The sequence below is a fragment of the Serinus canaria genome, chromosome 1 (assembly GCF_022539315.1).
Source record: "Serinus canaria isolate serCan28SL12 chromosome 1, serCan2020, whole genome shotgun sequence".
Taxonomy (NCBI): domain Eukaryota; kingdom Metazoa; phylum Chordata; class Aves; order Passeriformes; family Fringillidae; genus Serinus; species Serinus canaria.
The window spans coordinates 14,576,900-14,648,988 of NC_066313.1; the positions used below are offsets into that span (position 1 = coordinate 14,576,900).

The 72,089-nt window shown below is 44.0% G+C and overlaps 2 protein-coding genes across 2 annotated transcripts; one reads left to right on the top strand and one right to left on the bottom strand.

Annotated features, from left to right (window-relative positions):
- Positions 1–801: 801 nt before the first annotated feature.
- On the bottom strand, positions 802–33,599 carry CYYR1 (cysteine and tyrosine rich 1). Its single transcript, XM_030234572.2, has 4 exons — positions 33,487–33,599; positions 31,105–31,207; positions 6,219–6,376; positions 802–2,294 (listed from the first exon to the last, which is right to left on the bottom strand). The coding sequence occupies exons 1-4, from the start codon at positions 33,566–33,568 to the stop codon at positions 2,161–2,163; spliced, it is 477 nt and encodes a 158-aa protein (XP_030090432.1). The 5' UTR covers positions 33,569–33,599; the 3' UTR covers positions 802–2,160.
- An 11,035-nt stretch (positions 33,600–44,634) lies between these two features.
- On the top strand, positions 44,635–49,723 carry LOC103823758 (somatotropin-like). The gene is made up of 5 exons (XM_009098893.4): positions 44,635–44,644; positions 45,527–45,690; positions 46,300–46,416; positions 46,790–46,951; positions 49,523–49,723. The coding sequence occupies exons 1-5, from the start codon at positions 44,635–44,637 to the stop codon at positions 49,721–49,723; spliced, it is 654 nt and encodes a 217-aa protein (XP_009097141.1).
- The last annotated feature ends 22,366 nt before the right edge of the window (positions 49,724–72,089 follow it).

Here is a 72,089-nt window from a genome sequence, read left to right on the forward strand (position 1 = left end):
CATAGAATGATGCAGTCAGAACAGGGTTCTCTGCAAGAAAAGCTATGTTTATTCTGTTCTTCATGCTGGTCACCATGTTGGCAGGCACATCAACACCCCAGCATATGGTTTTGAGTAGGGACTGCCAAAACACCACACACAGAGGGTTGCCCTTCATGGGAGGATTTCAATTGGGATCTCTTGAGAGATCAGGGTAACAGCTGAAATGCCACAGGACATACCCAGAGCAGAAGTAATTATCAGGATAAGCCAGTTCAGGACTTGTCGCCTCTGAACAGCAAAACAGAAATGAGAATACAACTCTCCTTTCTTGGAGAAGACTACAACGAGTAACCAAACAGCAACCAAACACCTGAGACACAGCTCAGTTTTCCTCTACCTAGGTCACAAGTACCTTGGGGACTCAGTGTGGCCAGTGGCCACAACACAGATCTTCTGAACTTACGCTGGCAGGGACTGAGGCCATTTGCACTTGTAAGTGGAGTTTCAAGGGGCTAAGTTTAGTCAGCCTGGAAAGGACAAATACAACTGCAAAATCTGAGCAAGAACAGTCAGTAAGGTCTTGTTTCAAGAATGCCTCTGAATAAATTTTATGCTCAGTTAAATGTTGCTTCAGTTCTTCCCTGAATCAGGACTGAATACCAAAACCACCAGACTTCAGGGATTATGAGAGGTTGATCTCACTGGGATACAGTATCTCCTTTTTGCAAGCTGCTTTTTCATTTGTTACGACATCAATACACTTGAAAAGAAGAGAAAGGCTACAGTGGAAAACATTTAAATGCATTCTGATCTCTGTGAACCAGCAGCAACCTGCAGTTGATGCCACAGCTGTAGCATTCTCAAACTGCTCAGCCAACCAACTCAAACCAAGAGCATTCAGCACTTTTAAATTCTTGAAGAGACCCACTCTTTGTGGCTTGCATATAAACCTGAGGAAAACAATAGTCTTAACGCTGAAAGATGATGCTTTAGGTAATGGAATACGCTATTCTGAAGTCAAATAGCTGCTGCAGAATTACAGTTACCTGCATAAGTACATGGAACATTTTAAATCATGAAGATCTGGACTGCATATAGTGGAGAATAAGTAAGATTGAACAACATGCATGGCAAATGTAAAAATATTACTTGATGACCTACAGTTTTAAATTGCCCAAGACACATTCAAAAGCAGATGCTCACAGTCTCCACCCTCATCTCTTTGCTAAGGCTGGATATCCTCATTACTGGTAAATAAAATTTTAAAACCCTGGCTTTATGCAATTAAACTGATGTCAAATTTAGGACTTTTTAATATTTGTTTTGCATTTTTTCTCCCATTTGTGAGTTCTGCTGATTGAGTATTTTAACATGAAAATCAAAATATCGTTTGCTGGTATAAAAGGCATTTTAGCATATTTTCAATGTATAGAGGTTTTAAGTCCAGGTAAAAATAGATCAGCTATAAATTAGTGTATTTCACATACAAAAATTCTCATTATATTAACATTTCAGTTCATTAACTGAAATGTTAATGACACAAACTGCTTAAAAAGAGGCACTTAAAAAAATCTGCATTTGGCCAAAAATAATATCCATAAATTTTTAATTACTAGAAAACTCTACCAGCACTTCTCCTTGTAACATGGTTATCAGACCAATATGCATAGTGATCATTAGGTATTATCAGCTGGAAGTAGAAACAGGAAATAGTTTCAATCCTTCTTGTTGCTTATTCCCCTTGTTTCAAGGAAAGGCATAGCAGTTACCTCAAGATAACAGTTGATGCTTGCCTCCAGAATAAGCCCCAGCACCCTCTTGTGCTTTTGAAACAATTTGTTGAACTGTTTGCACCACTTGCACATTCCTACATGGGAAAACCCCCACTCCCATGTGCTGCAGGTGAAGCTAAGAACTGGTGTTAAGCACTACTCATCAGACACTAACTTTTAGGAACTGTTTCTTTGGTCACATGTTGTTTAATCATGAAATGTGATGGTCCAGAGTGGACAGTATTTTTATTCATCCTGAGCCTTGGCAACCATTCCAGTCTATTTCAACACCTAGCCACATATGTTGATGCAAAACCCAATCCTATTTGTCCCTGAGCCAATAGCATTGTCCCAGCAGTGCTGGCTGTTTCAAGAGGCAGTCAATATCCATGTGAAGCCATGTTAATTATTTCCCTGAATATCCAGGGTATGGAGGGGGTGGGGGATACTGTATCACAGTCTGTGGGGCTGGAGTATAACGTGGAGGTAGGTCAGCTGGGTATTCCATTTCATGTTCATAACTGTATGGTGGTGGAGCCACTGAAATGGGAGAAAAAAAGAACACAGAGTTAAAAACCTGTTTTTCATATGCAGCCTTCAAGTATTTTCTTGCTGATATCCAAACTTGCATGCAACTGATATAAAACCTCCTGGCAATTCATTCATTTTTGTCCAGGCTGCCATTATACAGTCAATTTATATCAATGTGAGTCATTGTTTATTGCCCTTTACTTCCCTTCTTTGCTGTGTGCCCACCAACAGGCTGTGCTGGTAACAGTGTTTGAGTGCCTGTATGGCAGATGATAGCAGGAAAGTGTGGTAGAGCTAAACATTTTTGGGGAGAAAGAAGGGAATGGAGCTGAAAAACTCAGCCTTTCTCCTTCAGCAGCAACAGGGATTTATGTCATGTCAAAATGACAGCAGTCAGGGTTCTTGATCTCCACAGACACCTCAAACACCCTCTGGATCTCCAGGTGGCTGTGTTTCCCACACCATGGCAATCACAGCAGCATCACACTTCCCAGGGCAAGGCATCTTAGCATAGCTTGGGCTGAGGAAGAACAAAGCTTTCACCTTGTTCACACCAATGGGGACATCTGAGGAGAGCCCAGCATTCATAAACTGGATTAGGCATTTAGGAGGCAACAAAAACATTCAGAAGTAGCTGAAAACTTGTTCTCAATTACTTCTAATAACTTTAAAGAAAAAGGATTCATTCACTGACAAAAAAGACAGTGAATGCTGCAGAATGATAGCAGGTAAGAACTAAAGGCTCTGTATCAGCATCCAAATAGGGTATTCTCTACAAATTTTAAGGTCCAGAGTCTGCTCATGTCTCCATTTATGTCACCACAGATCCTCTCCTGTCCCCTCCGTAGATGTCTCAGACAACAAAACAGTACTAGCAAAGAGTGGATAGAGAAACTTCTGATGTTTGTGATGGGGGGAACAGACTCAAATCCCACTGTGCCATGCAAAGCATGCTCTGCTCTCTTGAACACTACGCTGCTGCTGTGGCTGAGGCAGAAGTAAGAGCATCCTCACATTTGCTTTTCCTGTCCAAAACTGGTAATGGCAGGGGCAGTGTTGGCCACAAGCCATGCAGCCAAACCAGGTCAGTCATTATTCCAGAAGTGTTCATGACAGCAGGGAACACAGAAAACGTTTCCAAGCTTCCCCATCCTCCAAAACCTGCTGCTGCTGAGAGGAAGAACTGCTCAAACTGATGCTTGAACTAGAGGCCTTGAGGTGTAGAGTCAAACTGCCTAGAGATTGAGAGATAAGGGGGTGTCATTGCAGGAGCAGACTTAGGGAGGAAAAGGTTACAGCCCTGGAGTTCTAATTTTGCTCTTGTTTTTACAGCTTGCAGCAACTATTTATTTTTGAAGTAGCTCTTCAGCAATTCATGGTTGAGAATATTGCCATTTTCTTTCATACTCATCTCTGTACACAAAATAATATTGAAATTTTAAGAATGATTACAGATGTTTTCAGTCTAAATGGAACCTACTACTGTGAGGGAGAAAACAGACATTAGAGCTGGTATAATAAAGGAATACATAAAAAGTATTGCATAGCTTGTTGATAAGTATATATAATGCACCTGAGGTTCTCTGCAACCTTTGCAACAGGAGGGAATATAAAAGTAGGGATCTCTAGGAGTGGGATGACAAGACTTCATGCATGGAACCCCTCTGCGTTTTATTACAATGAACTCCCAAAGTTATCCCAAGGCAATTGCTCCTGAATTTGTAATTAACAATGTCACTGAATTGCATTATGCTGCATCCAGGTCCTGCTTTTCTCTTCAACAATGTGGCCATTTTCATATGGTAGATGTGAAATCGAGGCAAATGTGCCTTGCAGACCCCAGCTGGCTTGGTGCCACCTCCTTTGGTGCTCCTAGACTGGTGCAAGTTGACAAGTGTGGTGCAGTGGGTGACTCTACACCAAGCTGGCTCATACACAGCCATATGTACCACCTCACACTCACTCTGGACACAACTGCACTGTCCCAGAGGCACAAAGGGTCCCCTGGGATGCTGCAGACCCTGTGACACCTTTGGCTTAGACCCTGTGCCTTCCAGCTGCTGCCTGCACCTAAAAAAAATTACATCAAAACAATTTTGATTCACAGAGAAGCCTGTACTGAGCATGTCCAACACTTGGCTAACTTTGACTAAGGCACAAACAGGTACCTCAGCACCATGTCCCCACCTGGGACTATGGGGTGGGGGGGTGGGTTGAACTAGGTGATCTCTAAGCTCCACTCCAACCCAAGGCATTCTATGATTTGACAACCATTCTCCGACTTTGTATTACAAATTCCAGTTCAGGCATGATGCCAGATGGATGCAGAGATCAAGCACTGCATCCTAGCCAGCAGTCCCTCCTGGGACATGCAGTACAGAACACCCTGCAGAGATGCTCATGTGCTTCTGTAGAAGTCACCTGGGATCCTGCAGCACCCAGCAGGGCTTGTGAGCTCTGGGCAAAAAACAGCTCAGGTTGCATTAGACTCCACATCACCACTGAAAGCCTTTGCACTATAGTCCACAGACCTTACTGTCCAGGTTTTCCCCCTTCTGTGATATGCCTGCCCTCCATTACATTGGACAATGTGAAGGAGCCAGCTGCACAAGAACAAATACAAAAACCAGCACACTAAAGAAGAATAAGCGATCTATTGCCAGAGAGCCTCTGGCACAGGAAGACAGTTTGTCCTGTAAAACGCAGCACTGCCCTGAGCAAGGACTTGACACACTCCTGCAGGCACCATGAGCCACCCATCTGTGAAGTGTGTCTCCTGGCCAGGTCTCCTTAGCCCACTCAGCAGCTGAATAAACCCTCCCAGACAAAGCTGTGCTGCCAGACACTGCATGCCAAGCTGTCCTGCCTTTCTCAGCAGGAGCTGTGCTCTTCCCCTCCAGACTGAGAAGAGCCTCCTGCTGTAGTCACATTCCCCATTTACTTTGTGTCAGAGACTGAAATAGTTCATGCCTCAAACACTGATATAAAAGAGTTTTGGCCATTATAACAAAAACTGCATGTAGAAGCTATAACCAAAGAAGCCTCTCTGAAGATACCTGACTGGGACTTTAGACTGTAAGTTAAACCACCTAGATAAGATGCTATTGTTCAATCATCTCAAGCCTCGGGGAAAAACAAACAAGGCTGAGGGAATGTATCCACAAGAAAGCCAAACCCAACAGAGATTCTTCCCAGGCTGAGTTTGGTGTCGAGGAGACCACAGCCCACAGAAGCCAGGTTTCCTCCCCCGCCAAAATGAGAGGCAGGAGGTTTTGGGTGTAACCACTGGTCAGAGGAAGTGAACACCCATCCTCCTTTACACAAACTGGCCCAGCTGTGGAACCCCCAACCCCACAGGTGAGATCCATGGGACATTCATGTGACAGGCAGCTGAGGGAGTGCCATAATCCATCAAAGACCCCTCCCCACCAAAGTGCCCCCCAGAGTCATTCCTGAAGCCTTTCACCACAGGACTGCCTGTGATTCAAGGAACCCAGAGTCTGTTGCAAGGACCAATGGCAAACTCTCCTCTGCCCCAGGGAGGTGCCTGGATTTTCCTACCCAGACTGAGCCATATTAGCCCATTGGATTCTATACTTTTCAGGGGGACCATCACCACCAAGAAGACCAGCTGGAGAGGATCAGTGAATGGAACATCGTTGGGATTCATGGAGTGGTGATATTTTCCTTATTCTATCTCTGTCACCTACCTTTCTTTCCCCCCCACTTATTTTCTATTTATTTCTCTCTCATATCAGACCAAACCCATACTATTCTCACTGGCATATGGTCTTGTTTGCATCTTAATTTGGGCAGAGGCATTTCTAAGAATTTTAATAATCAGACCATGAGTGTGGAGCTGTAACTATGCAAGGATTACACTCCTGCCATGACCACAGGCACTCTTGCAGGGCTGTCACTTTGCCTCCTTACCTGGGTACGTGTTGATGGTGTTGATGTGTGTTGCTCGGATCACCCCTACCCGAGTCTCACGGGTGCTTTTCATGCACATGCAGATACAGATGGCAATCCCAGCAATCACTCCCATTATAAATACTATGCCGAAAACAATTCCAGCTATCGCTGTGCCTCTGCAAGGGGAATGGAAACATGCAGTCAGACTCAGACAAATAATGTTTACAAAACAAAATTATTTTCTCAAGATCAGCCTCTATGTGAGAAAAAATGCATATTAATTACTGAAAATGCCTCAAATTTTGATTCATCAAGGCATTTGAGTAGAAAAAAATGAAAGACATCTGAACAGAAAATGAGAAATTCTTCTAAAGTCACCTTAGCAATTGTGCCAGATCACTCTGCTCATTTACCATATATTAAATCCTCCCATTTTAGGGTAGGGCCATCTAAATTTATCTATTTTTAAACATTATGAGGAATAATTCCTTCCTTTTCCCCTCATCATGTAAGATCTCTTTTTTCCTGAAAGGCATTGGTGTGGTGTTGTGAGGTCCTCAGGACGAGGTGAGAGACAAGAATTTGACTCCATGTTCTCAGAAGGCTGATTTATTATTTTATGATATTATATTAAAAGAAATTATATACTAAAACTATGCTAAAGAAAGAGAAAGGATACATCAGAAGGCTAGGAAAGAATGATAATGAAAGCTCATGACTGACTCCTCAGAGTCCAACACAGCTGATGGTGATTGGTCATTCATTAAAAACAATCCACATGGAAGCAATCAAAGATGCACCAGTTGGTAAACAACTTCCAGACCACATTCCAGAGCAATCAGATAATTATTGTTTACATTTCTTTTCTGAGGTTTCTCAGCTTCTCAGGAGAAAAATCCTGGCGAAGGGATTTTTCAGAAAATATCACCGTGACACATTGGTATGATTTTCTTTTGAAAAGAAAGCCTAAGTTATCCCCAGCAATATATTTCAGAAGCATCCATGTGCATGATATACTTTCACAGAATATTGTTTTATTCTAGGTCAAAAAGTCCTTCTGCTATGCTTCTGAGCCCACAGATTAAGGACAGCATCCTCTTCTCAAGGATGAGCAACACAAAGCAAAGCAACACCACCATTTCACACATTCGCTGCTTCAGCCAGCACACATATTTGAGGCTTAAACAATTTCATTTAAAATGATCCAGAGGCAAGAATTTAACTCAGGTCCTGAAATAATGAATCACAATTTCCTTGAAATTTTAACATAGAGAAAGGAAAGAAAGCTTTATTGTACTCACACATTGGAGAAAAACCTTGGAAAACCTCAAAAAAAAAAGTAAGTAAGAGACACTGAAGAGCTTCCAATAATACTGGGAGCAAAATCAGCCTTTTTGATGAACCCTGCTTCACTAAGGTTACTTGCCAGCTACAGGCAGTTAAGCATGTTATATGAAAGATGGTATTTATAGCCTACCCTTTCATGAAAAAAGCCCAGTGACTTGACAGAAATATTCTTACTATGTGCATCTCTTCATCTTTCAGCAAAGACTTCAAACTGCCACCTTGCTGGCAACCTTTCTACTGAATATTTTAATCAGTCCAAATTGATAGTTTGCCAGCATGAACAAGCCTCACTAGGAATTATTGCAACATAGAGAATACAACAGGCACTGCAATACCACAAATATTAAGAGGAGTCTAAACCATAGATTAGATTCCCCACAGAAGCATGGGAAAACATAGCAGGCCTGTTTTTGCAAAATGCTGATAGTCTGCTTGCTTCAAAAAACTCAGCAAGAGTCAGGATGGACTCAGTGCTTGAAAATGAGACCTTCTATTTGGGAACCTAAATATGAATTTAAGATCTTGTTTTTAGGCCCCAGCTGTTCAGGAACTTGGCCATGATTTGCAGTACAATCACTTAATTGTACAGCATAAGTAAACACAAAACATATGGTGTTGTAATAAATACATTGCCAGAGAGCTAAATTGTTTTCTGCTGTTCTATAGCAATGAATGAAGAGTGTGCAGGGAGAACAAATCTGTTAATGTTTTGCAGAATATAAGAAGACCTAATTAACAAAAGCCTAACTCAGGACAGCAAACACCTGGCTGTAAAACCAGTAGCTCAAAATGCCGACGAGATCAAGTGTTTTGTATTAACAACCATAAGTAACAGAGAAACACAACCACTGAAACTGGCATCTAAGAAAAAAGAAGTCTTTTCCTTTCAAAGATGCTCTTGGAAGATGTGACCAACATTATCACTGCCGTGAGAGAAACTGTCATAGGAGACAGTAGTTTGATTCAGAAGATGCTTTAAAACAATACTATCTTCATTCCAGAAGATTCTCTAATAATATCACAGTTAAAAAGCTATGGTACCCCTTTTACAAACAAGTGATTCACTACAGCTTTTGCTACATTCACTTAGTGGATGAAGCACTGTGAGCACTGCATCAGAGTTGCAGAAACTCCCTTATGCAGAAATAATCCCTCTCCCAGCTGGATTCCCAGCAGCAGAACCAGTCACTGCTGGCCACTGCCCTTCAGTCCTGCATTGCTTTGTTCATGGTCCACTGCTGCCCAGCTCCTGCATCCCTGGTACACTCTGCCTGGCTGATCTGCCAGAAACCACAACAGTTTCTTGTGCTTCCAACAAACTGCACCCTGAGGAAAACTCAACCTCCACCCCAGAACCATGTAACACACAGCACATGTTACCTTCCCAGTGCTAAATTAAAATTCCTGTTTTAATAAAGCTGATTGTGTAACACAGTTTATATAGTTTGCCTCCACTGTTTTCAAAGGCAAAGGCATCCCATTTACTTCAGAAGTGTTCAGCCAGAACACTTCCATAATCCATTTGTGCTGAGAAATGGGTTGCACTCTTCATTGGCAAGACATAGCTGTAGAAAGCCCCTCTGCACCTGCCTCCACCTTAAACTCAAAAAGGGCTGAAGTCCACTGTTGGAAAAGGCCTTTGAGCCTAAGCACAACTATACTGATTGAGAGGACTCAAGGAAATTTACTCTTTCAAATTTATACAACAGAATACATGTAACTCCATACCACCAGCTAATGGTGAGTCAGAATGCAAACTCACTCTGACCCAGAGACCTGCCCTTAAAGCCCCTCACAATGGCCCCAGTGAAACCAGGGCCACATTGCCTCCACTTACCAGGCTGCATCTTCTCAGCATCAAATCCTAGCAAGACAGTGGTCATGTAGCAGCTTTTCTGGGCACACAGCACAAAAAGAAATGTTTGTTCTTTTTGTGGAAAGCCCATGACTAGAATATATGTGTTGGGAAATCCCAGCTTTACAGAGACACGGCAATGGAGAGGCATTTTAAAAAATTTTATTCCAACATCAGTCTCGTTGAAGGGTGAGACATAAGAGATGTAAAACTCAATGCCATTCTATCAGGAGCCAACCTATTTCCTGGTCACAATACCTTATAAACATTTTTCAGCTTCTTAGCTTTTGCCACACCATGCTGCTAATACTTCTAAGACCAATCACCTATTATTTACCCCATGTGGTCTTACTACATTGCATCTTTCACAATTCTAATTCTCCAAAATATCTGGTCTTTATGCAAGGTCACTGTTTGAAAGTTGTTTCTAGTTCAATCTCTCTCTCAACAATGTCATCTTTATTCCATGGCCTTTCTAAGTCAGTACACCTTATCTAGAGTTTGCATACAAATGTACAAAAAATGTACAAAATGTACAAAAGCTTTGTGAGCTTTCAGTCAGGTTTGGAGAATCCTTCACAACTCCATTTTTCACGCATATGAAAAAAAATAAGCATGTATTTTTTTCTGAAATGTTAAGGTTTCTCTTTGCCCTGTTACAGAATTTCTGAAAATAAATATCCTATAAGCAAATGCGCCTTTTTATTAAAGCCTGCTTGCTTTGTCCCTCTTTCTCTCATTGATATTTTAGACTTCTGTATAGAGGCACAGAGGGATATGGTGGGGTTTAGAGCTGTTCAAGGGAAAGTGCCCAATAGAAAAGCAACACTTTTTGCAAAACAAGAATAAAGCAAAAGAAGCTTGGAAACTACACAGAGTCACAGAAAAACTAGGAAGTTTTAAAAAAAGGTAATATTTTGAAATAGAACAGCTTGAAGGAAAACATTATGCAAAGTCTTGACAGGGGACAACTAACACTGAAGAAGGCTTCAAGCATCAGCTCTGTATTGTTCTTCACTACAACCTTTTATACCCTTCATCTAACATGCATTACACCTGTGTGCCCTCTGTACCCTTTTGTGACTGGTCAGTTGTCCTAGGTTGACTATATGATGCTTTTATCCCCAGTCGTCTTGTTCCGTTTATGCTGAATAATAAGTTTTGCATCTTTCAAAAGACTTGTTCCAAAGATTGAAGGGGGGAGAAGAAGCGCGCGGTTTGTTTTCAGACACTGAACTCTCTCCTCCACATTCCTGCTCCTGGACTGCGTTGTCTGCGGATGGACAGACGGCGGGAAAGGGCTCTCTTTTTTTTTTTTGCTTTTAGTTAGTTTAGCTAGCTGAGGCAAAGAAGTTCCCTGACTGTGTTTTTTTTCCTTTTTTTTTCCTTTCTTTGGACTGTTCACACCTGCTCTGGACTGAACAACCATAGGAGCACCAGCAGCTCGCATCGGTGGCCACCGGGCCAGGCTTGGAGCGCGGCATTTCCAGCGCCGGAGGGACTGATAAGGGACTGAGTGAGCTGAACTGCAACCTGGGGAGGGGACTTTCTGGGTTTGTCATCTCTTGTGGAGCAGCAAGGGGTTTTATTGTTTAATACTGTTTAGGTTTAACAGTTTAATAAACAGGTTTTTTTCACTTTTCGCCAAGGAGGTACTTTCTCCTGGACCGGCTGGGGGGAGGGGCGACTGAATCTGCTTTCCTAGAGGAGCCCTTTGGGGGTTCTCTCCCAAATTTGCCCTGAACCAGGACATCAGGGCATCTTGGCAATTCCATGTCTCATTACCTTCTATACTGTTCACCTGTCCTGCACAGTTGTAGCCCATTAGGGATGAGTGGGGCTGCAGCCCCACTCCCCATTTCCACAAACTGTGTGCCTACAAAGTCCTTCACAGAAACAAAGCCAATGAAGAGGACAGGACTGCCACAGAAAAATAATGCATAGGAAAGTAAAGATTGAGAGGGGAAAAGTAATTTTAAAGCTGTAGAAATGTCAAGAGACACTGTCAAGATAAAAATCAGCTATTTAAAGAAGAAGCTTTCCTCCTGTTTTTAGCAACATCCCACTGGAAAGACTATAAATCTCATTCCCAGCTTAACATTTCTGGCCCAGACAGGTTGGTTAATTTTTTACAGTATCACTTGATGGATTTCTTTTCTGCAAACCTGTCCAGCCTTGACCTAGGCTCAGGTAAATTTTAGGAGGGACAGCCTCAGGTGGCAAAGAATTTCCTAGCTTAACTATAAAAGAGTCATACAGTCACAGAATGGTTTATGTTGAAAGGGACCTCAAAGACCACCTAGTTCCAACCTCCCTGCCATTGGTAGGGATGTCTTTTACTAGACCAGGTAGCTCCAAGCCTATCCAAGTTGGCCTTGAACACCTCCAGGAATGGGACTTCTCTGGACAACTTGTTCTATTACTTTACCATCCTCTCAGTAAAGAATTTTTCCCTAACCTGCCTTCTGTCAGTTTAAAACCATTATGTGTCTGACAAACTGTCCCCTCTGTGACTATTCTTAACTGAATACCCAACAGTTTTCTCTGGGGATCCTAGCCGTCAGCTCATCACCTACCAGCGACCCCTTCCTTCTGCACTGCATGCAATTTTAGAGACATTAGAATCATGCCTGCCAGCCAACTCTACCCCTGCAGAAACCTGGTCCCTCTTGGCTGTTCTGCCTACAGGGACTGCTTCATGCCTTGAAGCCCTGGCCACTCCTCACTGCATTTCTTCTCAACCTCTGTTGTTGTTTTCTGAGAGCATGGTATTAGATTTATTTTTTCTTGACTGTCAAACAGTCAGGAAATAAGGTTTTTTGGCACTATTTACCATAGTACAAAGTCTCATTTCTGAAAGTAATGTCAGTCCAGAGCCCACCAAGTCCTCCGGGAGCTTGGGCTGTTTCCCCCTGGATACACCACAAAGTGTTTATGGGCCCTAGATTTTCTGCCTCAGTGCCTGGACTCCTGTCCTCTGCTGCAGGACACAGGCTCAAGCACAGGTGAGCTTGAGCCACCAGTTTTGCCAAAGCCCAGCTCACTTTATAATACTGTATCTGTTGAGGATTTTTTGCAGATTGAGGAGTTTTTGCAGGACAATGGCCATATTCAGCCAATGCACAATCCAGACTGCTTGGGATAATGGACAAGGGACACGTTCACAAACAATGAATAATGGACATATTCAGAAAATGGGGTCGGTATATCCTTGAAAAAGATACAAGAAGAAGAGTCATCAGGACTCAGCAAGTTTGTCAGTGAGCTTGGGAAAGTAAGAAAAAAGACAGTTCCTGGGTGGGTCAGAAAACTACAGCCAGACGCATAAAAAATTAGATGATCCAATCAGCATTCTATTTTAGAATCGTGAACAGTTAGGTCTAACCAATCATGTATCAGCTAGAGATGCATGGACAGTAGAAAATTATTATAAATACAGTCTTTTTAGGGATAATAAATTTGGCTTCACTGGATCATATTGGTTGTGGTGTGATGTCCCTGAACCTCTGCATTCCGCATTTCTCCTCCCACATTTCTGGTGGAGATCGCGGGCAACAATTTAGAAACTCTCATTGTAGAAGGGACAGTGCTCTGCACCAGAGATGCATTTATACTGGCATAATGGTCTTTTCATCCCATAATTGCTAACATTAGCAATTCTACAACAATTTGATCAAGTATGGCATGTTGTTAGAAACATATGAGGGTCAGTATTCCCACTCTGTCTTCACAATATTCATTACCATGTTACTGCAAGAAAGATGTGCCATTCTCAGACTTTGCTCAGCTGATCTCTTCCATCTCATCATCTTTCCTAATTCCAATACTTTATTAGTTCTCCAATTAATTTATTGCCAACTCTCTGTATTTATGATTTGTTGGCACTGCATCTCTAGAATAATATTAGTAACAATGCATGCAATACACTTAGAAAAACTACAGCTAATATCAATAAAAGCCCTTTAATTTCTCACCCTTCAATTTGAAAAGAAGCATTGTGCCAGTGTCAAACTGCGACAAAGCTGGTAAGTGATTTTTTAAAACTCATTCTCTGAGATAAAATAGAACCAAAAAAATCAATGATCTTTGGCACTCTGATCCAGATATTATTGTTTGGAAAAAAATACTCTTCGGACTCTTAATCAGACTCAATGTGATTCACAGAGAGGCAGCGTTGGACTATTTATCCAATCTGGTTGGCAAACCCCTTGGTTACTTGGACCAGTAACAGAACTGCAGCAGCATCACATGCCATTTTCTCCGGCCTCCACCAGAGCAGACAGACCTGTTCTGGGGCATTTGCCCCTCTCCACTCCCTTTGTTTTCACAGGGACAAAACCACACAGTGACTGATCCTCTAAGAGACTGATTTTGCTGTCCAGTGTATTTTAGCTGGGATACCTTGAAAACCTCAAAGCAAAAGCTGGTGGAGGAGAGACTGAATCAGCTGGAGTGCTCCATGGCTGAGCCAGCAGCCTTCTCAGCAGAGTTCTACAGCCCTAGAAAAAGGGATACACCAGGGTAACACAGTCGGAAAAACATCCAACCCAGAAATCAGTTAAGTAGTCAAGCCAGCTACTTCCTCTTTTAAATTAAAAAATTAGCTTACAGAGTGGCAACACAAATGGACCAGGCTTGCCTTTGAGGCTTTGCAAGGGGTATTTACACAAAATTCCACCTAGTACTTCTTTTAAATACACTTTTTACCACAGGGTGAAAGGTGATGATTGTCTGCTTCCATAAACAAATCCTGTATGCCTATGTTAAAACTGGGTACAGAGTGCACTTGAACAGTATTTCCCTTCTTTTGCTCCTACTTGGTTGTATTTAAGGTGTGTTGTTAATGTTTAATTCCTTCCAGATAGTTTTCTCCATGCCATTCCCTCTCTACCATGTTATCTTTGCTGGACTCAAGCACCAAAATACCCTCAGCAGGAGCTGTACAATGAAAAGATGATGGGCAATCATCCTGGTTCCTCACCTTTCTCCTCCAGCTCCATGTGGACAGATCACTACTCTCAGACTGCTCCATAACCTACATAATCTTACAAAAGGTTAAAAGACATGCTGCCCACCAGTACTGCCAGACCTGAGCAACTTCTACAGCTTCTTAAAAGGCTGCTGAGTGACTGAAGTGTAACTGTAGCACACTTGCAAAAATTAAACAGAAGAATCAGATAATCTGTAAACCAAAAGGATACGTATTTACAGCTTGTTCCAGTTTAGGCTATTGTCAGACAGACTTTTCAGAAAAGTTGCCTTTTGCAAAATATGCAAAGCATAAGACATCTTATGCTTACTTCCTTTATGTCAAAGCATATGCTCTTCTCTCCAGCACACTGCCAGATGTGCTGCTTGCCAGCAGTGCTGCAATGTGCCTCAAATAAGCAGCCCTGGAAAAGCCATGGTAGCTGCCACAGTACAGGGAGTAGAAACTTCCTCTAGCTGGCTCCCAAGCTGTTTCCCCTGCCCGAGATCTTCCTGCACCCCCAGACAGAGGGGTTAGAGGGAGGGATGCCATCGCTTCCACCCTGCTTATGACTCAATGCAGGCCTGGCCCAGAAATAATTTTATGGATAGAGGGAATGATGCATGAGGAGCATGATGCAATACAGCAGGCACAATACTTGCTATACAACAATGTTCTTAACTGAACATGGTTAAGCAAATATATTTTAATCAGCCCACCCCATCCAGCATTTCTATCAGACCAACACGTGCACACATTCAGATGCTGTCTTTGAAACACAGAATCTATCTGTCTTGGCACTTCCAAAATTTCAGAACATTGCTGGAATGGGGAAAAAAACCAAGCCAAAAATTTGAACTAAAACAAGAGATTAAAAAAGGGCAGAAATACACAAGTAATGAAGAAGAAACCTTCCCTTTTTTACCGTTTATGTGAAAGAATTCTGATTAGGCTATTGCAAGATTTCCAGTTAACACCTTTCACCCTCGTGCTCTTCTCTGTCCACTTGTTGCAGCAGCACCTATTGCCCCACCTTTCCCTCTCAGACATCGTGTTCCCTGCAGTCATGACCTCCCCTTGCTCTTTAATGTGCTTTACATGCTTCCCTGCAAAGGACATAGAAGCCAAAACACAATTCTCACTTTCCAAAACCTTCCTTGCTGTGTTCAAAAATTCAAGACCCAACATGATGCTTACCTAAATAGAAAAATATGGCTCAACTATATAAAAATATGAAAACATGGCTCAACTATTTGCTTTAATTTAGGGATTTTTATTTTTTATGATTGCAGGTTGAATTGCTGGCTGACCCTTCCATATAAAATACTCTCGGAATCAATGGCAACAGGACAGTCTGAAATTACTGCTCAACTTTCACCCCACTAAGAATCAAAGCATAAGAGAAGTCAGGATGACAAAGTGGGCTTCTAGAAAGTTATTAAACCCCAGTTACAGATCACTTTTGGCAGCTGGGTTACTGAATATAGGAGAATTACAAAGTAATGGTATTTCTAGTAATTCTTAACATATCCTTTCTAACACTAATTTTAATTATTGTAGATTCTGCAAATTCCATGAGCTCAATGCAGGTGAATCTTGCAGCTCCTCTTCTGCAGAGCTCTTGCTGGAGCAGCCTAAGTTACTATTCTGACTTCTGGACATCTTACCACTTAGATCCTGAAATCTCTGACCTATTGACAGTCAAACCTGCATTGTTTCACCCAGGAGTGTATCTTGGATGGCATTTTTTCCCAGCCAGAAGCCAAACGTGTAGAGTCACAGTTGCCAGAAGTAATGACAGTTCAGCACCTTTTGGCACATCTGCTGCCTGCCTTATGCCTGTAACAAACCCCCAGAACAGCCACACATGATGTGATTTTGATGTGCCAGGGAACATTCTGCACAAAGACACAGGGAGACAGCGGTCAGTGAGACAACTGTGCAGACACTAAGGAAAGAGTCAAGAGATGGGGCTTTTAACACTTTCCCCAAGGCAAGATGCAAGTGATGCACAGATTAACTGATTTTTTAAAAAGGAAGAACTGCAATTGCTGTAATAAAAAGTAGCAATTCCTCAAGATTTCCAAGTCAATGGGCTATAAAAGAGAAGTAAATGCTAGATATGGAAACCAATAGAGAACTCTGCCACGCTTCAAGGCATCTTCAGAGAGGCCCTTCATTATCTTGCTGTTTCAACAATCTTGTCTTCATTGTTTCACAGCTCTCTATCCATTCCAATCAACTTCAGCTGCAAAGTTTTGCATAACAAAGGCTGGTACTTCTTGTATTTCATTTTCTCCACATAAAACCAATTCCTTGACAGCCTTTCGCCATCCAGCCATTACTGCAAGCATTGTGGCATGAGCTGTTGGTGCAAGTGATGCCACATAATTTTTGCCTTTTCCTTTTAAATATTTTCTGTATTCCTTACACATTATGTAAGGAATACAGCTACATTATGTGTAGCTCTGTAGCCTACTGTTGTATCCATGACTAGTTTTCCCAGTACTTTTCCCTACCTTTTCCCTAGGCAGAAAGACAAAACATACTTCAGAACTCCACAGCCCAGGGGGTACAAGGTCCCATATCCTATCTTGTTTCTTTCTGGGAACTAAGGCTGAAAACTAGCTCTTCAAGACACATTTTCATGAACAAAGTTTAGTTTCCATCTGAGGGGGAAGGATTCAGAGAAGGCTGAACCAGGAGAAACTGCATCAACACTTACGTCTCTAATTGGTGATTTTTGTCAATTATGCTGATTTGCTAAACTTACAAAACTGTATTCACCCCATGTGGGGGGTGGGCATTTTGTGGAAACTTCCATATCTGCCCCTGGAGGCCTCTAATAAAGACCAACCTTTGTATCACCTCCTATACTGATATTATCTTGAAAGTGTGTTGTTTTATTTCTAGATTTGTTAATCATCACTGGCAGAGCTGAGAGTGAACCATCCTCTGCTGCCATATTTCACTCACCTGGAACATCTTTGTTTCATTGGTTCCTTAGCCAATGAAAGGGAATTAAATGGTAGCTTGCAGAAAAGCTCCTAACATTATATTTGTACCTACTTATTGCAGTTTCTGAAAAATGACACTAAAAAAAAAAAAAAAAAAAAAAAGGCAAAGAAAAGGAAAAAAAAAAGGCAGCAGCACTCTCCTCTCAGTTTCATTTAGGGGGCAGAGTGAAAAAATTTAGAGCTGGGACCAAATCCCCAGACAGGGCATCCTCCAGGCATTTCACAGCCTGGCCTGTGTTAGCACAGCAGAGGCCAGGGGGCTCAAAAGCGCAGTGACGCCCAAAGTTTTTAGCTTTTACATTTTCAGATGCTGCACTGCATTAGTGTCTAACTCTGAACTTCATACAGAGCGTTAGCTGTCACAGTTTCAGAGACAGGCACACAATAAGAACACAGTGAGTTCATGCAGCAGCAGCTGAGGTTTATTGTTGGGTGTCCTTTTACAGGGGCTTCAAATTTCCTGCACTTAAACATCCGATTGGTTGGAGTCTTAGCACCGCCCAGCTCACTGGCCAATGACATGTCTGCATTCAGGATTCAATGGGATTGGCTGAGGTCCTCTGTTTGAGTTTATTAACATTAATGATCATATCCAGGGACTTGTTTACTTCTATTCTTTAATGAGCTAGGTCGAGTTGGTGTCTGCTATGGCCAATTTATCTGTGCAGCTACAGACCAGCTGTAGCTGTCACAGTCAGTAAGCTCTCATCATAGTTTGGTCGGACAAAACAATCCTTCCAGGCCTGAGAATCAAGGTTATCATCACAGCCTCAGGCTTGAAAAGTATAAACAAAAGTAAATTGGGAAGAGCAAACTGGAGGAGTGTGACTTAATGACCTGAAGCTGTAATTGGACAATTAACCCCTGATATGAAAACAGACCAAACATATCTACCTGAAAAATCTCATGGCTGTCATCCATCTTTGGTGTAGGCTGTGGAAATCCTTAAAATCTGAGGTAAAATTGTATTTTACGGCTTACCAGCAGGTATTGTATTCAAAATAAGCAAGCACTGCTTTAACTGGAGGTATGTGTGCTTATAGTGGTTGGATAAAACTACTGTCAGTATGCTTTTGCTTTGTGTGATTGGTTGAAAAACTTTAAAAGTGAGTTGTAACAATGAATTCTTCAGCTGCTGCTGAGGACATGAGCTGCTGGCATCTTCCCACTGTCCTAACCATGTAATGAGACTGATCCTGGAAAATCAACAGCTCGAGGTGCATTCCACAGCAGTCCCATCCTGTTTGTGATTTTGTATATACTGTCACAGACATATTTTATGAAAAATCCTTTCATTAGTATCTTTTCTCTGGAGAAGCTGAGAAGCTTCAGCTTCTCCATGTTTTGCTGCTTTGGAATGTGATTTGGAGAATTGTTTACCCAGCATGTAAAATTGTTTTTACTAGATAACCAATGACAGCCAGCTGTGTCGAGGCTGTAAGCAGTCACAAGATTTTATTATTCATTCCTTTCCCTGCCAGCCTTCTGATGAAATATTTTCTCTATTCTTTTAGTGTAGTTTTAGTATATAATTTTCTTTTAATATATTATATATCATAAAATAATAAATCAACCTTCTGAAACATGGAGTAAGATTCTCATCTCTTTCCTCATCCTGGGACCCCTGCGAACACCACCACATTATATGCCTATATTATAGCCTCTGAGAGGCTCCTGCACTGCCCACATCACTGGAAAAACATTCAAGGAGTATAACCAAATTGAAGGCTTTAGCTCATTTTGCACCTTCTGGAAAGTCCAGCAATGCTCCTGTTCATTGTAATGGAATACTGAGCGGAGACCAGCATGGTGAGGGAGGGAGCACAGGGACCCACCTGCTGAAGCAGTGCCAGGGCTGTTTCCAGTTCCCTGGTGGCAACACCTGCTGTGGAAAACAGCTTTGATTGCAAGGAGCCAAGCTATTTCCAATTCTACAAAGCTAAACACACATGGCATGCATTGAGCTTTGCAGGAACTGGAATTCATGGTCCTTTCCTAACTCTTAGCATTGCTCCAGTTGGACTCTTTCATTGACATTAATGAGTGAAGCAGAAAATTACTGACATTTCTTCCTTTTTTTTTTTTTAAGTTATTGGAGAATGAGAGAAGACAGAGGAGAGAATTTTGTCATTTAATGCAACAAAGGAGAGGAAAATTGTAACCAAAAATCCTTTTCACAACAACAAAGTGAAAATAACATTGAATAAAACAAAATAATAAAATATCTGAATACGAACAAATAACACTACCTTAAGGATCAGAAAAAATGCCTTTTGACCTTTTCATAAATCTGATTCTGAGAATATAAGCTTTTCCTCAAAACTGCATTTAATAAATGCATTTATTAAATTTCAGCTCGGATTAGAAGATTTTACTGCTTTTAGAATTCTATGTGTTAGACAAATGAAAAATATTTAGGGTTTTTTTGACATTGAATAATCTGGAGTGGTTCTTGGATGATCTGGCAGAAAAAGTGTGAATTAGGACATTAAAAACCTAACATCATAAATTATTTTATTCCATTTTTAAATCATAAAATATGTGCATTGCTTGAGCATCCATGCAATAGCTTTTTAAACCTGTAGTGCTAACTAGAAACATATATTTTGAGTCTAAATAAATCCATCTGAGCTTTGAATTACCCAGCAAAAGGATTTTTCCCTCATATATTCATATGAAAATAATAAGACACTGAGAGTTTAATTTTAGAAATTCTAAAGCAGATTAAATGAAAAAAATGGTTTTCATATTTTCTTTTTCTAATGTATTTTAATACTCAAATCTTACCCCTGTGAGCCTCTTCTGCATTCTTTTCTTTCTGTCAGATTTATAGCACCAATTCCATTTTTCTTTCCCATTCTCTCTTCCCAGGTGCTGTGTCAGAGCTTATAAGGGGCACAAAGACCCAGTCAGACTAAGCCAGAGGACATTCTGATTCTAAATCACCATTTGCAAAAACCTACAATGAACTTGAAAGTATTAACATAAGTCTTTGCAGGATTCAAACCTTATTACAAAGCATAAGCAAATTATGGTTTTAGTGGTTTGGAATATCCTCATTAAGCATGCATGAAATGCCATTTACAAATGGAAAAGGTGTTAAGTGCTTGGGTATATGAATCATTTTATGCTTCTGGAGAAGAGGACTATGAGTCAGAAAACTAAAAAAACCTGAAAATTAAACTGTAGTTAGAGAAATATACTGTGGCTTCTACATGTTCCATAAAATGATGAAAGTTGCTTTATCTGAGTGCAGCTATGCTGAGGATGCAGAAGTCACCACAAGGTACAGACATTCTCACACACACACTAAGTAATGTTGAGCTAGGGTTGACCTCCTCCACCTCAGTTGATCACTGGAGCCTGGAGAAGAGCCAGTGACTGATAAGTCAGCAATAACTTCCCTTGGAAATGCATGACATCCTGGCTCAGCTACCTGCATGGCCCAGGTGGAGGACAGAGAAACCCCACACAGTGGAGTAACACAAACAGCGGATCCAGTCCCTTCCTCCCCTTTCCAGGGAAATGGGACACTTCTTACTCCTGTAGAGCTGTGCAGAAGAGACACCCCCTGCATCCTAGTTCCTTCCTCACAGTTTTGGTGACATGTTACCTTGCTTTTATGCTAATGAGATAAAGCAAAAAAGAAAGGCTTTGCTCCCTCCTCGCTGAAGCACAAGGAAGCCTGGCAGAAGGCTCTTATCACAGCTGACAGTAGTTAAACACAACCAGGAACACCAAAGTGCAACCAGCCTTCAGCTGTCCTTTGCCATCCTGTGTGCTCCAGTAAGTCCATGCACTTGACCAGACCTGGTGCTTCTCATGGCAAGAAACAATAGGATCCACAAGTCAGAAGACCTGGCTATTCTTCTATTTCATGGAACCTATCCATGAAAATATCTCTGGTAGCAAAACCAGATGGAGTGACAATCTGAGCTATTCTGACAGGATGATCTATAAACACAACATTTTGTGAAGTTTCTTCCCTTGAGGTAAATCCTGCTGTTATGTCACAACCTCTTACTAATCTAAACTTGACACCATTTTGCAACAGCATGAAGGAAGTGACTGAATGCCATTACATGGCTTGCAAAATATTCAAAACATCAAAAGCATCCACAACCACTAAACAATATATTAATACCATTTTCACCATTTTCATTAAGATATATGGTCAAGATGTCCAATTTTTTCTCCCAAGGATCACAGTCCATTATAGTCACTTCAGAAAAATGTGCTACTGTTGGAAAGAGCAGACAGGTTGGTCAACAGCACAGTCAAGTAACACAAAGAAATGTTTACCCAGGAAAGCAGACTCTTTTCCTTCTATGTATTCTTTTCCTTCTATGTATGTGCAAACCACATACCCCGCTGACTAAACGAGAGTTATACTTTTGAATCCAGAAATATATTTAAATGCACACAGTTAAGTAATACAGTGAATGGGAATCACAGAATCTGATGAGTTGGAAGGGATCCATCAGGATCCTCAAGTCCAACTCCTGGCCCTGCACAGGACACCTCAAGAATCACATGATACATGTAATGGATGTATACTCTGCCATATGGCAGCTCCCCAAAACAAACCCAGTCCATAATCCATCACTTAGAGAAGGGATGAAAAAAGTTATTTCACAATTTCTTATCAAAATGAAGGGTCAATTAAAAAAATATTACAAGAATTAGAAGACTTGTAGAAAAAGCTTGTGAAAGAAAAGATTCTCGATGACCAGAAAAATATGGCTCTGGAAGAGCTTTCCAGTAGACGCAGCAAGGGTGAGCTACTGCGAACTGTGAACATTGAACTTGGCACATTTATGGGTTGCCTGTAATAGTGGGAGCCTGGTTGCACTGACCTAGCAGTGCAACACAAGCAAAACCTCTGAATTCAGAGCTAAGCTGCAGTAGGTATGAAAAAAAAATACACAGACATCAAAAAGACTCACATCTCTCTGAGTCAGTAGTAAGTCACCAAAGCTCTGAGAAAGCTCTGGGTGTGGGAAAAGGAAACAAAGAGCTTCAAGTAAGAGATGAAAAGACTATGTAGTCAAGGCAGGAGAGATGTAACAAGTTTTCTAAATTGTAACAAGTAGCAGAAGCACAGTAGTTTTGCAGAAGAAATTGTTATACAATGCTTGTCTTAGGGGGAAAAAAGCTGATGTTGCTCTTAGGAAATCTATCATGTATATTATTGGTTAGCAGTCATCAGAACATTTATACTATTGGCTATCTAAACTCAAGCTATTCTAACCTGATACTAAAAATATTCTAAAAGTTATGTATACTTTTAATAAACGTTTCCAGACACACCACATCTGGGGACCATGCCTCATATGTTGCATCTGGACTCACAGATTGAGAGAGGGATTAGCAGCCTCCATTCCAAACTTCTCTAAATTTAATTTTTTTTTTTCAAAGCAACAGCATTAATCAGCTAGTCCCATAGAAAACACAGGAACACTCTTGTCTTAAGAAAATATTTACTCCAGTACCGATATTTTTGTCCCATCAGGACCAATGGAGATGAGATAGTACCCTTAGACTGGTTGCCTGGCATAGGAGTGGCAATCTTGGTGGTACCAGAAGCACGTCACAGATCTGGCAGTCTGAACTGCCAACTCAACGAAATTAATTGGACTGTACAGCAAATTTTCTGAAGTATGAAGTAGAATCACGCTTTCCCACTCTGGAGAAGGCAAGTGGTAAATGAAAGAATAGAGTGATGTGAAGCAAAAAGGCAAATTATACAAGACAAAGAAAGTAAAAAAGGGGAATCTAAGAGCAAGTACATTGAAGAACCAAAGAGGCTAATATAAGAAAGAGTTAATTGGTCCTCTCTGTGCTGCTAAAGATTTCTCCTTGTGCTTCTCAAACTTCAAAGGCTGGTCACACTCAAAAGCCAAGCTGAATGCAAATGTCCTGATTCAACAAAACACTTCATCACTAAGAGTGGAACATATTTAAATGTGGCATGGGGTCTCCAGCACTGTCTTGGGGTGCTTTTCTATTCCCTTATCATCTGCTCTATGCCCAAAACTGGTTGCTGTAACTTTAAGGTTGGTCTGGGGCAAGAAGGGAGTCTTGCTGCTCTTTCCAAAGCCTCACTCCCCAGGCAGCCATGGTGCAGTGAGGATGGTGGTTACTCTGCTGCTTAGCTAGCTTGGTTTTTTGTTAGCTTAGGCAAGAAGTTGGGTTTTTCTCCCTTTCCCTGGCCCTGGAGACTATGGCAGCAATCATTCCATGGCCTTTGTTTTTAGTTTTTTTTTTTTCCTGAACTGTTTGGTCTGGTTTGGTCCAAGGCCAGAGGGAACTATCAACTATACCTCTGTTTTGATTTTTTTCTTATATATGTTAGCACAGAGGCATTACCACCCTCTCTAATTGGCCCAGTTTTGGCCAGCATCATGTCCATCTTCAGAGCCATCAGGGATTGCCTCTGCTGGACACGGTAGAAGCGTTCAACACCTTCTCACAGAAGTCACCTCTGTGGCCATTCCACTACCAAAAACCAGGCTGTGCAAAACCAATATATGAGGAAACAGTCATTCTAAAGTGATTTTCTCATAAACTTGTCTCTAAACTAAGGGGAAGAAGGAAAGCAGGAAAAGAAAAATTAGTGATAGTATGTTGGACCTGGCAGAAGCAGCAGAACACCCGGAGTCTGGTACGTGACATATGCTGAAACAGAAGGAGCTGGGGAGAGAGGCAAGAATTAACAGGATTTTAGGAACCAACAGTCTAGATGACACAGTCAGGTCTAATCCTTATGTCAAACTAATGAGGCTCACTGACATCTCTATAGCAATCAGAGTTTTATAAGCAGTAGTGCCCCACCTCTGTAGGAAAGACATTTTTGTGCTGTTCTTGTGAGTCAGCAAAAGCTTCCTGAAGATAAGGAAAGCTCCGTATCTCTCTCAAGGAAGGTACCAAGGCTATCACCATGACAACGTGAAGAAAGAGAGAAAGTTAAAAGATATGGACTTTAGTTGGCTCACAGAGTGACATGGCTCCTTTTCACCTATTGAGAGTTTTGTTTCTTTTTCAAGACCAATGAGCAGTGTATGTGTTTGTTAAGCAAATTTAAATATCCTATAAAACTATAAAGGCAACATGTTGCTTTAATAAATTGCCCTATACAGCCTTCTGAGTCTTGGTGCTTGCGCCGTGTCGTGCTCTATAGTGACACACCTCTTGATTGTACCTCACTTTCCGAGCAATAGCCTCACTGTTTCTCATCCTTTATATGAATAGTTGTCCTGGTTTAGGGCAAATTTGGGGGAAAACCTCTAAAAGGGTTTCCTCCAGAAAGAAAATTCAAGTGGCCCTTCCCCTAACTGGCTTAAGAAAAAGATTTCCTTGGAGAAAAGTGGAAAAAACTGTTTCTTTAACAGGCAAAGCATTCGCCAGCACAAAAAATGAACAATATTAAACAGTAAAACCTCTTGCAGCTCCAAAAGAGATGACAAACTCAGAAAGTCCCTCTGTGGGCTGTAGCTCAGCTCACTCAGTCTCTTGTCAGTTCCTCTGCGCTGGAAATGCCACAGCCCAGGCCCGTGAGCTGACAGTGCTGTTCTGGTTTGTAATGTCACAATGTGCTAGTACAAGCAGGGGCTGCAGGGGCTGTGATGGTTTGTTAACTGATCTCAGAGTGCAAAACAACACAGAGGGGATTTCAGTACTAATCAAAACAAATGCACCTTTTATTGAGTGCTCACAGCAAATGTGATAGAAGGATTAGAAAGGAGATAAAGGGGGGGGGGGGGCGGGAGACAGACAGAGACAGAGAAAAGAGAAAGAGAGAGAGAGAGAGAGAGAGAGAGAAAAGAGAGAGACGAAATCCTCGTGGTCCAGCCAACAGATCTGTCTTGTCACATAAGGGAGAATCTCAAAGTCTTTGGTTAACTCAGAGGTCTTTTACAGTCCTCCACTGGGAGGGGAACAGGTACAGGACAGTGGAGAATAAGTCCATTGAGAACAAGTACAGACAGTCCAATTCTGAAACAGGACAAACCAGTCCCAGCAGTGAGCAGGAACCATTGTTTCAGGACTGGCTTCTATGGGAAACCAGTCTTGGTCCACTGAACACATCTGCAGGTAACACTTGGCAGACATCCCACTTCAGCCAGCCCAGCACCCCCGTGTCAGAATTTTAAGTCTCAGTCTTTGAGAGGGGGCTTCAATCTCCATCAGTCACGGTGGTTGTGAGGCAAGTGAGGGAAACTTCAGACCTTCTCTTACATGGGTGTTCAGCAGGTTTAAAAAGTTCCAAGAAAAAGAAAAACTACAGTGCAGGGAGCTTCTCTGCCTCAGCTAGCTAAAAACTAACTAAAAGCAAAAGAGAGCACTCTATCGTTGTCTGTGCTGCAGACATCACAGTCCAGGAGAAGAATGTGGGGGAGCTTCTGATAACAAACTGCAATTCTTCTCTCACCCCCTTGGTTCCTGGAACTATGCAAAACTTATTTTGGGGCTAAACAGACAAAAATTTATTTCTGGGCAGACAAATGGGGATGCAAGCATCATCAACTCACCCTAGGACAATAGTGAACATTCCAAACAGGAAATTTGGGACAGGCACACTTTAGGAATAGGACAGCGATGTGGGGGTGATAGGAGTCAGTTCCAGACACCTGACACAAGAGCATGCAGAATGCCATGGTTTTATCACCTGGCACACACATATTCCCACCACAGAATGAGATTCCATTATGGGAAGCCATGATATTTTGGCCACATGACAAAGAACATCCAGGCACAGACTGAAAAAGACTGATGGAGAGAGGAACACCAGCTGAGTAAGGCATCAGCTGTATTAATTAGCAAATAAGTCACTCACATATATGAGGAATTATAATCATGGCACAAGAGCAAAGTACCACCAGGAATACAAAAAAAAATTAAGACTTCAAAAGAATGGAGGAAAGCAAAACATTACTGTGTGTAATGAAGAAACTTGAGAAAACAGGGAAAACTATGAAGGTGTTTCATCATACAGTTCGATTTTTAAACTTCTTGGACAGTTGGAGCCAAGGGACAGCCTACACTCTGAGTGGCTTTTTTTGCAGTTTTGCTATTACATACTTCAGCTACATTTGTCTGTCTGAACAAAAAAAGTATGATTTATCAGTCAGGGAAAGGCATTTTTACCTGTTTCCATCCTCTTGTCTACAGCACTGAATAGAAGGTAAAGTCAATACAAAACCCATAGAGAAGGAGAATACAATGACTGGTGTAGATGGATTAATGGAGTAATTTAATGGATGTATTTCCTGTCATAAAAAGGCTTTTGCACATTTCTTATGACTTGCCAGCTTGTGAGTAATGAAGTATGTGATCTTCCAGCTACTTAATTATTGTAATGTTTCAATAGTTGGGTTTTGCCTAGAAGTTATTTAATAATCCTTTTTTTTACATTCTATTTCTACACTCCTTTAACACATAGATAATTAAAAAGAGATTTACCACTTCTCTTTTTCTGATCAGAGAACTCATGAGGATATAGTAACATACATGCCTTCATGTTTTCTAAGCCCTTAATTCCAAACAACAAACAAACATCTATTTAGAAACTGAAGGTTATGCTAGACTCATTACCAGATTATGTGGTATGAAGAAAGACCCTGTTGTAAACAACAACTTTTGAGATGCAGAGAAAGAGATAAATGAAATCCTTCCATTTCAAAAGAGCAATTTAATGAAGTTCTTTTTCCTGTTTTTATCCCTTCAAAAACAGGTTCAAGAAATTTCAGAGGAAAAGTTTTTCATTATTAATGAGCATCTTAGCAGAAAGCTCATAGATTTAAAGCACAGAGGTCCTTTAATTGTTCCTATTTAATTGTCAAAGGAAACAACCATGTTTTAATTTTGCCCTTTCCTCATTTATTAATTGCACAGAGAGCTGTTTCATGTAGCATATTTAGTTCCTTACAGAATCAAACTCAACAAAATCAAAATGTAAATCCTGCTCAAGCTGTGACAGCTCAGACTTCTGGCAAGCAGTTAAGTCTGAGTTTAAATTCATATCCAACACAGAAGTAATGATCACATAATCTGCTTTTCCTAGCCTTATAGCTGTGCTGGATTTCCACAGAGGAACACCAAGGCTGCATTTTGGATTGCCTTGGACTGGCATTCTGCACTGTGCTCATGCTCAACCTCAGTGGACATGGGCAGAGAAAGAGATGATCTCTTTCCCAGATTGCTAAAGAGCTTCACATCTTTTTAATTAATCAACACCACACTTGTGTGACAACATTCACAATACAGAAAACAGCTTCTTCTTTCTTCCCAGAGGACAAAAGTTGTTTTGGATCCCCAGCTGGCTTGAGAGAATGTAAGTCTCTGAAAGTTGACAATTATTAACCCAGATATTTGCCAGCCAAGGATCTCCCTTAGAGAGTTTCAAAATAATTTCTCCTCTCCGTAGCATTCAAATGACCCTTACTGTACTTTGTCCATGTAAAACTGCAGTAAGTCAGAGAAGACATAATTTCTCCAACTCCTACAGCACTGTACCAAGGAGATAACCACACTGCAACCCAGCACAGACTGAACCAAGGAAAAGCATGAGGAGCAGCATAGATGGGCTGTGATGGACTGACCATACCCACATTCCCCACTCCCTGTGCCACTCAGAGTGGGGAAGAAGAGGAGCTGGGGATGGAGGAGTGAAATTGAGCTTGGGATAAAGCCTGAGGGAGGAGGAGAGGGAAGGGGAAAGTTTTCAAAATGAGATTACATGTGTAAAGAAGACATGTCCTGACCTGCTTTTAGGGGAAAAAAATAAAATCTGTGACTTAATCATGCAAAATTTCGGGTCAAAGGAATACAACAACTGCCGACTGATCTTCAAGTCTATGCATTGGAGTATTTAGCCATAAAAAGTCAGAAGGATCAAATGTCTTCATCAAGATGTGTTGTGGCAAACAGCACTTCCAAGAGCCTCCTCTAGTATTCAAATCCATCCAGATACACACAAACCCTACCAAATGTGTCAGAGCCACTCACACTCAGCTCTTATTCAATACCTATTTGTATTTGTTAAAAAGAAACATAGCAAAGACAAGGTGTCAACTTTTTGCTGAAGGCATGGTTTCAGCATTTCAGCAGTCACTCTAAAGAACCCCCTGGTCAAGGCCTTCACAAAGCACAGCTCTGACATTAGGCTAGACAAATGCTAGCTATGCACTCACAGAAGTGAGAGATTAAATCCACTTGTTCTACAGGAAGCCTCCTTCTTATAATGTGATGTCCTATGCTCTTGGGTCCATCATTCCTAACCACATGTGGTCTGGAAAAAGGTATTCAGAATGAGAAACTCCTGTGATGCTTGTAAATGGAAAAACTATTTTGAAACGAAAAAATAGAAAAACAAATCAAAGCAAACATTCACTCAGTAATCAGGAAAAAAAAATCTCTTGTCATTCTACAACATCCATATTAAATACATGCTTTGTCATTTCCAGATGAATGAAGGTTTCTGGTGTTCTACCATAATTTTATTAACTTAAGCCCGGGAAGCATGTGATCTGTTTTAAAAACTGTGGATCAATTCTGTATTAAAATACCATCACTCTGCCTACTCCTTCAAAGTGCTATAAAATAAACGGATGGGAACACTGGAATATTCCCCAGGTACCATGGCTGAAACAAAACTTGCATCAGAGGAGTCGTTCTAAAAAAAAGCAACTACCACCTTCCCACTCAGTCTTCCCCAAGTACCAGGCAGTCCATATGCCATGTCATTTTTATATTCTCTGGTTTTTGTCAAAAATATAAACCTGTGATAGATGAGTAATGCACCGATTGACTCTTGCAATTCACAGACAAATATCATGGATATAGGTTAAGAAAAGTTTTATAGATTTATAGTTATGTTGTACCCCTTCGAGTGGTTATCAAGGGACAGCTGGAGTTGGGACATCTGGGAGGGCTGGCTGGTCACTATGGTGACATCTGACCTCCAACCAGGATTTGAGGAAGAGATCTCCACCACTGGACAGTGAAGAAGGGGTTGATGGACAGAACCCTGGGAGGGGCTAAAGGGTTAAAAGGCAAAACCTCCATTGTGTGGGCGAGCACATGGTAGGAAAAATCCTTTACTCCTGGCACTGTAACATTTTCTCTATTCAGTCTTCTGTTGTATTTTTTGATAAGGTTTAATAAAACTTTCTACAATTATTAAAAGTGATTGGCCATTTCTCACAAACCAAAAATAAGTCACAGACTGTATGCTAAAGGCTAAGGAAATTACTAGTGTAATTGATGCAATAGAAAATAAGATGCCCTATCTTGAAGAAACACATTTTATGTTTTAGGTTTGCCCTTGCACATGAATGTACAACTTGTGAGATGTGATGTGAAAAATGCGTATTTTATGATTGGCTTTTCACAAATATTAAAATGAATATTGTATCTGTTGTGTTAGAAAGTTATGCTGTATTAATTCTCTTAAGTAGTGTGTCAAATATAGTTTTAGGTTATAACATAATGTTAAAATAGAAGCTATGCTATGTAGGATACTTTTTTTCTAAAGAAAGGAACTCACATCGAGACGGCAGCCACAGGACACCTAAATCTTTCAGAGAAAGAGAATTTATTGCTCCATTATCAGAAGAAACGAACTTCTGTCAGGATTCAGAGGAAGAAGTTGACACTGACCAGACAGAATCCTGTGTTTGAATGGAATTTATGCATCATGTATGAGATGTTCGAATATGCAGCAGGCAATATTGTATTTAAGGGTTAATCCTCTGTTAACCATGTGTCCTTTTTCAGGCTTATTTTGCCCAGAAAAAGGTACCCTGGACGTCAGTAACTCTTTGTTTCTATTGGCTCATATTGTTTTAATTCAAATTGTCCAAATTATTATTACTCTAATTGTATTACCATTTTTATAACCATTTTATTACTATTAAACTTTTAAAATTTTAAAAACAAGTGACTGGCACTTTTTCACATGTGACTTCAGTTAAGGCCAGAGTCAGGTCCATTAGCAGGCAAGCTTCTTTTCTTCCTCACCATTGCAAAGACAAACAGCTGCACTAGAGCCTATGTTTTTTAATCAACAATTTATTAATGTATTTTTCTCTAGATAGAAAATATTTGTAACCACTTCATTTCATTTGCCCTGTTTTTTAAAGCACTGTGAAACATGCTATTCGTACAACATTGTTAAAGGGTCAGATTATTCTCACCTAGAATCTGTTCAATAAATTCCACCAACAGACAAAACACCATTTAACAAAAACAAACGATAAATAAAAGTGAAAATGGAAAAAAAAAAGTAGTCAAAGCAATATGAATTTCAAATCCAAATATTTTGAATTAATACTCGATCACTATCCACTCAGAGTGAGAAACCATTTCAACACAACATACAAGATTTGTTTTCACAGATCTTTTCAGCTCGAGCTTGAAACAAAGTTCTTTCTATCTCTAAAGCTTAGCTCCAGAAATTATATTATTGTACACAAACTAAGGACAGAACCTACAATTTTACCAAGCTTTCTGGTATGTTTCAAAAATACATGTAACACGAGACCTCAAAGGAATACCAAAGATTATTACCAGCAAGGAAAAAAACAAACCAAACTGAAACCAAAAAAACCAAAACACTGCCTCAGTTAATTGCCAAAACAGTTTTGCACAGCAAACTTACACTGACTTCATTAACACAGCACACCTTTTTTTTTTTTTAAGTGCAAATATACTCACGAAAAGACATTCCCAATGTAGGCATAATATGAACAGCAGTAGGGAGTAGTCCCATCACAGCAGTAAGCCTTGCAGTCATTATCACACTGAGCCAAACAATCTTCTGCTGAATAAAAATAACACTCATGATGTCAAACAACAAAATCTTGTACAGCACAGCTTTGAAGAAAATGCAGTCTAACAGTTTCATACAATCACAGCACTGTCCTTGAGGTGTGATCTGACGGTAATCCTAATGGCAGCCCATTCCCACTCATTCAGTATTTCAGACTTAGGTGCTTTCCATATGGGTATTCTGTAGCTGGCCATATCAGTTCCTCCTTATACTTAATCCTTTAAAGTGAAAAAGAACATTTTGAAATACCAAGACACCACAGACCAACTTTTTCCATCCCAGCAAGGAGTCCAGAAGAAACCTAAGTCTGGGCTGCCTGTCTTTTTGATCTGGAGGGTGGCAGGAGAGAAGGAAGCTGTCTGAGAACAGGCTATTTCTCCCAGTCCCTGCCCAGTCCCAGCATGGGGCTCCCTCATCCCTTGCCATCTGGCAGCAGCTCCCCTCACGGTGCTCCAACACCAGGGCCAGTGTGGCAGGGCAGTGCCTGGCACAGGGGCCAGCAGTGCCCTCTCTGCCCCCCTGAGGACACTTGAAGCCTCAAGTGCTCCCAGCCACAATGCTCTGCTGGACAAAGCAATCTGTGAAACAGCAATAAGAGAGCTCTTTACAAGTAAGAAAAACGGGAGAGCATTTATCTTTTTATTCCTATGAGAAGCTATTTTAACAGTATCTACCTCTTCTGCTGACATGACATTTAGTGTTTTCAAATACCTAAGTCAGGTTCCACCAAGAAGATAACACTGTACTGCCACTGCACTGTAAAAATATTCTTGGGGATCACCATCCCCACAGTCAAGGCTTCAGCTGCAGCCTGGATAAATTCAGAGGGACTCCGGGTTCCATACACCACCACCCCTGGTGACCTATTTGGTCACATACTGCAGTGGCAAAGACTTGAAATCAAAGATGGCAAACCTCCTTCTGCATTCCCAATGCACAGTGGCTCCCCCTTCCCAGGCTGCAACTCACCAGAGAGGTTCTAATTCTCCCATTGCCATTACTGCCTTTCATCTGTGCTGATCCTTTTGGTTGGTCTGCTGGGATCTGGGCAACCCTACCTCACCTCAGGTTCTGCCACATTCCCATTCCTGCCCCAGGTAGGTGAAAGTTCCCACCTTGCCCTGAGACTCCTTTGCTCACTGACTCATGCTGCTGACCCATGCTCACAGGATTTTAACAGGTCAGCTCTCTGAATCTGCTCACACTTGGTCTCCGCTTGAAAATGAGCACCAAGCAAGGGCTGGAGAGGGCTGTGCAACACAGCACATGGGTCAGCCCAGGCAGACACACCCTAACCCTGTGAGATGACCTCTGGATTAAAGAAACACATGTAAAAACCAGAACAATCAACCCCATCATCCTGCCAACCAGCCCCGCCAACAAGTGAATCAGGGAGCCAGCAGGACACCATCTCCAGAAGGAGAACAGCAGGCCATGGGTAGCACAGGCACTTCTATAGCAAGCAGCAATGCAGGACTGCCACAGGACACCCCATACCAAGGTTTTGGCAGGGCTGCCATCTCAGGACACCTCATACCAAGGTTTTAGCACACCCCTGTGCCAGCAGCTCTAGGCTTTTGCTATGTCACCTCTTTTTTGGCATGGCTACTCATGGCTCCAGCTGTGCCATGCCAGCACACCTCCAGGCTCTGCCCTGGCAGGAGAGCACCAAGGCGCCTTCACCCTGCACATTACAGGTCTATCCTATATGAGTGGGTTCACAGAATGACAGAATCATAGAATGGGTCAGGTGGGAAGGGACCACAGCGGATCATCTGGTCCAACCTGAATCCTCCTAGAGCACATGTGGCACGGGATTGCATCCAGACGGTTCCTGAGTATCTCCATTCAGGGAGACTCCACAATCACTCTGGGCCATCTGTTCCAGTGTGTGGACATCCTCATGGTAAAGTTCTTCCTCACGATCACGGGTAACTTCCCGTGCATCAACTTCTGCACGTTGCCCTCCCGCTTCACTGCTCAATACCACCGAGCCTCTGCTGCATCCTCTTGGCACACCCCCTTCAGATATTTACACATGTTAATGAGGTCCTCTCTCAGTGCTGTCCCCTCGAGTTTTACTCTCCCTGCAGCCAGACAGGGGCTCTCGCTCTGCTGGGACACCCCGGGGACTCCCTTCCCATTCCTATGCCAATTCAATCGCCGACGAGGAAAAGCTTCCACGTCGAACCGAAACCGCCGGCCCCGCTCACACCCGCTGCCCGCAGCTCCGCGCCCGTCCCACGCCCCACGCCGGCCCCGCTGACCTGCCAGAAGGAGGAGGAAGAGGACAGGGGGAAACAATACCCCCAAGGCGGGGAACCTCTCCGTCCGGCCGCGCCGCTCCATGCCGGCTGCAGCACGGAGCCACCGTGCGCCTCATGGCGGGGGCGGGCCAGCCCTCACGGCGGGGGAGGAGGGCGGGCGGAGCCGGGCGAGGCCCCTGAGCCCTGCGACCGCCCCGAGCGGGGCCGGCGGCTCCTGGAGCGGCGGCGGCCTGTGTCTTAACTCGGGTTTTCTCCCTTTTGCCTTCCCGCCGCCTCTGTCCTGCTCGGCAGCCGCGGGGTGACCGGCGCCGGTGTCACACCGGAGGGCTGCGAAAGCCGGGTGTTGTTTGCGCCGCCTTGGTCATGCGGTCTTCGAGGGGGCTCCTGCCGTGGTTTAAATGGAGACTGTCTTCAAAGTGGGATTGAAACTGTGGTTGTGTGAAAAAACGCCAATCGCTTGTTTTTAAACTTTTAAAAGTTTAGTAGTAATAAAATGGTTATAAAAGTAGTAATGCAATTAGAGTAATAATAATTTGGACAATTAGGATTTAGGACGATATGAGACAACAGAAACAAAGAGTTAGGGATGTCAGGGTGCCTTTTTCTGGGCACAATAAGTCTGAAAAAGGACACCTGTTAACAGAGGATTAACCCTTAAAAGCAATAGCCCGTTGAATATCCATACGTGATGCATAAATTCCTTTCAAGCAAAGGATTCTGTCTGGTCATCGTCACCTTCTTCCTCTGATTCCTAACGGCGTCTTGGATCCTGAGTGAGGCAGGAAGAAGTTAGCTTCTGATAAGAGAGCAATAAATTCTCTTTCTCTGAAAGATTTAGGTGTCCCGTGGCTGCTATCTGGTGCGAGTACCTCCTTCCTTTCTTTGAGAACTATCCCACTTACATAGTTCCAAAATTTACCTTTTAACTACAAAACTCATTTATCATACTATTAAAATGTTAATACAGCACTACTAATCAATACAACAAAATACATATAGTAAATACCTGCGTAGAGCCATATAATATGCACTTTTCACAGGCTGTTTGTGACCGGAGATCAGAGGCATGGCGTGTTTGTAAGGGCAGGCGAGCAGCCGTGCCCGGCTGGCTCCGTGCTGGTGAAGGTGCTGCCAGCCCGGGTTGGGAGCACTCGGCTGCTGTGGGGCCGCAGCATCTTCCCAAACCTCAGACGGGCTTGTCCATACTGCCCAGCAATGAATATGTTCCGTGACCAGGCCAGAACAATGCTCCTAAGTGCTCTTCAGGAGTGATTTTTGATAACTATTTAAAGGTTGCCATAACTCAGCCCTGTGTAAAAATTTCCACAGATTGGGCCCAGAGGCCAAAATATTACCTTTGTGATCTCACAAATCAGAAGAGCTAGCTCTGACCTCGCATGAAGAGCTGCAGGTCGAAGAATGTGCTTTGGAAGGCTGACATACGCACACAAAAAATGAAAAACATCCACAGGTTTTTTCGCTCATAAAAGGTTTCCTGCTGTTGGCTGCTCTGAGGGGAAGGCTGACACAGAAACATACAATGAATCCTCTTTCCCAGACAGACCTGCTGTCAGGTTTTTTCACTCTCATGTCTTTGTTGCAAGCATCCAGCAGCTACTCTAATAGAAAAAGGCTCTGGAAGTAAAAGCCAGTGCAGGGCTGCACCTTCCGCGTGTCCCACGTAAACCACACCAAACTCACCTGTCCTTCCCTTCTCCACTGCATTTACCATTGTGTTCTCTGGATCTTGGAGCCTAAAGGTAGGCACGATTGTTTCCACAGAGGGGTTGGAAGAGGCATAGGTAGCAGCACAAGTAGCTCTTGCTGAATTTTAATCCTCATGACTGCCACGGTGAATTCAGTTGGTAGGCCTGACACCTTGGGTTTTAGCTTTTATATTTTTCAGATTCTGCACTGCTTTAGTGTGTAGTTCTGAGCTTCACATTAGGGGATAGTCAGCTCTCTTCATAGTGTAGGTAGACAAAACAATTCCTTCTCTAGCTGGGCACCAAGAACAAACAATGCAAATCTCAGGCCAAAGACCAGTTACAAATGTAGAAATGTTCAGCAGCTGGTCCCACTGAAAAAAGTCCTAGAAAAAATGAGCCCAGCTAGAATTCTCTTTATTTTGCAGCCTACCAGCTGCACAGCCAACAATAAAAGGATTAGTTTTCCTTCCCAGCGCTACACGCGACCACGTTCTTTCAGTCTCAAAGAGCCAGGATCCACAACAGAGATCTTACCCTAACTACTCCCACGCTAACGGGACAAATAAACACTTGGCTTTTTCCTGGGCACCGTGAGCACTGATAAAAACAGCCACACGATGACGCTGTCGACTTGAGAAGAAAAAGGATTTAAAAAAGGACATGCACCTCACCTAGCTCTAATCCACGCCCAGTGTAGATCCAGGTTGAAAATGTCACTGCTCTCCAATCAACTGTGTCAGGACAAAAAGAGTTCGCTGATCTTCCCCTTCCAAGTGCACACTCGTATTTGCACCACAGCAAACGCCAACATGAACTCCTTTGGGCTCATAAATCTTTTCACTCTCGCAGAGCCAGTTACAAACTTGAACATACCGGGCAAAAAACACAGCTCACAAACATGTCAGCTGAAAAAGCTCTTGCCACCTACAACTTCAACTAAACCCATCCAACTGCATCCATCAAAGAAAGGAACTTCTCAAAAGCCCTCCTCAAAAGAAGTGGCATACCCTCCTCCTAAACAGTCAGCCTCTCCTACCACTCCTTTGCCTTGCATTGCCTTGCTCTCTTATCTCCCACCTCTACTTTCTTACTCATTTTATTCTCATTTGACTTGCTTTCCTTGCCTCCCACAACCTTGCCTTGCCTTCCATTCCTTTCCCTTTCTCAAAGTGGACTTGAATGCTAAACTTCTCTTTTTGTCACATAAACCTGGGGTTTTCTGGGGTAAAAATCTGCATTATTGGAAATTGCCTGCCTGGCTGGGGTGGGAGCACACAAATAGCTTCCTGGGGACATGGGTGAAATCTGGCTGTGCAGCTCAAAGATTGGTCCTGTCTCTGACTTGGAAGAGGTCAGGAATTTCTCTGTGAGAAAGAAAAAGTGGGGAAAAGAATTCTACTTCAGCTCATCACAGTACAACTCAAATAGGAAACTGAAGCACATAGCCTCAGAATGTAAACATTTTCTCTAGTTCTCAAAAATCTTTAAGAGCTCCAAAATCCACTTATCTAAGCATCTCAATATACCACACAAATGCCGACCTCTACTTGGCCCATGGTATGTTTGTGCAGCAGACAGGGGGCTGTGGAATCCAGCTGGCCACTAAGAACACCCCATGAAAGCCCTGGATAGACTCAAAAGTGTCACCTTATGGGTTTAACCTCTGCTTGGGTCCTCCTGTGCCTTGGTCCACTTTGTTCCCTGATCTGGAAAATCACCTTCGAATGCTGACATTCCCATGTAAAAATCTCCCCGGGCTCATATATTACAGCTGTTACTGATGGAAGTATTTACAGAGTGACTAAGTGATTTTGGTTAAAAGAGACCTTAAAGACCTTGTTCTACCTCCCTACCATGGGCAGGGACACCTTCTACTAGACAAGGTTGCCCAAATATTGTCCCTCTTGATGTTTTTTAATGGTTCCTTATTTTCCCCTACTTTTTTTTTCTAAATCATGCACAAGTGGTTACTTGTTCTCTCCTTGCTTATAGCCTTTCTGGAGCAGGAATCCGTTTTGTACTAGAGGGTGACCATCTATCCCCATTGGACAGTGTGAGGACCATTGTTCCTGCCTAGGTCTTTTAAATGTTCTGATGAATAAAATAAAAATATAAATAAATAAATAAATAAAATAAAAATTAAAATAAAATAAAATAAAATAAAATAAAAACTACAAAACCACCGTGAACATCTCTGAAGATGGAAAGGACAGGCAGTTCCAGACCAGCCACAGGCTGAAATTACACCTGCATTCACTTTTAAAAAAAATTTATTTTGACGTTCCAGTTAAATCTGGTATCTTTTAAGGACAGTTTGTACATTTAAGGTTATTCCTGGCCTGGTGGCCAGAACACCTTAGCTGCAGTCTTGCTCCACACCATTGGGTGTCATCTTAAAACTACCAGTCCTGGACTCTGTAGCTTTATCCAGGCTGTATTTCAGTCTATTCTTGCTGTGCTTTCCAATAGGAATTTCTTGAAAATGTGCTGTCCTCTTTTCCCTACGGCTATGAGTATCAGTATCCTTAAAATTGCAAATGCAGGCAGAGGTCCAGCAGTCTGGGTTTGTACATTTGCTCACTGTCTGACATTTACAAGATGTTGGATGCACAAACAAGTCACCAGCAGCTCCCGACTTGGGGTTGCCCCAAGGGCCAAGTTCACTTTTGGGAAAATCCTGCCCTGCTTTGTCATGTAATAAATATGTTTCTTCTGGAAAAATTTCAGAATTAGATTATTGGTTTTCCCTAAGCCTCTGCTAGGTCAATGCTTCCCTTTTGCCTTCTCATGTGGGGGTAGAAGCAACTCAGACTCTCCTTCAAAGGGAGAGGAAATACTGACTATAAAAGCAATGACCATTTCAGTCATTAAAGCTGTGAGTGATCAACTTGCAAAAAGCATCGTAAAGGTTTTGGCTGTGCTCAATAGCATTTGGATGGCTTTATGACTCTGTTCTGACACATCATCAATGAAATTACCCTAGAAATAGGCAGATGTGAGCAGAAGTGTCTCATGTGGTAGAGCACAGGCTCTGCTGCGCTGGTCCAGTGTTAACCTGTGGTCAATAGACCACTAGTGAGCTATAAAGCCATGAGGTGTTTCACAGAACTGAAACCACATGCGTCGTGTATTAATACATTGCTGAAGCCTGGAGACATCCTCAACAGCTGGTCCTGACTATCATCAGTATCTGAAAGCTGATGCAGAATTATATCAATATCCCTATTTAATTACTTTTTTATAGTCATCACCGTATAATTGTGCTTTTCTAGAGCAATAACCTTATTTCCCCCAAGGAGGAATATTCTGTTTATTCTCCCCAAATTCATCCAGATGATTTCATTGATTGCCAAACAACAGATACAAAGTACAGTGTATCTCCAAATTGCTTGGATGCTCTTAAGATTAAAAAACATCTGGAAAATCCCTAATGCCCTTACAGAACATTTTGAACGAAGCATCTTCTTCCACCCAGCCTGAGTGTCACAGTCAGGACTTGAAAGAGGGATCAATAGGTGAGAGAAGCCAGTGGCACGAAGTTCCCAAGTAATTCAGTTGTCATGTCCAGAGAAGTGAGCCATGCATTTGGGATTCACAGTGGGAGTATGACATGTTCATGGCATGGAATACTTCCAGAGATGGAAGTATTTAGACCAGGTGGTCACGGCCTGGAGCAACCTGGTCTAATGGAAGGTGCTCCTGTCCATGGCAGGGATTGGAATGAGATGAACTGTCATGTCCCTTCCCACCCAAACCATTCTGTGATTCCATGGTTCTTTCAAAGATGGCATCTTGGAAGAATTTAGCAGCCAGGTTTCCCCACTGAGTGATGCAATATCTGATGCAAATCTTGTGGATTTGCCCCAAGAATTTGCCAGTGTCATGATAGCTTTTCCCTGTGGAGTCTAGTGGTTGTAGTTGCAAGATTTTAGTACTGAAATTAGAGCTGCACATTGAAATATTGATGTGCAAGGAAGAGAGGAAAGCAGCTCAGAAAACAGTGGTTGAAATGTAAGGCAGTAAAACAGGGTGTTTTCCTTGCCTCTTCCTGAGGAATGGGTTGAAACTCACAGCAAAAATTAAGACAATTAAAGGTCCTGGAAATCTCAGCTAAGGATTTAAATGTAACAAATAAATAATGCCTTAAGAGATCAGTAACTGAGAGTTCCTGCTGCACAGGATCTGGCAGGTTCATGAGAGCCCTGAGGAGTCAAGAAGGGCCAAATTTTGAGTATGTCACATTCCAAACAGCCCAGGGTTTTCATTCAAGCTTGTCCCTAAGTAAAGAAGAAGAAAAATCATGTAGTTGCAGAGAGTCTTGCTAATGGAAATATTCAATAACCATAATGTGAGCTTGGCTTCCTCATAAATTCAAAGCAATTTCCCCATAGTATCAGGAGAATATATGGCCTTTCTTGAAGCAGCAGAAACACTAAATAAATCAAATTTTTAATTCGCTTGAAAACATTTGCCAGCATTTCAGATTTAATTTGTCTGATGAGATGGAGTCAGATTGAAAACAGCGATGCAGGGAAGCAAGAAGAAAATCAGAACACAAAACCAAGCAGATATTAGACCTTGAATATTCATTAGTGGACGATAACAACAAAAAGGAAAAGAGTCACAACCCTAATGCCCTAAGAAGCAGTCTACCCAGAACACAATTTGAAGGACCAAATCTTTGACTTTTGTGGGTTTTCCCCAAAAATATACACTTTAATAAATGGGTAATATATTACTATCCCTGAGCTTGTTGTTGTAAATGGGTTGAGAAGTGCACAGAAGTCAGGTACGTGGTCACACAATGTCCTTTCCATCTCAGAGCTGGTCCAATTCACCTCTTGAGCTTCCTAGAAAACTGGTTTTTCCTAACTCTGACAGCTGGGAGCTGAAGCAGTGGGGAAAACCATCTTCAAAAACATCTCTCATAGATGGGGAAACTGATGCAGGCAGTAAGATGACTTTTCCAAAATTAAATTACAAAGTAAGTAAGCCCTTTCGCAGACTTATAAAATTGCAGTTGAACCATGCTGGCAGTCTCTGTATTTGCTGACCACCCCCAGTAGCACCACTGGAGTAGAAAGTGCCTTTTTTGGAATGGAAGCCACCAAGATGAAGCCAAACCTGAGCACCCAGCAGTCAGCAGATCTGTGACATCTTGTGCTGAACACCCTAAGCCACAGAATCACAGAATGGTTGGGGTTGGAAGGGACCTTAAAAAACATCATCCCCTGCCACGTGACAGGGACATCTTCCACTATTGGAGATTAACACAAGCCCCATCCAGTTTGGCCTGGAACACTTCCAGAGATGGGGCAGCCACAGCTTCTCTGGGAAATCTGTGCCAGGGCCTCACCACCATGACAGACAGGAATTTCTTCCCAGTATCCCATCTAACCCTGCCTTCTGTCAGTGTGAAGCCATTCCCCCTTGTCTTGTCACTCCATGCCCTTGTCCAAAGTGCTTCTCCAGGTCTCTTGGAGCCCCTTAAGGCACTGGAAGGGCCTCTAAGTTGTCCCCAGAGCCTTCTCTTCTCCAGGCTGAACAATTCCACCTCTCACAGTCTATCCCCAGAGCAGAGAGGCTCTGGTCCTCCTCATACTGTGCATCTGGGGATGACTCCTCTCCACACCCTACAGAAAACCCTTCAGCAGAAGCTGTTTTGGGAATCTCCATGACACTATGGCACTACTAGAGCTGGGATTTGACCTCAGCACCTTCTCTCTCCACCCCACTGGCATCCCCTAGGACAGTGCATTCATTTGGAGAGGCACTGACCAAGCAATTCAGCCCAGGAAGGTTAAGGCTGATGGTTCCTGAGTGGCAGCTCATGCTGGGAGACACATGATGATGTCAGATCCACTGGTGGAGGGAGAGGCTAAAAAAATGGGAATTAATTACTCTTCCCAGAGTCCGTTTTTATTCCCTGCTGCTGCCTGTTCCTGGGCAACTTGCTGTTGTTGCATTTCAATTTAAAATACTTATTAAAAAAATCACTGGAAAGGGGCAAAATTGACTGACTTTGCTTTGTTTTCTGCAGAAGAGATGAGATTACTTTTTAATCTACCTGTGTCTCTGCAATCATTACCTAGCTGCTTTCCAGCTGTGTTGCTAATGAGTGTCAGGACCATCATTTTACTAATGGAGAAACTGAGGCATGGGCAATGACAGTGATATTCCCCAGGATGTGGGTAGGATTATTCCTGGGACCTGAAATCCCTTTATCTGCTTCCTGTGCTGCAGCCCCAAGCCAGTCACATGGAAATTGCACTTCATAAATAGCAGTCTTCCTGACTGCTTTTGCACACTTCTCTGTATATGATTTTTCTTACGGGTAATTATTAAGGAAAAACAATTGCAGAACCAGGGGAGAGCAAATGGTCCATGTGGCAAATGAGCACGAGCAGGAGACCTCCAGCCTGACTGGTAAAGCAGAAAAACAGAGTGTTTTAGATTGGTTTAGTAAGGAAGTGGGCTAAAAACCCCAACCAACATTTATGGATGCAGAAAACAGGAGGGTTTGCAGAAAAAATAATTGTAAAATACATTTCCACATGTTGGAAACTGGAATCAGAGCTGCTTGAAGAAGGGTGGCTGGTTTTGCATAGACTGAGTTGCAGTCCTGGGCCTCTTTAGCATAAAAGAGACTACAAGAAAGATGGAGAGAGACTATTTACAAGGCAGTGTAGTGACAGAACAAGGTGGAATGGTTTCACACTGACAGGACAAGGGGGAATGGCTTCACACTGACAGAGGGCTGAGTTAGATGACATATTGGGAAGAAATTCTTGGCTGTGAGGATGGTGAGGCCCTGGCAGAGGTTTCCCAGAGAAGCTGTTGGTTGGAAGTGTTCCAAGCCAAAATGGATGGGGCCTGGAGCCACCTGGTCTAGTGGAAAGACTTGTAACAAGATAATTTTTAAGGTCCCCTTCAATCCTGGTCATTCTATGAATTTATGTTTCTAAAATATTTCCAAATGGGTTACCTCCAGTAAGCAACATCCATAAATTCCAGAAGGAATTGACCTTCTGAGCAGTGAGCTAGAAGAGGTATCAACTGCCCCTTCAATCCTCTTTCAGTCATGTCATTGCCCTCCAATGTACAGAGCCCAGGCTGTGGGCTGGCAGTGGCTCCTTGGTCAGGACTTACCAGCTGTGCTTACCCAGGAAGGTCCAGGTAAGAAAAGTTGGGTTAGGAAGGTAAGGCCAGGCTGGGAAGGTCCTCTCCACACAGCCACCCCAAAAGAGGGTATGAATTAGGGAGCACATAAACCTGCAAGGAGAATTTTTTCACTTCTTTAGTGAAACTTGTTATAGTAGGTAATGTGGGTGGATGTGTGAACATGCTGAAGAGAAGTGGGGTTTTTCTCTCTTTCAAAAAAGAAAAGGATTAGAAATGACATGCAATTTTAAGAGATACTGCTTTAGGTTGCAAATGCCTGTGTCTGAAATCTAGAAAAATGCTAAACTGAGATATAAGAGCTTATGCAACTATAGTTTTGCCAGTGGTGTGCCCAGCCCAACACTTTAGTCACACCCCCTCCCCACAATGCTTCTTTCTCATTTAATGCCCAGAAATTATTGGGGATGACCTAAGGCTCAGGGGAATTGCACAGGCTGATCATCCCAGCATCTCCATGCTTGGCTACAACATAAAAAATGTTGACTTAGCTCCAAGCTTTCACTAACAAAAGTAGAGAGCCAGCCACAGACAGGGAGAGGCAGCAGAACAAGGGTGCAAGGTGCTGCAGTGGTACATTATCACCATTCACAGGCAGCAGTGCGTGGGTTGTGCTGAGGTGCTGCTGCTCTGCTCATCTCTGACAAATATTGATATATTTAAACATAATCTGGACTAGAAAAACACAACCAGATGTTGCTGACTCTTGGGTGACGGGTTACCTGATAGCCATTCCCACTTGCCCAAGGACTGACATTTACCTTGTGACACCACCACATCTCCACCCCAGGGGCTTTTCAGAACAGACCATGCTCTCCACAGCATGTTTATTAACCACCTCTCCACCCTGCGCTCCAGCTGCACCAAGGATGATGCTGCCTCTTGGAAACTGGACCCACAGTGGGAGGCATGGCAAACACAGGGTCTGGGGAAGACAAATCCCACTTGACCAGAAACAAATAGACCCTGAACTCCCAAAAAGAGTTCAGATCAGTGTGGTTTGGGGTAGTCAATGCCTTATGGGGAGTAAAAGGCCTTTAAGACCCCCCTTGTAGTTGCCCATCTGAGGTTCTGTTTAATTTTGCTCAAAAGAAAGTGTGGGGCCGGGCTAGACTGGGCTTGGAGCAACCTGGCCTAGTGGAAGGTGTGCCATGGCAGGGGCTTGGAATGAGATGAACTTTAAGGTCTCTTCTAGCCCAAACTATCCCATGATTCTATGATTCTCTTCCCCACCTTTTATTCCCTATCTCTTCTACCTCCTTTCCACAGGAACCCTCCACTTAGTCTGTTTAGGAGCAGGAAGATGTTCATAACCAGATCTTCTCACAGACTGAGAAAGAGAGAAACTTCCCAGAGCTCTGGCAGTTGGATTTGCAGTGGGTAGGCTGGAACCCAAATAAGCGCCTAGGCATGACAGCTCTTTGTCACACCCACAGCAAACCAGCTCAGCAATACTATTTGCTGAATATTTTCTATTTTTGTAGAAATTGAAAGAAATAGGATTAATCTGACAACATCCATCCAGCTCTATCCCCACTAACAATAAAGGGGAAAACATAGGATCACAGAATTGTTTAGGTTGGAAAAGCCCTCTGAGATCACCGAGTCAAACTGATCCCCCAGCACTGCCAAGCCCACCACTAACCTATGTCCCCAAGTGCCACAGCAACAAAGCTTCTGAATCCCTCCAGGAATGGGGACTCTACCACTGCCCACGACAGCCTGTGCCAGGACTGTACAACCCTTTTGAGGAAGTCATTTTCCCTCATAACCAACCTGAACCTCCCCTAGCACAGCTTGCCATTTGCTTTAAGTCAGAAATCTCCCAAAATGGTCAGTCAGGCCTGTGAACTATGAGCCAAGGCTGCAGAGCCAGACAGGAAAAAGCAGGTGGACAAAGCAAATTCCACCATATAAAAGCATTGATGTGACTTGGGATGGGTATTCCAATGACCAGAAAACTTCTATTTGTGATAAACAGCAGGATATGGCAAAATCATTGAGCACTGATTTTATCCTGAGGCAAACAACCTTTCCAACTTGTACATTTGTGTATAAATTACTGCAATGAGGCAACACCACTGTGAACATCTGTGCATTTATGCACGGAGAAGATGCACAGTTGTTGTGGTCGTAGACACACAGATCCATTTTAAACAGACTCCCTGCTATATAAAGGGTGGCTCAGCAGTTCCCCTGGACAGATGAAAGGAGGAAATATTCGCTGTCAAGCAACACCTGAGCAACTCACCAGGCAGAAATGGCTCCAGGTACTTTTTATTACAGTTTTAAAGTATTTGTCAGTGCTGCCATGTGTGTAGGGTGAAAGGAGATGATGATGGGGTGGTACGTGGTGGAATAAACACACTCTGTGACAGCCCTAACTTAAAGTATGGCAATTTATAAACCAGTGAAAAAGAATACCTTTCCCTGCAATGTGACTTTAATTCATGAATTAATCTTTAGTCTAAATAGGCCAAGTCCTACAGGCTCCAGGGCATTTCTCCTCCAAGGGGTATTTGTCTGAGATTTTGTGGTCTTTGCAGAAGACAGACAGACACTAGTGTGAGTCAAGTGTCAAAGGCTGAAAACATTCAAGGTTGACAAAGATCACCAAATCCTGCAGTCATATCCCAGAGAGCCAGCCAGAGCACAGGTAATGTCACCACCTCTCACCCCAGTGAGGCAGACAGCCAGCATCACATCAGCAGTGCAGCAGAAACCATGGACCAGTGAGGTGCTCCCAGGCCTTCACCTGGCACTCACCATCCCCTGCTTGCTCATGTCACCAGAGTGCACCATGCTCTTTTCACATGGGCAAGGACTCATGAGAAAAGGAAAACCCTGAGTGTATCAGGGAAAAACACTGGGACACATACTAGTTTTTATGGATCAACCATGACTCCACTCAGGAACAGACTGCTGGTAACACTAGGAGAAGCACAAGCTCTTGGTGGGAGCAGGACTTGGGGAAAAGGTTTCAAAGAATTTTGGAGAAGGCTAAGCTTACTCTTGGCGCCAAGAGGCACCAAGGAAGATGGGCCTTCAGACAGCATGGACAGAAAAGACTGGGAATTAATTCCCAGGTGCCAGTCCCTCCTCAACCCAGTTTCCTGAGGACGGCTAACACTTTCTGCTGTGCTTTGTTGCAGGGTCATGGTTCTCTCCTCTCACCATTGCCATGATCACTCTGGGACTGCAGTGGCCACAGCAAGCTGCCGCCTTCCCGACCGTGCCCCTTTCCAGCCTGTTTGCCAACGCTGTGCTGAGGGCTCAGCACCTGCACCTCCTGGCTGCCGAGACGTACAAGGAGTTCGTAAGTGCTGTGCTCTCTGGTCATCTCCTCTGCTTTATTTTGATGGCTTCAGGACTGTGTAACAGACACCTTTCATCTATTGGTGTCTCCTTTTCCTCTTTTGAAGAGGAGAGAGGGTGTAAACAGGACAGCACAGGTTATGTCCCATCAGACTGGACCCTGTTTCCTCCTCTTAGCCCTCTGCCCCCCTGCTCTGATCCCTTCTCAGGACTGGCTGCACAGGATCAGCTGGGACATGGCACACATATGTGACAAGACTTTCCTGTGTTAGTCACCTCTGGCCCTGGGAGAGTCTGAGTACTTAAAACTAAACTAACTAGTTTCTTCCACTGACAGGAGCTGGCATGAGCTGTCCTTTGGGGTCATTTACTCCTTGGGACAACCTAATTTAGATGTGGTTTTTGTCCACCTCAACACCTTGGCTTAGGGAGACCTGTAGGCCCAGTAGCTATCGTGCCAACACAATATTCCTACCTGCCAACCCTATCCAAAGGCACCTTGTCATTTATTTCTTACAAAGAGAAAGCATTCAGAACAGCTTGGGAAGTGTCTGAGGTCTTCTCCAGAATATGGGCAATAGATCTGTGTGTATTTGGGATGTCTCCATAGGAACGCACCTATATTCCAGAGGACCAAAGACACACAAACAAGAATTCCCAGGTAGCATTTTGTTACTCGGAAACCATCCCTGCTCCCATGAAGAAGGATGATGCTCAGCAGAAATCAGTAAGTTTTTTTCACCCTCAGGGCAAGCACAGACCTGCCTGAAGAGCCCAGCTGTGCTTCACTGTAGGAACAGAATGTTTTCATCTGTGCACACTTGAGTGCTTCATCCCTCTCCTCCCTTTTTGATTACTTGAACCCTGCATAAAGAAAGAAATACTTTTCTGGGCTACCCTGTAAATCACATTCCCACCCCAAGCATGAGAAAAACTATTGTTTGCACAGGACACAGGTCTGGGTGGTGCTCTTCAGCCAGAAAACTTTGTGTCTGCTGAAGCTGTAGGAGTGGGGGCACGTCTCCAGGTGTTCCAGAGAGAGCAGGACATGCTATCAAATACCCCTGCACAGCTTTGACCCTTTCTTGTCCTAATTTCAGGACATCGAACTTCTTCAGGTTTCCCTGGTTCTCATCCAGTCCTGGCTGACCCCGGTGCAGTACCTAAGCAAGATGTTCACAAACAATCTGGTTTTTGGCACCTCAGACAGAGTGTATGAAAAACTAAAGGACCTGGAAGAAGGGATCCTAGCTCTGATGAGGGTAAGTTGCAGCATGTAGCATGACTATAGAATTGCAGAGATCTCCCACAGAGAGGGCACTCGTATCTCATGGATCCTTCAGAAATCTCACCACCTTCCATTCTGAAGACCAGTGGCATCCTTAGGACTTTGTTTACCTTTAGATAATGAGATCCTGATACTGCACATTGGGTTTCATTACTAGGGAGGATAAGAAAACACAGAACAGGTGTTAACACTCATCACAAAGTGCTACTGCTCAGGAATCAGAACAATTCACACACAAAGTCTTCCCAAACCCAGCAAAAAAAAAATTATTCACTTGGACTAACAGAAAAATAATGTTTGCTACATCTCCATGCAAAATACTTTGAAATGTGGCAAATTTTGTGATGATTCACAAAATTTTATAAAAACATCTGTGTACATATGGAAACCTGCACTCTGGTGTTTCCCTCAGACATCAATGCAGCATCTAGAGAACTGAAAGATGTGGGGTGATCCTCTTCAAGGAAGAACTAGTCACAGATTCACAAAATGGTCTGGGTTGGAAGGGACCTTAAAGCGTATCTCGTTCCAATCCCACACCATGGGCAGGGACACCTTGCACTAGACCAGATTGCTCCAAGCCCTGTCCAGCTTGACTTTGAACACTTCCAGAGATGGGACAGCCACAGGTTTTCTGGACAACCTGTGTCAGGGCCTCACCATCCTCATAGGGAAGAATTTCTTCCTAATACCTAATCTAAATCTCTCCTCTTTTAGTAAAAACCATTCCCCCTTGTCCTCTCTCTGTCCATGTAAAAAGTCACTCTCTAACTTTGCTCTAAGTCCCCTTTATAATCTACTTAATTTTTGTTTTGTTGCTTTAAATGAAGTTGTATATTACCTGCTAGGACACCTTTTCAGTTATGTGTATTCTGTAATTAAGTTTATCTGGCAGGCTCACCCTGTAGCTGGAGGTCTGAGACCTGCAGCTGTGAGAAATGAGTCTGGAATATTGTTTACATCTTCCAGCATTAAAATGACTCTGAAAGTCAGACTCAGAGAGTAAACAGAGACTTCTGTCGTGGCCTTTCAGCAGGAGAAAGGGATAGGTATCAGTACCACATCCAGATTTTTATCTGGGTGAGAAATTCTTTACTGTGAGGGTGGTGAGGCCACAGCACAGGTTTCCCAGAAAAGCTGTGGCTGCTCATTCCTAAAGGTGTTCAAGACCAGGTTAAATGGGGCTTCGAGCAACCTGGTCTAGTGGAAGGTGTCCTGGCCCATGGCAGGGAAGCTTCAAATGAGATGGTGTTTAAGGTGCCTTCCAACCCAAACCAATTTGTGACTTCACAATTCTGTGATTTTGGTCCCCGTTTGGTGTGTGCTTGGGCATTAGGAAATGGTACACAGAAATCAGCCAAACAATCACATTTCACCCATTTATGGCTCCTTTTCCTTAACCAAAGCTTTCCTGTGTGTGGCAGCTGGTGACTACAGCAGGGCAGGAGGAGTGCAGCTCTCAGCTCCAGATGTACATGGCTTGGGTCAGGGTTAGAGCTTTGTTTTCTGGCAAAGTGGGAGAAAAGAGAGAATTATTTGCCTGGTTTCATCTCCTTGACTGGAGGAGGTACAGAGAAACCCTGCAACTTATTCTTTATTTTAAGACTCCAAAGACATGATCCTCCCTCCCTGCAGCCCTGTGCCCAGCTCCCTTCTCACTGTAGCATCACCCCTGCATCACTGCTCTTCCTGCAAACACATACATTCAAAAATATGTTTGAAATATTCTTTAAGACTGGAGGGAGAAACCCCTGACCTCCTTTAATGTTCAGTGGGAACTGTGGCACTGGGCCTGTGGAAGATCATAAAATCATTGATGTTGGAAAAGACCTCCAAGATCACCAAGTCCCAGACTGACCACTGCCTTGTCAACCAGACCAGAGGACTGAGTGCCATGTCACAGCCATTCACATGAACACTTCCAGGGACAGTGACTTCACCACCTCCCTGTGTAGTCCCTTCCAATGTTTAACAATCCTTTCTGTGAAGAAATTCTTCCTGATGTTCAACCTGAAACACCTCTGGCACAGCTTGAGGTTATGTCATGTTGTCCTGTCACTTGTTCCCTGGGAACAGAGCCTGACCCCCACCTGACTCCACACTCCTATCAGGGAGTTAAGGAGAGAGTGAAGCTCCACCCAGAGCCTTCTTTTCTCTAGTCTGAGCCTCCCCAGCTACTTCAGCTGCTCCTGGTGCTCCAGACCCTTTCCCCAGCTCCGTTCCCTTCTCTGGACATGCTCAAGCACCTCGATGTCTTTCTTGCCAGGAGGGGCCCATAACTGCCCCCAGGACTGGAGGTACTCCAGCAGTGCCCAGGACCTGGGGGCTGTTACTGCCCTGGTCCTGCTGAACACACCATGGCTAACGCAAGCCAGGTGCCATTGCCTTCTTGCCCACCTGGGCACACATGGGCTCCTGTTCAGCCACTGGCAACCAGTACTCTCAGGGCCATTCCCAGCCACTCTGCCCCAGCCTGGGGCACTGTATGAGGTTATTGTGACCCACCTCATTCCCAAGCCCCCAGCACCTCGCAATCCTCTTGTAGGAGCTGCAGGACCGAAGCCCCCGGGGTCCGCAGATCCTCAAAGCCGTTTACGAGAAATTTGACATCCACCTGCGCAGTGAGGACGCCCTGCTCCAGAACTATGGCTTGCTTTCCTGCTTCAAGAAGGACCTGCACAAAGTGGAGACCTACCTGAAGGTGATGAAGTGCCGGCGCTATGGGGAGGGGAACTGCACCATTTGACACTGGGGACAGTTCCCTTCCTGCTCCAGCCTCTTGCTGACCATGGCTGCCCCACTCCTTTGAAAGAAAACTGGAGAATAAACCTGCTACTGCCAACATGTCTGCTTTTTGGGGCGGGACAGGCTACTGGGAGGGGCAGGGAGGGAGGAGTGGCCAATGGGACAGGGTGGAATTGGGGCTCAGGATGTGTATTTGGGATTAAAGAAGTGCATTTGGAGCTTGGGGGGATAGGGGAATCAGATTTAAGGACAGCTTTGTACTGGGGAGTAGGTTTGGGACTGTGGGTAGATTTGGAGCTGGGGAGGAATTTGGGAGTAGATTTGGGGCTGAAGTGTGGATTTGAGTCTGAGGAGGGTGGATTTGGAACTAGGGGGTGCAGATTTTGAGCTGGAGCATCGATTTGGTGCTGAGGATAGATTTGAGGAGGTGGGTTTTGGGTTGAAAACCCAAGTTGGACCAAAACATGTGGAGCTGGTACTGATGGTTGGATTTAAGGCTTGAAGGAACAGAGTGCAATAAAGAATAAAGTGCAAGAGAAGGTGGAATAGGCTTGTATCCCCAAAGAAGACTTTCAGAGACATTTGTTTGGAAAAGGTTCTGGGAAAAAGGTCCTGCTGTGTTTTATCTTTATTTTTCAGTATGAAGGTGGTGAAGACCTGTCATAAGTACTCAGAGAAGCTGTGATTGCCCCATCCCTGGAAGTGTTCACAGTCAGATTGGATGGGGCTTGGAGCAACCTGGTCTGGTGGAAGGTGTTCCTTCCCGAGGCAGGGGGGTGGAATTGGACAATTTTTCTTAAGCCAGACCATTGTAGGATCCTATGCTGTGGCTCTATGAGTATGAAATAGTCTCTTGGTGATGGACATTCCACCCCCAGAGCCACAGTCCTGCTCCAAGCTATGACCGCCACAGCAATGCCCCAGCTCTGCCTCCTCTGTTTCCAGGTGACTACAGGCAGTCATAGTTCACACCTGCTCACACATCCCATGTGTGTTCTGATCCCTCTGGCCTTGCTATTGGCAGTGGACCCGTGCCCAAGGCACTCCTGGAAGCCCTTCCACCAGCCCTGGTCTCCCCATGGTGTCAGCTGCTGGACTGCTGCCATGCTGGCCTGACCCCTGTGCCCCCAGCCACCAGTGGATGGGATCTCACCATCTTGTGAGTACCTGCCTATTGGCATACACAAGACAGATGATGGACTTTGGACCTGGTTAGCATAGGAGATTTGGTTAACAAAATGCCTTGGCATGAACAGACAGCTTTCAAGATTGCAAGAAGATTAAATCAGACGGACTTACCAGAAAAGAAGAATTACATCAAGCTCTGCAAGCAAGAGATGTTGTAAAATGTATAAATTTTTTTATGTGATGATTAACCAAATCATTGTAGTAAAACATTACCAGCCTTCCCAAAATAGTATGTAAGCATTTGTACTCCACAATAAATTCAGATTCTTTGACCATCTCAAAGTCTTTGATGTACAGACAGACGACTCTTCAACTAATTAAAGTTGAAAAGAAGGGTATTTATTGCAGCACGCTGGACACATGGAATCATTTCCAAGTACATGTGCAAGGAGTCACAGACTCATGCTCTCTATTTATACAGAAAAGGTTTTACACACCCAAGCAGTTTCTAAGGACGAATAATACTTTATCATTACCTGCCCGCTTCGTATTATAATCAGCTGAATATCCACTGTGGCTGCGCCAACGCACCCCCTTAATTGGGTCAGTGGGATTTTGAAATAAGGGAGTGGGTGTATGGGAGGAAGAAAGCTGTCTTCCTCACAGTGAACTCTTCACCCATGGCCAGCTGGCAGGACGTTTTGATCTGCTGGTCATGGTCCAAGCCTCTCCTAACTGTTTGATTATTCTTAAGGCAAGGTGTTTCTGTGGTCTCTGCTCCTTCACAACTCATCTATCCCTGTCTATCCCTTCATCTATCTCTGTCACTCCTAACTTCTCTTTCCTAATGTAATTGTCATTCTTTAACTAAGGTACTTGATTCTTGCCACTTATTTTACTACCTTAACTAATTTTAAAATCTTAACTAAAATATGCAATCTTCTACTATCCCAGTTATATTCCCAGCTGGCCCCTTGACTCATCTGCAGTTTTCAATTATCCTAAATGTATTTCCAGCTGACCCCTTGACTCATCTTCCCAATCTCTCCAATGGTTGATACCCACCACCCCACAGAGCCCCTTCAAATTCCTCTCCTTGGTTTGGTCTTGCGGCTAACTCTTTCTGGGACAGCTGGGAGAACCTGGCAGAAGACTTGGTAGTTCTGGGAGGCTTGTGCTGCACTGCTAGGGAGAAACCAGGCTGGCCATGCTATGGTATTTCCAGGCAAACCCTGCTTCTACATCAGCAGCAGAATTTGCAGGGAAAAGGGTTTTCCTGAGGGGTGGCAGTGTGAATAATTTCTTTGTAGAGATTTCACTGATGTCAGAGACTGAAATCCTTCAGGCCTCAAACACTGATATAAAGTTATGCTCATTATAACAAAAACTCTATAAGGAAGCTGGAACCAAAGAAGCCTCCCCGAAGATACCTGACTGGAACTTTGACCTATAAATTAAACCACTAAGACTAGGAAAAGGGAAAACCCATTTTTTAACCATCACAGGCCTAGGAAAAAACAAACAAGGCTGAAGGAGAGGAATGCATCCACAAGAAAGCCAAATGCAACAGAGATTCTTCCCTGGCTGAGTTTGGGGTCGAGGAGACCACAGCCTGCCGAAGCCAGGTTTGCGCTGACTCCCCCCGAAACGAGGGGAGGGCAGGAGGTTTTGGGTGTAACCACTGGTCAGGGGCAGTGAACACCCATCCTCCCTTACACAAACTGGCCCAGCTGTGGAACCCCCAACCCCACAGGCCACATCCACCGGACACATTCATGTGATAAACAGCTGAGGGAGTGCCATAATCCATCAAAGACCCCTGAAGTGCCCCCACCAGAGTCATTCCTGAAGCCTTTCACCACAGGACTTTGTTGCATCTCATGCAACAACCCAGAGTCTGTTGTAAGGGACAATGGCAAACTCCCCCCTGCCCTAGGGAGGTGCCTGGATTTCCTACCCAGCCTGAGTGTATATTAACCCATCAGATCCTGTGCATTCTGGGGAGACCTTCACCACCAATACGACCATCTGGAGAGGATCAACAGAACATTGTTGGGATTCACAGAGCAGTGGTACTTTCCTTACTCTGTCCCTCTCACTCCCTTTCTGCCCCCTGTCCCCCAACCCCCATTTTTTATTTCTTTTCTTTCCTTCTCTCTCTCTCTCATATTTACTATTAAATAAAATCCAAACTGTTGTCACTGGCATATGATCTCATTTTTGCGTTACTTTGAGCAGAGGCATTTCTAAGAACTTTATTAACTGGATCTTGACAACTGACAACTATATTTCTGCTTTTGGAAAGCAAACATGGAAGGAATACCAGTGGACTGAGACCTTGTATGTACCCTCCAGCATCTAAAATGTCAGGACTTCAAGTATTTCCCATCCCTTTGTTTGGTTTTTGAGCACCCATGCAACCCACTTCCATGTGAATTGAAAGCTGGACTGCTCAGCAAGGAGGTTGTGAACACCCAGGGCTTCCTGGTATGGCAAGAATTGCCATGATCTGTGAGTGTAGTTCCATCCTACTGGATCTTTCCTGTGTCTGCTACCCTAGGGATGAGTTTATGGTCAGCTGCCACCATCCAGGAACAACTGCCTGCTCAAGCCATGAGCAGGGACAATCCCTGCAGTGATCCAAAGGGATGTTCCAGTAAAGCTGCTGCAGGACATCCTATGAAAATTCCATTTCCTCCCATGAAGCAGCTGGTGTAACTAAATCTGTTTGTGTCATTCTAGAATCCTCAAGGACAATGACCTACAGGCAGTGAAGCACCATTCACTGGAAGGCTGAAGCACCTGTAAGCACAGTGGGCTGCTCCCTCCCCCTCCCCTTGGCCCCTTGCTGCTCAGCCCACCCAGCACGGGGGCTTTGCCCCTCCTGCATTTCTGGATGCAGGCAGAGCAGAGCTGGGCTCTTGGTGCTGCATCAGTGTCCAGAGGGAGAATTCCTGTTTTTTCTGAGGACCAACATTTTGAGGGGTGAGAACCACCGAGCAAGGCAAGATCCAAGCATGCCCTCAAATAATTTTGGTGGGGTCAGAGCTAGAAGAAAAATCCTGGAGATGAAAGCCCCTGCTGGGCAGGAGGGTCATCACAGGTTCCACACCACTGCAAACTCAGATCAGAGAGAAACACTGCAAGAATAATCAGAGACAGGGAGGATGCTGCCAGCATCAAAGAAAATGAAAGTAAACACAGTAGTGCAAATGGAATTAACATTTGGTATTCTAATTGTAACAGGGATTTATCTGGCAATAAGATCAAGCTGATTGAGTAATGTGCCTTTCAGCCACTGCCTTTTTTTGCAACATCTAGGATTTATAAACATTTCTAATATATTTGGAGAAGCTTTTTTGCATCTATAACTCTTTATTTAAATAGTTAAAAATATCAGGAGCATTTTCCAGTACAGTGACTGTTTCTCTTGCTAAAAGATAGCTGAGCTGAAGGGAACAATGCAGGTGGCTGGATGGCCCATGCCAGGATAACAGATCCTAGTGAGGTTGTCCATAATCAGCCAGCACAGAAGACCTCTCTTGAAGGCTTTGCTGTATCCTGAAACAGAAATAAACAAAGCACCTGTGCCCTTCATTTCCCTTCCTGGACACATTAGAAAGACGGAGAAAATGGAAATTGCTTCCCTAATCTACCTTGGACTTGCAAATTTCCTTCAAGTGGATACTGCTTAGCCCAGCTTCCTGTAGGACTCACTTCTGTCACCTTCTCTTTCTCCAGAAAACTTTCTGGGAATCACCTCACACAGAACCACAGAACACTTTCCAGGCATGGCATGGAAAGTGGTTTCTACAAGACCTGTAAGTGTGACAGGGTCTAAAAGCATGTCAGAGTGGGACTCTGCAGGGACAGTGGGGACGAGCAGATTGGCTCTCTGTAAAGTACTGACTCCTACTGTGGATAACATCCATGGCTCACCAGGAGCCTGCAGCTGGGAAGCCACTTTTTCCTGACCTGCTTTTCTTCTCCAGAGCTTCCTTGAACCAGCAGCAAGTTCCATCAGCAGCGGTGGGAGCGTGGGATGATAGACAAGGAAGAAGAGAGTCGAGGCAGAGTGACACGGGTTGTGGGATGTGACTAAGATTTACAGCCAGAAACTTCACTTTGTACTTAAAAGTGAAATACAAAGGCAACTTGTGTCTCCAGACACCAAGTTTCCTTTATGTCTGAAGAAAACCTGACGCAATACATGGAGGGTTCTATCAAAAAGCCCTTGATCTTGGCTTTCCACACTCGTGGGTCCACGTACATAGGAGGACACATGGACACATAGGAGGACACCTCTCCACGTGGTGCTACCCACACAGCTCACATCTTTCCCATCTCCCCCTTTGTCAGGGACTGAAGACATGTCTAAGGATGGCCATATGCAGTCTGCTGTTGAGTACATCAACAACATAATGTAGAATACCTTATTGTTGGTTAGTAGGACTTTAAGTTTCAGAAATGAAACTATGTATTGGTGACCTGGTGGGATTCAACCTGTGAAAGGGGTAATACACAATAAAGCTGTTGTTGGCATGGAGGTGGTATCATGGGCTGTTGTAACCTCATTGTATGCGCTGGCCCTGCATGAGATGATGTTGGAAGTGGCCACACCTGAGGAGGAGATGTAAGGTGTGGTCCTGGGGTGGAGAAGCGAGGAAGGTAAGATGCATGCCATCTTCATCCAGGGGATGCCTTGAAAGTGCACTGCCTTCCTACCTCTCCCACTCAGAATCCATGCTCCATCTCGTGCTCAGTGGCATCTCCATAATCCAGGGGTCAGTATGCATTAATTGCTGCTGTGACTAATAAAATTAACTTGCTTTGCAGTTCTGAGTGCGTCCTGAGGTTTTTGTGGCTGGGCAACCTTAAAAACCCATAACATCCCCTCACAGCAGCCTGTTGGTTTTTTCAGGATCCAAAGCCATAACCCTCTGAATGTTATTGCTGACACAGCATTCTTCAAGCTGCCTTCTATCAACTATCTTGGACCAAACTGATACAGACTTCTGTCTCTCTCCAGTGCCATGTTCTCATCCATGAGCAGGGATGCTTTCCACTAGACCAAGGTGCTCCAAGTGCCATCCAACCTGGTCTTGAACACTTCCAGGGATGGGGAGACCACAGCTTCTGTGGGCAGCCTGGGCCCAGACCTCACTATCCTGAAAATTAAGAGTATTTTTCTTGTGCCTTATAGTTGGTTGTCCCTGTTAAAATATTGCATGTGTGCATTTGATTTCTTAATCAATCCTTCCAAGAACACTGGAAGGGTCTGGACCAACATCCTCAATTCAGTTTGGTGCAGCAGTTCTGATCCTAAGAAAGTGTCTTCTCAAACCCTTCTTCCTCTTTGTAGTGGATGCCAGGTGGTCAGCAAGCTGCTCTATCACTCCCCTTCCCAGAGGGACAGGAGGGGGAAAATAAGACAAAAAGACAACTAGTAGGCTGAGATAAGGCAATTTACTAAAGCAAAAAGGAAGCAAATTTTTTTTGCACACATAAGCAAAGGGGAAGAAAGTTAAATTTCTACTTCCAATGGTTAGCCACTTCCCCAGAAGCAGGACTTTAGCATGCACAGCAGTTGCTCTGGAAGGCAAACATTGTAAGATAAGGAATGGCCCCTGTTCTTCCTCCCTCCCTTAGCTTTTATATCTGAGCTAACAGCATACGGTGTGGAATATCCCTTTGGTTAATTTGGATCAGCTGGCCTGGTTCTACCCCCTTCCAGGATCTTACCCACTGCCAGCCCCTGGATGAGGAATGTTAGAGAGATAGCACTGCTCAGAAGTAGCCAAAACCCTTGTGTCTTATCAACACCTTTCTCTCTACCAATGCAAAACACAGCACTGTGAAGGCTGCTATGGAAAAATGACTTCCATCTCAGCCAGATCAAATACTCTCTTCCAATAAAAGATAACACAACTACCAACCTTGCCTCACAGGTATCCCTAGATCACCAGGACTACAGCAGATCTCCCATCACTATGAATGAGGGTCATAAGCCTCATTTACATCTTGTGATCCATTTTGGACCAGCCTGGGGAAATACACAGCTCAGGAAAGGTAAGCAATGGAATCCTGAGTGGTTTTGGAATCCTGACTTGTGTGAATAAGATTTTATGGCAAAGATGTTTTGGGTCTTTGTCTTTACAGTAGTTCATCTCTGTGCTGCTTAGCTCTGAGACAAAGGTCATCAGTGAAAGTATTTCAGTGGTTCACGTCTGACCTGCTTTTGGCTGGGATAGGGATAATTTTGTTCTTAGGCTTTTGATGTGCTCCTCTATAAGGCAAAGCACAGGTGGATCCATTCCTTTCTCTTCTAATCCAGACCCCTAACATGAGCATCTTCTCAGCTGATGAAGATGCTCATGTTAGGGGATAAAATATTAAAGCAAATTCATACAAAATGAAAGACATTTTACACAGAAAAGAAGTCCTGACAGTAACCTAGATATGCCACAAAAATTGACTCCACCAGTAGGAAAACCTGCCCCTTGCCAGAGCAAAGTGGGGTAAATTATGAAAGATTCATAAGGGTAGAAAGAGAAATGAAGTGACTGGAATGACAGAACAGAAAATAAACAAATCAAGGTAAAGGAAAGAAAATATAAAAGTTAGTGGAGGGAAGGGAGTGTGAATGGGGGTTAAAAAATTCAGATTAGGATTTATAAGAGTCTTGAGGAAAGAAGGGACCATAAGTCATCTAGGAATCATTGGTGGAGGGGAGGGAACCAACCAAACTCAACATGATATTCTAGGCATCTAGCTTGTCGTGACTGTGACTTGGCAACAAGTTTTAGACTTCCTATACCAGAGTAGCTAACAGGCAAGTAGGGAATCACCCGTGTGCAAGGAAGCAATAAGGAAGACTAGCTGCTTTAGGCTGTGTAGATTGTGCATGGACAGCACGCAGACACTAACTTAAAGTATAGGAATCTGATGCAAGGTATTTTCAATAGCTTGCTTATCGAATACTAACCTTAGACGTGTATGGATGTATGGTATTTTTGATAAAAATTTTATATAAACCCACTGAAATTTTCAAGTGTTGGAGAAGCACTTTGGTGGGGTGTGGATCCCTGCTCTCCCAACAACTAAAATAAAAGCACTTTTGCAGGGTATGCATTTGTCCATCAATTCCTCTGAATCACCATTTGGACAAGGAACCAGTGTAGTTCTGGGTATTTGCACCTTATCAGGACTGTGAGGAAAGAATTTAATTTTATTTATGTCTCGACATTTTCTGGATTTATATTATAAACCCATTTTCTGACATCAGGCGGAAGATTATTTCATGGGCTGAGCCCTATCACATGGCATGTGTTGAAGGTGTCTTAACACGTGTGATCGGGGGTGGAGGCTGCCAACATTACAGTCCCTATGCAGGCAGCCCCTTTACAATGTGGAGGGAAGCTCTGTCTCTGGGGTGACTTCGCCGGACAGCCATCAGGGGAGGGAAAACTTCCACCACCGGGCTGCAAGTCATTTTCTCTGCAGGCAAAAACCCTGCTGTCCGGGAAAAGTTTCCCTGACTAGCCAATGGTCGTCCTCAAAGGACCGGACTATAGGAGGAGCCTTAGCACATAAAAGCTGTTAACCTCGCCATAATAAATTCCATCTCAGTTTCTTGGTGGGGAGGTTTTGCTCGTTTGACCTCTGCTTCTCCTTGCTGTCCTGCTTCTTCCCCGCCCGTCTCTCCTGTTCCGTCTACCCTCGCTTCGCTGTTTCCCCGCAGCAGCCCCACACTGCCGCCGGCAGCAGCCGCGCCCGGAACCTGCCCGCCACCCCTGGGAACATCCCGCCGCTTCCCGAGCCTCTCCCGCCGCCGCCGCTCCCGCCGCTGCCCGGCAGCCGCTGCGACGCTGTTCATGGTTCTGATCGCCGCCACGACCCCGCCGCAGCCTGTCGCGACGCTGTCGAGGGTTCTGAGCGCTGCTGCGATGCTGCTGCTGGTCCTGCCCGCCGCTCAGCCCGAGCGGCGACTCCGCGGGTGTCCCTGCGGGTGACCCGCTGTGCGCCGACCATCGGAGCCGCGGCTCTGACTAGTGCTGCACGAACTCCCTCCGGCGGGGAGCGCACAGACACCTGCTGCCGATCGAATGCCGACGGTGCATCCCAGAATCCTGGGGTAACGTTTTGTCCATGTCTTCCTTTCTCTCTCTGTGTCGTTCTTTTCTCTGCTTGACTTTCTGTCCTTCTCTGGCAGGGATACATACCCGTCTTTATCAATAAAGAGTTCTCACATGTAATATTTAGCTCTTCTGTGCTTGATTTCATCTGAGAAGTCTGTTAAAATGAACACCCCACGGTTTCCCTTACAGTGGAATGCAACAAGGACATAATCCATAAATCAGAAGGACAGATTGAACAATCCCAACAGTTTTGGTCGCTGTACACCACAGATGCTGTTGGCCTCAAAGCCTAATTGAATCCTCCCTCACTTCTACCCTGGTCTTTGATGGATCTGTCTGGAGCTCTCCTTAGCCACTGAACAGCTTCAGTCACTGCCTCATTAAACAGAACTAGCCCATAAATAAGGAGCTTTGCAGCATTAATCCCTGCCCATGCTGCCAGTGCTGCTGGTGACTAAAGCATCTCCAGTGTGAACTTTACACATCTTCTTATCCCTGGGCAATCCTGTTCCCTGAAAAATCAGCAAATGCCCTCAAAGCTGTGAGGCTTGGAGCCTACAAAGGGCTCCAGTCTGAAACACTCTCCCAAGCACTTTTTTCTCCTGCTTCTCTTCTCTAAAGGATATGTACTCCCTAGACCAGTATTCTTACCCAGCTCCTGGATGGAGGAACAGAAAGCTTTGCCCCCTTGCTTCTATCTGCCTCCATGGCATTAATGTCTGAGTTTGAAATACTACTTTTTTTTCATTACTCTAATTTCTGGTCTCCTGTGTTGCTCTTGTTTCAGCCTGGGCTTTTTTTGCTTGGGGGATTTCCTCCTTTCCCTCAGCCTTACACATTTACACCACTGCTGACACAAGCCAGGGCTGGAAGAGTGTCCAACATACACCACAGATATAAGCAGGCATGCAAAATTCAGCAGCATTGAATTAAACTTGCTGGTGGGAGGATAATTCCTACTATCACATGTATTACAGTAATCCCTCAGGATAAGATCAAGATGAGCAGGTCACAAAATTAGGGAAACTCCCAGATGCAAAGACTTTGCAATCTAAAAGGAAAACCAAGGCAGGAAATCATCTATAATACATGGGATGGGCACTGCGGTTAGTAACTTGATTATTTTTGAGAGTAGGAAGAACCTGAGGAGAACATAATACATAGGAAAAGAAAAGGTAATGGAACAAAAAGGGGGAGGAAGCAGGTGTCTGAGGATAGCAGCTGACACCAGGAAGGGGGAGAGAAATACTAGAAATGGAGAAATTATTACTTTTTCGTAATAAACTGTAAATATTCCAGTTTGTGGCAAAATTTAAGTTTTAATGTGTTAAAAAAAATGATGCTGGTTCGTGTCACCCCAGTGTGGGCAGCTGAGGAGGAGGGAAACTCTGCCCTGTTCAAGAGCTCCCCACCTGCAGTGCTACCTGCAGCTCTGCTGTCCAACATTAGAATGACATGGAGCTACTGGAGCAAGCCCAGAGGAGGTCATGGAAATGCTCCCCGGAATAGAGCAGCTCTGTTATGGAGACAGGCTGAGAGAACTCAGTGTTCAGACTGGACAAAAGAAGGCTCTGAGACCTTAGACCCCCTGCCAGTACCTAATGGGACTGAGAGAGCTGCAGAGGGACTTTGGACAAAGGGCTGGAGTGAGAGGATAAAGGGGAATGGCTTCCCACTGCCAGAGGGGAGGGTTAGAAGAAATTGGGAAGAAATTCTTTGCTGTGAGGGTGTTGAACACCTGACACAGGTTGCCCAGAGAAGCTGTGGATATCCCATGCCTTGGGAAGTGTTCAAGGCCAGGTTGGACAGGGCTTGGAGCAACCTGGTCTAGTGGACTATGTCCCTGCTCATGGCAGGGGGGTGGAATGAGATGATCTGTAAGGTCCCTTCCAGCCCAAACCATTCTATGATTCTATGGTAAGTCAGAACCCTGCAGTACTATATGAAATTAAATTAGAATTTTAATTTTTTTTTGGTGGAAAAATATGTCACTATTTACACAAGTGTTACACAAATGTTTTCTTCTGCCTTGACTTAGGTCAACATTTAAATCAACTCTACTGCTTCAAAACCTACCTCTGGGAAATTTCACATTCTTACTTCAAACACATTTCCCTACATTTCCCACTGGTGAAATGAAAGCTGGTGTCCACTTGTTCCTGCTCTCACCTTCAGGGAACTGAAGAGGCAGACAAAGTGTCTGTCTTCTGGTGCGTGTTTGGGTTGGATTTTCTGCCTCTCCAATCCACTCCCAAAAATTAGATACTGATGGAAGAACAAGCCTCTTTTTCTCAAGTTTTCCACAGTGGATATCTCGGTTACTACCCATAATTGTGTATAGATAGGATCTTTGGCTAACTGGACACCAACAGCTCCAGGGAACTAGAGCAAAACCTCCTGCAGGCAACCACCATCTGGCACTCAACCTTTGGACTCCTCTCTAATAATTGTGGAATCATAGTAATTTTATACAAGAACATTTAATTACTTAATCATATGTTACAAGCATCCTTGAGCTGCTGAGTGAGGCACACACTCAGTGCAATTATTCACAGGCATGTGATCTCCATCCCTTTGTAGTGAATATTTAATTAGTTACTGTTAGTTACCCTTGTCAGAGTAACTCCTCACAGGATGGCTTATCTGTTCTGCCTATCAGCTGGTGGGATATCTCAGGGCATCTTCCCCCTCGCATGAATTTGCTATTTGGTGAGATAACTCAAGCTGAACATCTGTCTGGTAGTGAGTTATTTCTTGTGCCATTGAGGTGGCTTTCCCAGCTGACAATAAACATCTTGCCCTGAGAGTGAGCTTGAAGGAAGATAAGCTTGAATTTCTGACTGACAGACACTTCACTTTATAAGCTGTAAAAGCTACACAAAACTTTCACAAAGCAGAAGTCTTCTGCACATTTCCTGGAAATGTGTGGGGCTTTTCCCTGAAGTCAGGACCATACTTTGTGGTTACTCTTCCAGAGGCTGAGTGAAAGGACTCTATGTGTGATTGACTCATCATCAATTGGTGTTAATTACATTGACTCCTAATCTATACTATTTGCTAGCTATAATATAGGCATGTTCATGTTGTGCACTGTTTTATGGAAAGCTATTAGTGTTTTAACCTGTGTAGTAAGTAACTCTGTTTAAGGCCTTTTGTCTGTTAATCTTCTGTCTATTCATTCAGTAATTCATTTTATAATAGACCTGATTGCATGCCCAAGAACTTGCAAGCCAGAGCTCTTTAGGTGTAGGTTGTCTGAATAAAGCTGCTGCCAAAAATCTGAACCTAAGGCAGAGCTGGTCTAAAGGCTCTCACTTGATCTCCAACAGGTTGTAGAAGCACAATTGTGACAAATATTCCTCTGTATTTTATCCCTTTAACAAGAAGGTTCTTTCCAATCTTCCTGCTACTAAAGAGAACTCCCTGCAATGTGAACATTCAGAGGAAGAGGAGGAGAATGAGGATGAGGATGAGGATGAGGACAAGGAGAATGAAGAGGAGGAGGAGGTGGAGGAAGTGTATCATGGACTTGAGTTTTCACTTTGAAATACATGAATGACTTCTCCAACCCCAATGCAAACTTCTTATGAACTAGACCCAGCAAACCAAACCCTCTGGATTTGGAGGGCTATGGAGCTGCCATGCTCCATGGAGTTCTCCCCACCTCCAGTGAAGTACCTGCTTTGCATAACTAATTTGTGAAGGAAGAGCAGCCTTTTGCCTGAAGTTACCACTTTAGGAAAGTAAACCTAATCTCAGCTCTAAGTGTTAGAACCCTTCAGCCTAAACCTAGAAATATTTATGGCAGTGTGCTGAGCCACTGCCTTGCTGGAATTGCAGTCTGGGGACTCCATGCCATCTGTGCAGGACAGGCTGTAGAACTGGATTGCATCTCCCATCATGGTGCCACACGCATCCTAACAGGATCATAAAGGTTGGAAAAAACCTCCAAGATCACCCAAGTCCAATCTCATGAACATACAGAACCTCACCCAGAAAATATGAGCGTACAGAACAACCATGAGTTGACCAAATTTTTCCTACATTTCCAATTGTGAACAACCTCAAAATTTTTCAGCAAAACATTTTTTAGAAAATAAGCTGAGAAGAAATACGAATTTTCCAGCTTGATGTCTTGTCCAGTATTTGATAAGGACTCTAGAATACCTTCCTGAAGAAGACAGGCTGATAAAGTCAGTGCTGTTCAGCCTGGAAAGCAGAAGGTTGCCTTGATACCTTGAGAAGGCTGACCTAAAACAGATGCGAGACAGAATTAAAGAATAAAGTAGGTATTTATTAAAAGGCCTTAATGGATACACCTTGGGCAGTGCAAGAGCCCAGGCAGGGCTACACACAAGATGAACCCAATATGGTCACAGAAATGGACGACTGGTCATGAGGTCTCTCACTTTTATAAGTTCTGGTCCATTTGCATATTGGGGTTAATTGTCCAATTACAGCTTCAGATTATGAAATCCCATCCTTCTTGTTTTCTCTCTTCAGACTATCATTGTTTATGCTTTTGGGCCTGAAATTTGTAATGGTTGTCCTAGGTCCCAAGCTAGAAAAGGAATGGTTTTGTCTCCCTAATCTGTGAAGAGAGCTTACCAACACTTAATATGATGCACAGCTTAGCAGCACAGAATCTGAAAAATATGAAAGCTGAAACTTAAGGCATCACCTGGAAACCTCAGAACATCTTCCAGTATCTGAAAGAGCCTACAAGGAAGACAGAGAGGAACTCTGCATCAGGAAATTTAGTGACAGGACAAGGGTTCAGACTGAAAGAAGGGAAATTTACGGTTAGATATCAGGAAGAAGTTCCTCCCTGTGAGAGTGGCAAGACCCTGGCACAGAGAAGCTGTGGCTGCCTCTGTAAGCGCTGTAATGAGGAATGCAGGACTCCAGGCGGCTCTCCAAAGTGCAGTTTATTGTATCCAAGATGTTACAGCAGTCCAAGGTCCTGGGTGACAGAGCCTGTGCCTACAGCTGTCAGCTCCAGCTGCAGGCAGGCCTAGAGACCCTTAGTTTAGGTTACAATGCAGTATATACTTTTCTTTGCTGAGCATCTTAATACAGAAGAACCAATCTATACCTTAACTTTTATCTATAGCCTATCATAACTACTATAATTACCATATTCATGTCACTATTCTCCAATCACTAAAAGTCAGTACATTACAGTTTAAGCTAGAAGCTGCTTTTCAGTTTTCTTGCAGTGGAAAATTCTGAGACCTTTTTTCTACTTGTCACATTGGCAGGCTTGTTTGCCTGTGCTATCTTTCTGCTTGGTAAAAACATCTTCTTGTTTGAGGTGGGTTTATCCTTTGCTATAAGCCATAAAAACCCCTTCTAACTATCATACCTTTTGCTTTCTTAGTTATCCAATAAGACTGACTCAGAAATTCTTTCTTTCTATATCAAAACTTGCTTCCATCACTATTTCATTCTCAGGTTCTACATTCAAAAATCTTTCTGCCAAGCATACATATCTGTGAGACTTTCTTGTCAAACTTTCATCCTTCCCAACATGCCTCATTCCTCAAAGTCCTAAAGGCCAAGTTGGATGGGGCTTGGAGCAACCTGGTCTAGTGAAATATATCCTTCCCCATTGCAGGGCAGTGGAACTGGATGATCTAATAAGGTCCCTTCCAACCCAAATAATTCTATTATTTGCTTTAAGTGATACCCAAATTGGCAATCAGGTAAATATTAACAGCCTCAGCAGAAGGTCTGAAATATTCGTGACTACAGCACAGTGACAAGGGGACCTGCCAGATGTTACACAAGGTGTGTCTCACCTGGCAATATCCAGGCACAAGTTCCTGACAGTGGTTAAGAGGTTATAATGTATTAAACCTTCCAAGGATCTTCTGGCATAATCTCTGAAATCCAGTGTGATCCTTCCACAGGCTATGGATATGAATCTACCTCTCTGTTGCCCACATAAAAAAGAGAGACCTTTAAAACCAGTATTGCTTCCCATCTACGAATAAAGGGAGAATTGGACCCATTTTTTTCTGTAACTTTACTATACATAAATCAAGGCACAGACATGCTAACTGCATCACACAATAACTTCAAAGTGCTTGAGAGACAACAGAAGTTGTCATTCAGCTCTCACAATCAGCTTTATTTTATGCCAGCCAGACAATACACATTTCATGCAAACTATACATTTGCTCCAGCTGATGCTCAGACGAAGGTTCCTGACTTCATGTGAATTCCCCCTTCACTAAGGTACTTGGTTCTTGCTCTGTAGCACCAGTGTTTTTTTCAGGGGTCCTGGAAGCAGAAGAAAGAGCATCATTGCCAAGCTATCAGAGCAATCAGCTGACCCATGAAAACAAAATGCCACCCCTGAGGTGGAATTTGCCCCATGACTAATGGCTCTGCAGAGTGTTCCCCAAGCAACCACACATTTGGTATGTCCTCAGGCTGGCTGGTAAGTGGTCCTGCTCCCTGCAAGGAACTGGTCCAAAAACTCATGGATGTCCACAAAACAACTGAGGGCTCAGGCTGGACTTTTTGACCAGCCCTTGGTTTAACTGTGACAAGGATCATGTCCACCATCAACTACAAAAAAATACTTGATTATAACATGCATCGAACAAACACCTTGCTGTAAAATTGTCTCACAAAGAAGCAGTTTGTTTCCCTCATGATGGGTGGTAAAAGCCCTCTCACAGTGGAGCCGAGCTCTTGTGCCACTCAGGAAGCACCTGGAACCTGTTAAAAACAACCAAAGGAAAGTAAGCCCAGCTAACATATACTAGCACAAATTTGAGAGCACCCTTTTTCTCTTTGATACTCCCAGGAGACACCAGTAGGTGATGGTGGCACCGAGGTACTGGATGACTGGCAGGGTCGCCTTTGCACCTGGATAGACTTGGATGGCAGCACAAAAGAACAAAGGCACCCTGGAGTTAGGGTAGAAGCTGCCAGTAGAAGCTCTGGACATGTGTTGGAAGGAAGGCTGGGTCTTGAGAAAGCACTGAGGGAGGGATGGGGAAGGAAGACCTGTAGGGAACAAGGGAATCAGTCTTCATTAGGAAAGAGGAGGAGGATCTCTGGGGATGTAAGAGACATGGATGGATGGGAATGGGTCTGTGAGGATGCAGAAAGGCAGAAAGCAGTTGATGATGCATGAGAAACCTGCTAAGATTTAAAATGGGCAGCTTTACATGGTGGTTGCATCAAGGGACTGTGGAGATACCCATTTGTCCTCCAGTCTTGCATGATTTTGTGCGGGGACTGGTTCCAGGTTAGAGGAGGGAAGGAGGAGCTGACACCATGGAGTATGGTCTATGAAATCAACCCAACCCAGACATGAGAAAACCCATTTCTGTGCGAGAGGCTCGTGCGGCAGGACCATGTGAAGAGACCTGGCAGGACACCTCTCTCTCAAATACTCACCTCACCTTGCCCTTTTTGCTTACTACAAAGAGACATTTGCTGCCAGAAGCTGTTGGCAGAGGTTGGTAGGAAATCTGCTGAGTTCTTTCTGCGCAGTAGTTCCTATGGGAATGAGGTGAGCCCAGCACCATAGATCAAAGGAAAATGCAGAGCAGCTTCTCTTTGGAAAGATGCCCCACTGTCAGGGTAGGCCAGGTCCATACTGCTGATGCACAGGCATCTGCTAGGACAGGACCCTTGCCTGGTCTCTGGAGAAGGCTGGAGATGCCAATGGTCCCCAACGGCACCTGCACTCGCAGTTTGAAGGCCACCAGTAACTACTGCAGATACCAAGCACATCTTCACTCCTCATTTAGTGAGGGAAGAGGCAGGGACCATGGGGCATGATCTCAGGTTGTCCTGTGCCAGTGTGTACATGATGATGATCCAGGTTCAACCCAATCCAGGTGGGTCAACACCAGAGCCATCCCACCTCTTCCTTGGTATCCAACCCTGCTCTTGCTGCTACTCTGCATTTCAGAGGAGAGCTTTGAAAGTCAAAAATCATCTCTCCCTGAAGCAACATGAACTGTTTTCAATCCACCAACATTTTCCTGAGCCCTTGCTAGAATCACCAGGGAAATTCCTCTATCTCAGCAGCACTAGGGTGGTCCCTCCCTGTTGAGACAGTCAGAAAGCTGCTGCCTGCAGTGTGTGTTCTTCCTTTTAGTCTACTGGCTCTTTTCCCATGACTGTGGGCATCCTTCAGCCATGGATTTCAGGCCTGAGGAGGAGAAAGAGACTGTGTCCCATCTAGCCCCCTGGCTTCCCCTTTGTTTGCATGAATACAGACAATTGTGTGATTGTCCATCCAAACCTGTTTTAAACTGGAAGGAGTGTGAGTGGCAGGTAATTATGTTATTTTCCCCCAGAGCTGGTTTTCAGAAACAACAGAGCAGGCACTGCATGGCTGTTCCCTGCAGGGCTGCACAGCCAGGTCTAGCTCTAGGTACCAGCCTTGGGAAGAGTGAGCTGGCAGTATACAAATAGGAGAGTTGAAAGGAAAGCCTGATCCTGAAACATAACAATTCCCAACACACATGCAGTAACATTTATAAATGACTCCTAAGCCAAGCAAGGAAAGAGTTTGAAGATCTTTGCCCTCATGAGGGCTGCTGATGGCAAATTGTGGTGTGAGAAGGTGAGAAATGTAGAAGGGATGAATTGGAGGTGACAGATTTCTCCTGTTGTTATGTCTGAGAGAGGTGCAGAAAGAGTATGAAATTCAACAGGGGTTTGTTTCCCAGAGTCAGCACAAGGTGTCTGGAAATAACTAGGGGTGTTCATGGGCCACCATGAGCACACATAGCGCCACCTCCTCTTGTTGGTCCTGGTATAACCACATGGAGCTGGGATTTTGTGACATGGGGTCTAAACTTGCCTCCGAGAGCTCCAGCAATACTATTCTGTTCCTCAGAGATGTGGAGGACCTGCTCACATCTCATCCCTGTTCCTCTATGAATTCACATCTTGATGTTTTGGTGGCCTCGTATCAAAATGAGCTGATGACTTGTATTGTCTTCTGCAAAATTACTTTAATTTAAAGCAGTTTAGCTATTTGGGGGCTGTTACGAGTCAGTATAGGCACACAGAAAATTAAAAGTTGCCTTTAAGAGAACTAGAAACAGCAGGAATCCTCTACCTGAATCAGTGGCTCAGAAACAGCAAACAACCTCAGGCACAGAACTTTGGTGCTGAAGGAAAGTTTTAAAGAAAAAAACCGTGAGAAGTCTGTCCTTTCTTTCCCAGAGAATTCAGATGAGGAGACAGCTCTTGTCTGTGGAGGAATGACCTCTTGGTTAGTGCACTTATCCAGGAGGGCGTGTTCCTCAGGTTCATGTTCCTCAAAAGACAGAAACTCATTGATTTCCGGGCAAGTGCAATTCCCAGTTAGATTATGAGTAGGTTATAACAAGTCACTTCTGTCTTCTGAATGCTGTGTTGCCCTTTGTGCACTGAAGCTTGTTGTCTTTACAAAACAGCAACAAAAATGCAAACTTTTTTTGTACTGAAAAATGGTCTTAACATGGTACTTTATAATTGGTCTCAGTTGCATTCTGTGGAAAAGGCACATCAAGCAGTAGATATAACACTGTGAACTGTATCAGGGAAGTGCAGAATTTTAGCCTTGTTCTATACCTCAGCAAGCAGAGGGGTTGCTGCCCCTGCAAAAGTGTGAGACCTGGAAACGTGCACCTGTTTGGGGCCAGCAAGGTCTGGAGAAGAAAGTGCCTGGTTGTGAAATCTGGCCTGATGTAGGTGTGGGATGAGCAACAAGGAACTCAGCCCTTCGGAGTTCAAACCAAAGCAGCAGATAGGCAAGCTCTCACAGAACTCTGCTAGTAGAAATGTAGATGTTAGAAGACTTCTGCATACCTTCAAGTGAGATAAGACCTGAGCAGCATGGACGAATCATGTCCTAAATACCTAAAACTGCAGCTGATATTTTTTCAGTACTTTTTTACTGGTGGAATCTACAGCTAGATTAGCAGCACTGTGGAAGCAAGGCAGGTGGAAGTAAGTCATGGTGGCACATAGGAAAAGATGCAGGATTTCACCTACATCAAGGGATTGATCCTCTTTCCCAATGCTTCTTTCCAGCAGCCTGGAGATGTCAGGCACAACCCAGCTGCAAGTCTTGCTTGTCCTAGATGACATTTCCAGGTTTCTCACTGAGAATTTGAGGTCCCCACACATTTCATCTCTTCTGTCTGCTCTTGCAGGTAGGACAGGACAGGAACAGACACTGAAAGAAGCCCAGGAGACTGGGCTTCTTGATCCCTCTGTTTGATCCCTCTCCCATCCATGTCCACCAAACTGCTTCAGTTTTGCCTCTCTTTAGGTCCTCAGACTGAACTCCTGCAGATGGCCCATGAAACCAGACTGGTGACCATGTTCTGAGCTCACTTGGCATGGCCAGGAGGCTCCTTTGCTCTCTGGCAGGCTGGTGTCACACCACAGGCAGTGAGGGTCACTGTAAGGGCAGAGGAACCGAGCTGCTCCTGCAACTTTCCATGTTTATAAGGAGCACCTGGGAAGAAGCACCATGTACTAACAGCTCCAGCCAGCACCAACCAAACTAGCACTTTGAGGCAATGAATTAGGACAAGGAGGCAGCAAGGAGCCACCTGAGACTGAGTGACAACTGGGTCCTTGATGTACTCACAGGTGGAAGGGACCACGGACAGGTCTAGTCCTCGCCTGGGATGAAGGAAGCAGATGTCCAGGGCACCTTCTCAGCCACAAGAAGCCTCCTGGGCATCCATCTCTGAAACATGCTAAGCCAGCTTTTGCTGATTCCCCTGAGAGATATATCTGCTTGGATTTCCACTGACACATCTCTGCCCACTGCTTCCTGTTACAGGGGAATGTTGTTCCTTTAACATCAGCTGCTTCTGCTCTGGGCTACAAGATTTCTCATTCATTCTCCTCGGCTGCTACCACCTGGCAGCACAGGACATCTCTGCAGGAAGCTGGAGAAAGGCCAACCTCTTTATCAGATGCACCAGAATGGCAAGGGACAGAAGATCCTGCAGCTTTGAGTGTGCCAGGCTCCTACACTGACAACAAGGCTTGTCCCTGTGGCTGTAAAAGAAAAGAAACAAAAGTACCAGAGGACAAAAGCATGAGCAGTGCCATCCTAAAAAAGCAGACAGATCTGCAGAAGCAAGACCAGCTGCTTGATTGGCCACCAGGACAGACACACAAGGCACTTGCAGACACATCTAGTGAAGTCACACCAAGAAAGGAGAGAGAGAGAAGGGGCAGTTGGTAGGTGAGGTATCATTTATTCAAGCAGTGAGTGATATCACACAGTACAGGCAAAGAGAAAGGCTTACAGTCCAAGAGAGACAGGACATGAGACAGTATCTGAGGGAGGATGGGAAGGAGAAGGGTCTTGGTGGAGCTGGGTATTTGGGGTGGTGTGGAGGAGAAAGGTGTTGGAGGGGAAGAGGTGGGAGAAAGCAAAGGATTGGAGAAGCAGCTATGGGACAGACACAGAAAAGATGGCAGAGAGGATGGAGGGAAAATTCTTCTGAGGACAAGAAGGAATGGTGGTGTGGTGGACACATGGGGTCAAGATGGGGAGGTGAGGGCATTGCAGACTGCAAGGGAAGGAGCCAACAGGGAGTGGTCTCTGATCAGCAATGAACCTTGGGGAGAGGCAAGAGAGCAGGGGCAAGGGGGGCAAAGACATTCACTGTCCTGCAGCTCCAAAGCACTATCTGTTTCATTAAATTCAGGGTACATTCAGGGGTTGTGTCCCTGATGATAAATCACAGGATCACAGAAATATTTGGGTGGGAAGGATCTTGAAGATCCTCTTGTTCCAACCCCCCTGCCATGGACAGGGACACCTTCCACTAGACCAGGTTTCTCCAGCTCCAGTACACCACTTGCCTTGAACATTTCCAGGGATGGGACAGCCACAGCTTCTCTGGGCAAATCTCTTGGGTCCAAGCAAGGTGGCCACAGCTGAACTTGTCTTCAGTTGGGTACTAAATCCTGAACCAGGCCAAGGAGCAGGTCAGTCCAAGGGTTAGGGGCTGCTCTCAGGACTTCCCTGCCTTGACCATCTGGTACTGGAACCATCAGGTGCTTACAGGTGTTGTTAACTGACAAGAACAGACCCATCTGCCACCCGTCATGTGGTGAGATTCCCTCCACCATGTGCCATGCAGGGTGCTCCTCACTCTTTGCTGTGACCCAGTTCTCCAGACCTCTTTCAGAGCTAGAGAGGACACACCAGTGTGTGTTCTCCTTCTCCAGCTCTGTTTGGGGACTTGGGGTTGTTGCATGCCACAGGCTAGGCTGGGGTGGGCAGAGGGCAACAAAGAAGGCTCAGAAATGCTTTCCCCTTCCCATCTCTCACAGTGAAACACATTGAAAGCAGTCAGGGCTCTCACATATCACTGAGATCTGCCACTACCATCCATCATTTCTCTGGTGGCTGGTCCTTGTCGTTGGATTCCATGGAGTAGACTTCCTTCCCCTGAAGGGCAAGCTGGCATTTTAGAAAGCATAAAGATGCCTTCAATCCACTAGTAGGATTCTGTTTTATTCTTGCCTCACACGTCCTCCACCATGACAGTCAGGATTAGGAAGTTCTTCCCAAGGCACCCTGCAACAGAAATTAAGAGTCTTTACAAGCAATTAAGAGCTCATGACAGACCACCAGTCCTGAAGTACTCAGAGCTGTGTTACCCTTATCACACACCCCTGAGCTTGGAAGTAGACCCAGTGGCCTTAGTGGAATTGCTCCCAACCCAGAATGCTCAGGTGAATAAGGGCAAATGGAAGTGAGGTGCCAATTCCCCGACTGAATCAAACTTACCATGACACTGTTGGAACAAGGCAGAGCAGAAGCCCATGTCTGAACACCACAATATTTTCCAAATGTGGAAAAGATACTGTTCTTGGAGCTGAGCACATCCATATCATCCTGTTTATACTAGGGAATTTCTCCTTCCTGTGTGGCTCCTCTTCTTGATCTGATGTCACTGTTGGTTCTTATTCCTTGGACGTTGGGAGGTACAAGCTTTGTCAGAAGCACCTTCTTAAAAAGTCTCTTTCTCTCCTGCACTGGCACATCTCTAAATAAACCCTAAATCAGAAGAATATCATGACACAAGAGGCTGCATTTAT

Bases quoted from the DNA above. Each gene is read 5' to 3' on its own strand.
- LOC103823758 (XM_009098893.4), top strand. The intron at 46,417-46,789 runs GTAAGTTTTTTT...TCCTAATTTCAG, and splicing joins ATGATGCTCAGCAGAAATCA to GACATCGAACTTCTTCAGGT. The intron at 46,952-49,522 runs GTAAGTTGCAGC...ATCCTCTTGTAG, and splicing joins GGATCCTAGCTCTGATGAGG to GAGCTGCAGGACCGAAGCCC.
- CYYR1 (XM_030234572.2), bottom strand. From the start codon at position 33,568: ATGGAGCGGCGCGGCCGGACGGAGAGGTTCCCCGCCTTGGGGGTATTG. The intron at 31,208-33,486 runs GTCAGCGGGGCC...TTTATTCAGCAG, and splicing joins CTTCCTCCTCCTTCTGGCAG to AAGATTGTTTGGCTCAGTGT. The intron at 6,377-31,104 runs GTGAGTATATTT...TTCCCCTTGCAG, and splicing joins TACATTGGGAATGTCTTTTC to AGGCACAGCGATAGCTGGAA.